Below are 56,341 nucleotides of genomic sequence, written 5' to 3'. Positions count from 1 at the left end.
TCCCTATAAAAGGGGAACCCTCCGACCACAGAGCAAGCTGGATCACTACTACTACTAATAAAGAGCTGTTAAGTCACTTCGTGTCCGCAGTCTGTTCTCTCGTTGCCCAGATCTAACATTGGCGCCGAAGGTCGGATCGAGAGACAGATAGGACGAAGAACGCTACCTCCAGAATCTCCGGATTTGATCCAGCCTAGGAATTCGGCAGAAATTCCGGCAGCCATCTGAGGTCACCACAGCGCGGCAAATTCAAACGAAAGAAGATGGCGATGCACACTCCCCCCGCTCCATTCGACCCAGCGAACGACGAATGGGAAGCCTTCATGATTCGTTTCGAGTGTTTTCTCGAAGCGAACGAATACACGGGGATCACCGACGCCCGGAAGAAAAACATCTTCCTCGGCTACTGCGGAAAAGAAGTCTTCAACACGGCCAGAGACCTCACCGCGCCTACTCCAATACAGGCAGTATCATGGACGGCGTTGCAACAGGCTCTACAGACTCATTACGCGCCAAAACCTTCCCGCCATGTTTGCCACCAAGCATTCAACACGAGGAACCAGAAGGTGGGAGAATCTATCAACCAGTACGTTGCAGCTCTACGAAAAGCAGCCACACATTGTGGATTCAGAGACCTGGATGAGCAGATTATGGATCGACTCGTTAGCGGGCTGAGAGACATTTCCCTACAAAAACGGCTGTTAGCCAAAACCAATTTAAGCCTACAGATTGTACTCGACGAGGCAAGAGCTTCAGAAGCAGCAGACAGATCAGCGGAGACAATTCAACGCGGATTCAATACAGGCCAGCCAGCGCCAAGACACACCAGAGTCCACTACGAGGACACCATTCCAGATTTCGAGGATCCTGAGCTCGAGAAAAGTCACCTGATGCAGAGCAGTCACGTGAGACCTGGGGGAAGACCCGGATTCCGTTTGCCGCCCTGTCTACCTGTAGGTTCAGGAACGTTGTTTGTTCGCACTGCAACAAACTTGGGCACATCGCACGAGTGTGCCGGAGCGAAGTCCCTGCCTCAAAGCAGCCACCCATGTACCGCCAACAGAAGCCCAACCTAGGGGCTTGGCGAAATCAAAAAGGGCGCCCAGAGAGAAATCCACAAGTGTTTACCCAGAGAGAAAATTCCCAAAGAGCTGAGCGGGCGTATCCCCAGAGAGATTACACACAAAGAACTGAAAGAGCGTTCTATCAAGACGCTCAACGAGAGTATTTTCAGGATACAGATGCTGAGATAGAGTTGACCCAGAGAGAGGAGTTGCGAACGTATCTCACCACGATAAGTCAGGTCCGCACCAAGCGGCCAAAAAAGCTGAAAGTCACAGTCCTCTTGGAGGGCTCACCTTGCGAGCTAGAAGTTGACACAGGATCGTCCCTGACGATCATTTCATGGGCATCCATGAAACAGGCTATCCCTAGCCTCAAAAAGAGCCAACTACGTGTTCCAGACATCCTGCTGCGAGACTACCAGGGGAACCAAGTCCCCATCGTGGGCCAGGGCACATTCCAGATCCGTTTCAAGGACATCGTAGCCCAGCTGCCCGTGACCGTCGCCACCGCACCATTACAGAACCTTCTAGGACTAGATTGGTTTGAAGCCTTGGGGCTGGAAGTCACCGGGATCAACAGCGTGGAGAACAGCAGCGCTGAGCAGATCTTTAAGGAGTTCGAGGATGTGTTCAGCCCCGGTCTTGGTAAGTATGTGGGTAAACCAATCTCATTCAACTTAGACCCCAAAGTGGCGCCAATCCGACTTAAACCGAGACGAGTGCCTTTTGCACTCCGCCCAAAAATAGATAAGAAAATAGATAAGCTAGTGGAACAAGGAATCCTTGAGCCGGTGGATCACGCGCGCTGGGAAACACCCATTGTGACCCCAGTTAAGCCAGACGGGTCAGTCCGCATCTGCGCGGACTATAAATGCACAATTAATGTCGCACTACAACAAAGCGCATATCCTGTTCCAGTAGTTCAGCACTTATTGCACTCGTTGGGGCCAGGAAAGATATTTGAAAAGTTAGACATGGCACAAGCTTACCAGCAATTGCCCGTGGACAGTGCCACAGCGGAGGCCCAAACTATAGTGACGCATAGAGGGGCATTCAAATGCAACCGGCTGCAATTCGGTGTGAGCATTGCTCCAGGTTTGTTCCAGAGCGTCATGGAACGGCTTTTGCAAGGGATACCGGGAGTCGTCCCCTATTTCGACGACATCTTGGTGTCCGCTGCAAACGAGGAGCAATTAAATAAAAGAGTCACAACTGTTTTGGCCAGAATCAGAGAGAAGGGTCTCCGCCTTAAAAAAGAAAAATGCCAAATTAACGTGCCTAGCGTAGAATTCCTGGGATATAGAATCGATGGTCAGGGAATACACCCCACTTCAAAGAAAATTAAGGCGATCCAGGACGCCCCCACACCACGTAACCAGACCGAGCTGCAGGCCTTCCTCAGACTACTTAACTTCTACAGTGTTTTCCTGAGACAGAAGGCGACCGTTGCTGAGCCGCTACATCGACTACTCCAGCGAAACGCACCATGGAGATGGGGATGATCCGAAGCAGCAGCTTTTGCCGGGGTAAAGCGCCTGCTCACCACTGACTCGCTGTTAGTCCAATACAGCCAGACACTACCGCTAGTATTGACCTGCGACGCATCACCCTTTGGAGTCGGCGCAGTCCTTAGCCACAGGATGCCAGACGGAAAAGAAGCACCCATCGCTTTCTACTCTAGAACTCTTTCATCGGCCGAGAGGAACTACAGCCAGATGGACAGGGAAGCGTTAGCTGCGGTAGCTGGAGTAAAACGTTTCCATGAATACCTCTATGGCCGCGATTTTGAACTAATTACTGATCACAAACCGCTGTTGGGACTTTTGGCGGGAAACCGCCCCACCCCGGTCTCCCTCTCTCCACGCATGACCAGGTGGACTGTTTTCCTGGCTGCGTACTCCTACAAGTTAATTCATCGACCGGGCTCCACTCTAGGACACGCAGACGCACTCAGCCGTTGCCCACTACCGGACCTTTTGCCAGACCCCACTCCCGAAGTACCGGTGTTGCTCATTGACTGTTTGGACTCTGGACCGGTTTCTTCCTGCGACGTTGCAAGGTTCTCCTCTAAAGACAGTTTAATAAAGCAAGTTCAAACTTGGGTTTGGAGGGGGTGGCCGAAGGGAAACGTGGGCCCAGAATTCAAAGTGTTTTGGTCAAAACGGGACGAACTCTCAGTGTTACAAGGTTGCTTATTGTGGGGGGATCGAGTTGTTATTCCTTATGCTTTACGTAAAAATGTGTTAGATGCATTACATGTTGGGCATCCGGGGATCGTTAGGATGAAGGCTTTAGCGAGAAGTTACGTTTGGTGGCCAAACATGGACAAAGAGATAGAGGAGTGGGTGGCCACTTGCGATCCATGCCAAGAATCGAGACCAGCACCCCCGGAAGCGCCCGCCACGGAATGGGAAAAGCCGAAAGCACCCTGGTCGAGAATACACATCGACTTCGCAGGGCCAGTTCAAGGTCAGACTTTCCTTATAGTTGTGGATGCATATTCCAAATGGCTAGAAGTAGTCCTAATGACTTCAACCACGGCAGAGGCAGTCATTAAGGTCCTACGGCGACTTTTCGCCACTCATGGCCTGCCCGACCTCCTGGTCTCCGATAACGGGCCCCAGTTCACGGCCATGCATTTCGAAACATTTTTAGCAGGTCAGGGAATTCGGCATGCCCTCGTCGCGCCATTCCATCCGGCATCAAACGGACAGGCAGAGAGAATGGTGCGATCCGCAAAAGAGGCCCTCGCTAGGATGGGTCCAGGAGATTGGCAAACACGCATAGACCATTACCTCCTCATTCAGCACATTACCCCCAGTGCAACGACGGGAAGGAGCCCCGCTGAAATGCTCATGGGCCGCCGTCTATGGTCTCACCTGGACCGTCTTCACCCCAACTACTCTGCCACAGCACCCCCAGACTCCACAAGCAAAATTCGGAGTTTCAGCATAGGGGATTCGGTATACGCCCACAACTATGCAGGGGGAACATTGTGGATGCCGGCAACGGTCATTGGCATCACGGGTCCACGATCGTATCTGTTAGAACTGGAAGATGGGCGGAATTGGAAGAGGCACATCGATCAACTTCGGGGTCGCCTGGCGCACTCAGACCTACGAGCCGAGGACGAGAGCTACCTACCAATGCAAAGTCAGCCACTCGAGAGGCCCAACACAGAGAACTACGACACCTGCGAGCCCAGGACAGAGCAAGAGGTCGAGCGCGAAACAGAACAACCCCCAAGCAACGTAAGCGAGCAGACCCCCGAACGCCCAAGCAACGAAAGTCTGAAAACACCAGAACTCGAAGCAAAGAAAGCAACTGATCCTGCAACTACTCCTGACCAACCCGAACTGCGACGCTCCACTTGAGTAAGGCAAACTCCAACATACCTTAAGGACTACATAACCAACCGCAATGTTCCGTCTAAGAGGGGAGGGGTGTTAGATATTAGCATATATCGTAGGAAGTCTCCTCTCTGGTCCGCTGCTACAGCGGGAAACAGGTATCGTTCTGATTGGTCGAGGGGCGTACCCGATCCCTATAAAAGGGGAACCCTCCGACCACAGAGCAAGCTGGATCACTACTACTACTAATAAAGAGCTGTTAAGTCACTTCGTGTCCGCAGTCTGTTCTCTCGTTGCCCAGATCTAACATTAACTGCTAGATCAAATTGGTTCAAGTTGGTAGAGTGAGTAAAGAGACTTGGAAGGTAGTATACAAACTAGTATACATAAAGAAGTAGCAGAGTCTTAAAGCCTCAGTAAGCCTTCCAAAAATGCAAGCCAGTTACAGTCAACAATAAATGTTTCCTCCCTGATAAACTGATAAGATCTTTTAAAATGCTGAAATTACTATAAATCCAAAAATAATTAGAAAATGAGATTAGATAAACCCAGTGTCTTTAAAATCTCCACCATGGTTGAAATCTTGTTGACTTCTCTTGTCTGATATCCAGACCTGTAGGACCATTGTTTTCTGCAGTCTCCTTGTGAGGAGTAGCCATGTGGAGCAAAAATGGACAATCTGTCATCCTTTCATTGTCTGGAGAGATTTCACTGGACCAAGCCTACAACTGATGTATCGGTTGTTGCTGCATTGTCCTCTTGGCTCTTTCTGAAATACCTAGTTCTCCATTTCCTACCCAAAAGTCAAAACTCCCAAAATGTTCAATTAGTATCCCTAAAGTTATTGCTAGAAGTAGTGAGAGAGTGGAAATGTAATGGAGAAAACAAACTAGCATCTCAAAATGACGATTGTGTTCCAGACCTTCCACTTCACTGTGACCTAGATTGCTCTCTTTTGTCCTTTTTCTAATCCCATCAGACTCAGATTAACCATCCTCATCCACAGGCTGAGTGTTCTATAATCCTATCTCATGTGTCCTGCTTCAGGTTTTCAGCCACACACACTCAAACACAGTTGCAATGGAGATTAGCATTTTAAGTTCAAGGCTGAAGATATAACAGCAAACAAAGAATGTAAACAAAGAGAAGCTTTCCTGAAATGTTTGCTTTTAATAGGAGCATGCAGAAGAATAGTCCAAATCCAAACCAGAGTGGACAGAGATTTTAGGTCAGAAGTTCAAAGTTTTCGATACAAATAGGATTTGTAGGAATGTCACACAAAAGCCAAGATCAGACATTGTTTGCAGCAAAGGGAACATGGATCAGAGGTGCTTCTTAAATCAACTGCCGCCAACCATCATCAATCAAGAGGTTTACTACCTTGCTTGGCAAAAAGCCCCATGGAACATCTCTGTTCTCTCTATTCACTGGGTTCGGGCCTGGGAGGCCTTATGTCACTGTCATTTGACTGTTCTAACTTGCCAGGTGGTGCCTGTATTTGATCAGTCTCATGTAATTCTTGACTTGGTGTTAAGATCTGAGGTGTCAATAACTGAGGAGACAAAGAGCCAACTAACTTTTTATTAACAGAGAAAGAACTGACTGGAATGAACGAACAACTAACCCGTCTGATAGCTATTTATACATGTAGCTGTCAGACGGGGAACCAATGGGTGGCTTGCTTTTCTCCCGTCATTCGGCAGGCGCGCCTGCACCAATCAGAGGCGTTTCTTCCAACGCCATCTGCTGGCCGCGCCTGATGGAACACAATACCCCTTCCCCCTGGATGGCACATGCGTAGTCCCGGAGGTATGCCGGACATCTGCGCACGCGCTGGGATCTTCTTTCCAGAGGTGGAGCCATCGCCGTAGGAGGAGGAGTGCCAGACCCATTGTTCTGGCGAATCGGCAGCAAGGCCTACGCTGACGGTCCAGCCCCGAGCAGGGCGCCAACTTTCAAAGGTAAGGCAGCCAGTGAGAACGTAACGGGTATTGCAGACTCGGAGCTAGTGCCTTTGAGGTTGTCTGGCCAGCAGGCAGCATTGGTAGGACCTGATTGCTCTGAAGCAGTTGGTCTGTCCACAGGCCTCTCCATTGTTCGCCGACGTATTTGGTCTACATGCCGCCACCAATGTCTCCCATCGCCGAGGAGGACCCTGTAGGAACAGGGCCCTGTTATTTCAGCAACGTGACGGCGTAACCATTTTGGGTTGCCTGCAAAATTCCGTGCAAAAACCCCTCCCCCACCAGAAAGGCCCTAGGGGTTTCAGGAGTATGGAAAGAGGACGAATTGTAGAGGGGGTGAAGACGGTCTAAGGTTGTGCAGAGCCGCTGTCCCATTAACAATTCAGCAGGACTCTTCCCTGTAAGAGGACAAGGTGTGGTGTGTTGCGATCTAAGATAGGTGGTTAGTCGAGCAGACACGGACAGTGCGTTCAGCCAAACCATTCCCTGCCGGGTGGAAGGGGGCAACCGGGGCATGGCGAATGCCCAGCTCTGCCAAATAGTGCTGGAACTCTGCAGAGGTAAACTGGGGGCCATTGTCTGAGACGATCACATCAGGGAGCCTGTGGATTATGAAAAGGGAGTCTAGGACTTGAATGGTGGCCCCCGACATAGTGCTTTTCATGTTGAAAAGCTCGACCCATTTAGACCAGGCATCGACAACGAGAAGGAAGGTGAGACCGGCCATAAGACCCATGAAGTCAATGTGGATGCGACTCCAAGAGGCCATGGGCCGTTCCCAGTCCCTGGAAGGCGTGGCGGGAGGCGCCGGCCGTACGGCTTAACATGGCATGCAGCATTGCACCCAGTTAGCGATGTCCGCATCCATGGAGGGCCACCAGACATAGCCACGGCCTAGACTTTTCATCCTCACTATGCCTGGGTGCCCTTCGTGGAGGCGGGTAAGTACAGAATGGCGAAGGGAGGCAGGGATTACGACACGATTGCCCCACAGAAGGCAGCCCTGAAGGACTGACAGTTCCATGCGGTGGCGGAAGTAGGGAAGGAAGTGGGGCTCTCTGGAAGTGGAAGGCCAGCCCCTGTGGACAGCGTTGATGACATAGGAGAGGACTGGGTCCGTTAGGGAGGATTGAGATATATCCGATGAGGACATGGGCAGGTGCAATTCGTCAATGAGGCAGAGGGAGTTAGTGGGGGCAGGATCAGAGACGTCAATGGGCAGGGGGCAGCGGCTTAACACGTCCGCATGACTCATATGGCAGCCTGGTTTATGTATCAGGGGGTAGGTGTAAGAAGTGAGGAACTCTGCCCAGCTAGACATCCTGGGGGAGAGTATGGGGGGGGGGGTAGGGCGGTCACCTGCAAGAATAGGAGGGGCTTGTGATCGGTCACCAGAGAGAAGGGGCGGCCGTACAAGTAGTGATGAAAACGTTTCACTTCCGCAACAGCGGCCAGCACCTCCTTATCCAACTGGCTGTAGTTGTGCTCAGGTTTGGATAAAGTGCGGGAGTAAAACTCAATAGGGGACTCCGAGCCGTCAGGGTAGGAGTGACTGGGGATGGCCCCGACTCCGAAGGGGGAAGCATCAAAGGCAAGGATGAGAGGGAAATGATCATCGTATTGAGCCAGTACAGGGGGAGCAGTTAAGGAGCGCTTGACAGCCGCGAGCGCATGCGCCTCACAGCTTGTCCAGGCCCATGGAGTGGAGCTGTCCAGCAGCCGGTGGAGAGGCTCAGCAAGAGAGGCCTTATGGGGGATAAAAGAGGAATAAAAATTGAGGAGACCTAAGAAGGCCTGTAGCTCAACTTTATTAGTTGGGGTGGGAGCGGATAGAATAGCGTCCACTTTAGAAGGGGAAGGGTGAATGCCGTGATGGTCTATTAGGAAACCCAGAAAGGTCACGGAAGGAACACCCAGCTGGCATTTTTATTATTTTAAGTGTAGGCCGGCAGCGCAGAAGTGCAGTAACACATGTTGCACTATGGGCACAGGATAAGGGTGGGACTGCAAGGTCTTGTTCACAGTGGATTTAAAGTCCGCGCAGATCCTAATAGATCCGTCAAACTTTAAAGGAACCACTATAGGGGTTTCCCACGAGGAGAAGTTGATGGGTTCTAATATGCCTTGGGCAATGAGCTTGTCAAGCTCAGAGTCGACCTTAGCTTTCAAAGCGAGGGGCAACCGCCTGGCTTTAAGGCGGATTGGGGCCACCATGGGATCCAGATTTAAGGAGATGGGAGTGGAATTGGCATGAGGAATGGAGGTGCCGACCACCGCAGCTGAGGCACAGGCAACCGTCCTTGTGAGACAGGGTTTGCAAACGGTCAATGGCCAGGTACAATTCTGACCGGTAAGAGAACATTGCTGGTAGTGGACAGTAGAGGCAGGAATCAATGGCGTTGTAGGTGGAGGAAAACGGTGTAGGTCAGGTGTGGACTGGTCAGCCATCTCTGAGGCGCGGGCTTCGTCCACAGCTATTTTTAAGGTTAGTTCAGATCGTGAGAGGATGCGCCAATGTAGTTTGATGTCTCTGAGGCCGTAGATAAACTGCTCGAGTAGAGCCTCATCTAGATCGGAGAATTTACAATGGATGGCAGCAGCCCGGAGTGCAGCCACGTAGTGACTAATAGGTTGACCTTCGGTCTGGACACAACGGTGGAAGTATTAGTGGTGCGCAAACCGGGACGGAGCGGGTTCGTAATGAGTCTTGAGTTTCGCAAGTAGTTGATCCCAAGGCATAGTGTGGACAGGCGTCGATGAAGACAGCGCCCTCGCAGTGGCAAACATTTCAGGGCCACAATAGTTTAAGAAAATGCCCCGCTTTCTGTCGAGGGATAGACTGGTGAGGTCATGGGCTAAAAGAAAACATTCAAAGCGTTCAAGGAACGCGTCCCATGCCTCAGCCTCAGGGCGGAACGGAGAGAAAATAGCAGCAGTAGCCATGGGCGGTACTTGGTGGGGGTCCGTTTCGCCCGTCCTCGTCGCCAGTGTTAAGATCTGAGGTATCAATAACTGAGGAGACAACTAACTTTTTATTAACAGAGAAAGAACTGACTGGAATGAACGAACAACTAACCCGTCTGACAGCTATTTATACATGTAGCTGTCAGACGGGGAACCAATGGGTGGCTTGCTTTTCTCCCGCCGTTCAGCAGGCGCACCTGCACCAATCAGAGGCGTTTCTTCCAACGCCATCTGCTGGCCGCGCCTGGTGGAACACAACACTTGGTGTCTCCTAAGACTGACATTTCAGAGCTGGAGCAGCTTCTTCAGATTCAGAATCTATATCCTGAGTATGGGTCATGATATCATCAGAAGAATAGACGCTGTGCCAAATCTGAGTTAAGTCCAAGGGAAGCAAAGCAAAGAAACTGCAACACATAGCAAAATGAGAGCCTATAATGTTCTATTGTCAATTGAGTCTATCAAGGCTGGTTACCTCAACAATTTATTCTCTTAAAATGGATTTCTTCCACTGCCCAACTACCTCTGAAAGTCCAGTTTTTATCTGACAATAGACATTACTACATGATCATTTTCATTTATAAGAATCAGAGGTGGTATTCAGCAGGTTCTGACCAGTTTTGGAGAACCGGTAGCAGAAATTTTGAGTAGTTCGGAAAACCGGTAAATACCACCTCTGACTGGCCCCGCCCCCATCTATTCTCTGCCTCTCAGTCCCAGGTGATTGGTAGGGAATGGGGATTTTGCAGTAGTCTTCCTCTAAAGTGGAGAGGGAATGGAGATTTTACAGTATCCTTCCCCCGCCACACCCACCAAGCTACGCCCACCAAGTCACACCACGCCCACCAAACTATGCCCACAGAACTGGTAGTAAAAAAATTTAAATCCCACCACTGACAAGAATCTATCTAGGCCCTCCAAAACTGTTCAAGAAATCTAAGCCTTGAGCTTTCCCATCATACAGTCTCTCAGTTTATATATTGTTTGGAGTTCCTCTTTCTGCTAAAGCAGGCCCCAACAATCATTGCAATAATTGTGATTCTTCTCTGTGTTGTGCAGCTTCCTTTTGATGGCATCCACAATGTACATTACCCTGAATTGTCATTCACTATAAGATTATGTGATATATTGCAAATGAATGTATGTTTTATTGAATTGTTGGAAGAAATGTCCTTCTGGGTTCGGCTCCAAGTGGGGAAAAAAACACTGGAGACATGGAGGCTGCTTGGAAAGATGGTTTTAATGGTGGACAGGACCACATGGCTTGAGTCCTGAACAGAAAAGGTGATCACATGCTTCAATGTTGGTGGAGAAGAAGAGAATGCAAAGGAAGAGAAGGGCTGAAGAAGGGCTTGCAGGGATTTTTATAATCTGTTCGGCTCCACCTATCTGTTTCCTGTTCCTGTCTAAGAAATGTATTCTGATTGGTTGCCAGGCTCCCATGGGCCCGTGCAAGGGCAACCCTCTAGGCTGAGTTTTGAATTCAGGTTTGATTGAGTTCAGATGCCTTGTGGTCAATTGAGTAAAGGCTTATATTATCATGCCTTCATTCCCATCCCCCTGGAGCTGAAGGGGAGAACTCTTTATTATGTAAAGTGGACTAGCTTGGCCTTCTTAATGGCCCATTGACAAAGTGGGGATGGGCCGGAAGCTGCAGGAATTTACTTTGTGTTTAAAATGTGTTTCTCCCTTTTTCACATCCAGGAAATATAATATTCTGCCTTATCAATATTTCCTAGGATATTTCATTTTTCTGGGAGAGGGCTAGGTGATAACTTCCTACAGAATTATTTTAATTTTCTCCCCTTCTCCAACTTTTTAAAGGAAGACATGTTAAGTTCTATTATATACCTTTTATGTGTGCAAGAATTAGTGCTCATGTTGATAAGAACATTAATATATTTCCCAAACAAACTACAGGTATAGGCTGGCCTATATTCCCCAAAGAGACAAGTTTCTTTATACTTTTAACAAACTTCTTCCTGGAAGAATAAATCTAATAAGTAAAAAAGCAGAAAAAGAAAAAACAAAGCCCACTTTCAGTTCCAGCATAAAAATTTAGTTTAATTGAGGGAAGGTGCACAAGGTATACAACCAAAAAGCACGAGCTAGTTTTATTCAAGGCTCACTATCGAATCTAATTTAAATAAAGACCATCTTTTAAAAAACTCGAACTGTTTGTTTGAGAGAAGAAAACTTGATTTATTTTCAGCTCTCAGGGTGAATATTCCTCAGGAGAGTAGCAAGACAACATTTCACAAGCAGCAGTTGCTTTGAAATTTCAGATACGTTTTGCATATTTTATTAAAATGCTATTTTAACATATTTTTTTCTTGCAGTATTATTTATTGCTGGGGTGAATGTATGTTTTCCAATATGAAAATATAATGATATATGATTTATGTATACGGATGCTACATGTGGTATAATTGTAGGGAAATATTTGTACACAGTATTTATAATTTGCCCTAGTTTATATGCTTAACTGGCTCATACTCCTTTGTATTTCTGGATGACTGGGTCAGGGGAACAAATTCAAAACTTTTAATGAGACCAAGTTTTTAAACATACTAAATCTTCTCCAAAGCTAGCATTCATATGTAGTACAAGGGTATTCCAATTACATAAGGCACCCTCTGTATCTAGTTTGTGTTTTAGCATTGTGTTCATACTGGAAAAGATCTGCTTTTTCTCTTCGCAAGTATATACCAAATCCAACGAAAAGCCACAGCTGGAAGGGTGGTGGCAGAAGGCAGGAAGAAACCTTTTATGCCCTGTGTGACTCTTTCTTCCTTATCTTCAGACAGAATCAAATAATCCAGTGTATCTGGCTGGTACCAAATTAGGGAAAGATGGATTAGATATCCTTCGAGGAAAAATTAGAAAATCCAAATTTAACACAGCAGAACATTATGGTGAATTCTCCACAGACTCTTCTAAAAGAACAATCCACTAAAAGATTATCCTTATTTTTTCCCCAATATAGGGCAAGCTATAACCACCACTCTTGAGCACAGAAATGGAAAAGATGTGACCCTCGACTCACCAGTCCATGGCAAATGTAATCTGCACCAATGTTTTCCACTTGTGGTTGACATGTTATTTTCTGACCAGAAACACTTTAAGGCCTTCAAAATGGACATTCTATAGCACTTTAAACTTGTGACAGTTGCTGCCCTTAGCCTGCTAAGTTCTCAGTTGGTTGACAGCTGGCATTTTTTGATTAACATGTGCTTGATCCAATAATGGTCTCTTTTATTTACTTATTTGATTGATTGATAAGCCCACCCAGCCCAAACATTGTGTCTCTGGATAGTGTACAGCAGGGGTGTCCAAACTTTTTTCAAAGAGGGCCAGATTGGATGAAGTGAACATGCTGGAGGGCCGAACATTTTTCCGAACATTCTTTGAACAATTACAATTAAATGCAAATGAATTATGAAATGAAACTCACTTAACGATGCTCTTGCTTAGCAACCAAAATTTTGGGCTCAATTGTGGTCATAAGTTCTCTTTCTTTTTCTTTCTTTCTTTCATCTCTCTCTCCCACTTTCTTTTTTTCTTTTTCTTTCTCTCTCTCTCTCTCTGGCTCTTTGTCTCTCTCTCCCTCCCTCCCTCTCTGTCTCCCTCTGTCATTTTGGGACTGCCAGTTGGGAAAGGGGCTTTGCTCCTCCAGGCTGTAATTGTGCCTATGTTTTCCACGGCGTGGAGCAGTGGCGGGACTCTGCGCGGCCAGCGATGATTCCGGAGGCCATCAGTGGGGGGCAGGGTCCCCCCTCGCGTTCCTCGTCTTCCCGGATGTCCCCCGGAGTCATTGCCGGCCATGCAGAACCTCGCTGCTGCTCCACGCCTTGGAAAACAGGTGCGCGTGCACAGCTCAGAAAATTACAGCCTCCGAGACTTCGTAATGGCGGGAACTTGTTGTCACTCGCCCGGGCTTCTGCAGAAGCTTCCCTCCGAAGCCTTCCGAGGGAGGAAGGGCCAGTTGGGAAAGGGGCTTTGCTCCTGCTCCGGGCTGTAATTGCGCCTATGTTTTCCACGGCGTGGAGCAGCAGCAAGGCTCTGCGCGGCCAGCGATGATTCCGGAGGCCATCAGTGGGGGGCAGGGTCCCCCCTCGCGTTCCTCGTCTTCCCAGATGGCCTCCGGAATCATCGCTGGCCACGCAGAGCCTCGCGAGAATCACATAATATTAAAACAGATGCAATTAAAATGTTAATATTAACTATAAAATGGCAACCAGGCATTATAATGAAAAGGGCACTCTTGTCAACTGGCCCCAAAGGTTGGGGGAAACCCCACTCTTAACAGCTTTCCTAAAGGAAACCAGAGTAGGACCATGTTATATATGAGTGAGATCACTAGGGAGAATTGGCACACACCGAAATGCTGTCTAGGTCTCCTACGGTACAAATATTTAAAAGACAAAATCTAGACCATGTCCTCTGTTCTAGCTGGGAGAATGGCGGGTATAAGGACTGAAGTAACTCAGACTTCAACGCTAACTGTGTTTAATGCTAACAGGTTGTCAAACGTGGCAATTCACAATGCTGCGTCTCAGCTAACGATAACAGCTGAGACCCTGTTTGACAGCTTTTTATATATGCTGGCTGTCAAACAGGCAACCAATCAGCGCCAAGCACAGTGCCCTCTAAGCAAACGGACTAGAGGGAGAACTTAAAGATATAGCATTCTCCTTGTGGCATGGGCTCTCTGGAGGAGGAGGGAAAATCTTAAAGCTGTCAAATTTGAACACCCCTGAGGTTTTTCTCTAAAGGGCTAGGGGTGCAAGGGTCTTGTAACTTGACAGCTTTAAGATTTGCACACTTCAATGCCAGAGTTCCTGAGCCAACATGACTGGAGGAGGAATTCTGGGAGTTGAAGTCCACAAGTCTTAAAGCTGTCAAGTTTGAACACCCCTGGGTTTTTTTTTCTAAAGGGTTAGGGGTGCAAGGGTCTTGTAACTTGACAGCTTTAAGACTTGCGTGCTTCAAATGCCAGAGTTCCTGAGCCAACATTTTGGATGCTAAGCAAGAGCATTGTTAAGTGGGTTTCATCACATTTTACAAGTTGGCCACGCCTGCCCGGTCACATGACTGCCAAACCATTCCCACCCAGTCACATGACCGCCAAGCCACTCACACAAAACAGGCCACACCTACAGAATAGATTCTAAAACAAATTGAAACCCACCACTGCTAAGGTGTGAGTGAGCATGAGCAGGAGTGGGTGCAACTGGCATACAAGATACAATTGTGCAAAGCCCCATCCCAGCTACAGCTGCTTTTTGAGCTGTGAGTCCAGGAGAACCCCAAGATTATACACCAACACAATTATATAACAACACCCCATTCACAACAAAAGATGGAAATATGTCAACTATGGAATCTAGGAGACCCCAGAATCTATTAAATCTTAGTCTTGACAGCATTGAACCCAACCTGTTATTTCTCATCCAGTTGCCTACTTTCTCCCCTTATATAATCAATTTCCCTTTAAATTATTTTTGTAAAAACATTTGCTGGAAAAATCTTCAGAATTAATCTCTCCTTCTTACTAAAATCAATACAAAATACAGTATGTACATTAAATAATTCTTAAATTGCTTAGCCTTTTCACAGGGTTTTTTTTAAATTATGTTGTGCTTTGTACTGTGTCTGACTTTGTACATAACCTACAGCATCTGCAGTGAGGCAATTTATATATGTTATAAACAAATGAATACATTACTGCAATAATACAAGTGTTTAAAGCCAGCTGGCTCAACAAGGACCTTAAAATATACTTGGAAGCAATTTTTGAAAGAAAGCACATATAGAAAAAACACCTGTTTTTCTATATCAGCATTCTTTTCTGTGCCTTAAAAATAGTTTCATTTGATGTGTTAACTAAATGACAAAGTTTAAGGTAGTTTGTGCTTTAAAAAAAGTATTTATGCTTCCAAACTTCAGTTTAAATGTAGTGGAAAGTCTGTATTTGACCAGGAGTCTTGCTACAAGGAGCTACCTTGTAAAGTTAACCGGCTCTGACAAGCCCAGATGTTGTTCTTTTCTCCAAACCAGTGACTTGATAGAGCTCAAAGTGATCATGGAACTATGATTTCTACATTTTCAGCTCTAATAGGTAAGCACATTTGTCCAATAAGACCCACAGAGGAAATGCATGTCATGAATTCTACTGACCACTGAATTGCTCAAAAGATTAGTTCTTTAATTCAGCATACATCAATACAAGTCAACAGGGTAATTTGAATTTTAATAATCTGTCATATACTGGCTATTTTTAGTTCTCAGTTGAATTGGTTCATCTTTAGTTTATGTTTTGTACTTTGTTTCCATCTGGAATTCATTGGTTTGGTGACATTCCTAGCTTTAAAAAGCTTTTAAAAAAGGTTGATATTTTGCTTTCTGAAATCATTTACTAATGATGTATGGGTAAGTAAATTTTCTTTCAGACATAATCTTTGCCTTTGAGATGACTCCACTAAAAACAACAAATGGAAATGGAAAAGTGAAATAAATGTCCATAGAACTGTACCAGTGTGGAAGAGTGGGACAAATTTTTTAATCAGAAAGTTATAGAAGACAAAGAAGAATCAGAATCTGTAGTCCGAAGGGTGATAAAGGAAATGCTGGTGACAGTAAACAAATACTATAGGCATTTGCACAAGGAAAAAGGATAGAAAATTGGCTATGCAGCTACTGTAGTGATAAAGAAAATGTTCATAGGCATAGGATGAAGGAGGAAATGAACATTTTCAACTGGGTCTTAAGGATCCAAAAATTAGGAAGAAGATTGATGCCCTTTTCTGTAATAATACAGTGAAAGTGAATTTGGGTTAAAAATATCTTAGCAATCAACTACTGGACAAAACAGAAGTGATGTGATCCTAAATAGAAAGACTATCACTCCAATTATGGGAGCTGAATTCCACACTTCTTAAAATATGTGGCAAACAAATAAGTGGAGACACAGATTCCTGCAATTAATCAGGCTACATATTAATGAAGAGTAGCCAGGAATATTTGTTGGAAGCATTAAAGCCTGAAAATTGTTTAGCTGTAGACTTCATACACCACTGTCACACCATGAATGAACAAAGAGGAAAGGCAAACAATATAGTTTCAGTCTCCAGACTTTTGCTATTAGAAACCTGCAGCAAAATGACAGCACAATATCAAGCAATTTATGGACTTGGGTCAGGGCATCCAGCAGCTCAAGCACCTTTAAGTTCCATCACGGTAGCCTTATCATGTATGTACCATCATTAGAGGTATAGAAGATACTGATGCCTGCTAAACAATTTGGTTCTAGTAGGGCTATGTATACTTTGAAAGAGATACAGAAGTTCTTTGAAGCACACAAGGGAACAGTTCACTTCTATAGTTAAAGAAGTCCAGTTTAGATTTCCATTCACATCTGAGAAAAGGTGCCACTGCTTTAAGAGTAACATTAAATTTAATTAATGGATTGTCTAAAGAAGCAAACATGTCTTTTACTTTCCTTTAGGAAGACATTTTAATAGGTACTGCTTACCCACATTATGTAATTTCATAGCTGGCATCTACATGCCTGCCCTCTCAAAAAAAGACAACAGCACAAGCAATAGGGTCCATATGAATTGAAGGAAGTGGATAAAGTTCAGATACTCTTTTTTTTGGCCCTTTTAAAAATATCAGCTTTATAGATTAGATGAAGATGGAAAATTGAAAAAGGAAAGAGACAGAGTTGATTCGTGGCTGTTGCTTTTTTCTGGAAAGATGGAGGAACTGTGTGAGGTGTTGGTTAGTTAGAATGAGTACTTGTTAAATAACCACAAATATTAGCCTTAAACGACCCTCTAGTCATACAATGATGTTTACGTTTGTGAACCCTTTTGAATTTTTAATATTTCTGCACAAATATGACCCAAACCATGATCTCTTCTTCACACAAGCCCAAATCCATATGTTTGTGAACAACTGTTTTCAGAAATCTGCTTTGTTTAAACTATGACATAGTTCTCCTTCAAGTTTGTTTGTTTTTTTATTGGATTTATATGCCGCCCTTCTCCCAAAGGACTCAGTGAACTGATAATCCTCGAGGTTCATATATATATGCCATACACAAATACCATAATATACATCTGGATTTTTTTCCTCAATGAATAAATGAACAGGTATAATGTTTTGACTCATTAGTTTATTTAGGTTCTCTTTATCTAGTTTTAAGGCTTATGGGAAGAACAGATCAAAATTTAGGCCATATTTATGCAAAAGTACTGACAATTCAAAAGGGTTCACTAATTTTTAAGTACCACTGTATGTGAGTGACAGGGCAATATTAATCAAGGCCTGAAAACCTCTTACAAAAAGATACAATTGTTATGGGGATAAAATGAAATAGCTACATAAATACATCTAGAGAAAAATAAATAATATAGTAAAAAAAGATTGCGCATTCCATTGATTACAGCATTTTTTAAAACTCATTTTTAAAAAAGCATTCTGTTTGCAGTTGGTACCATATTTTTCTGAGTATAAGACACACCTTCCCCCCCCCCTAAAAAAAGGTGGAAATTTGAGTTCATCTTATACTCCGAACTTATCTTTTTGGAAGCTTTTTTTCAGCCCTAATGAGGTGCTATTTGAATATTTTTACTGCAGCATACTGTTGGAAAAAATTCTGGGATTGTTCCAGCTGGGAGAAGCCAAGGAGGATTTGAAGATTGCCTTAAGAAGTACTTCTTTTGTCCAGTTTCTATTTTTGAGAGATAATCCTTTCAAGGGCAAGGCAGAGAGTTCCTGTAATACTGTGATTACTATTCTACTAATAGAAATCCTGTGATTTCTATTCTTTTGGGGATAATCCCTTAAAGGGCAAGGCAGGGATTTTTCCTATCAGCTATTTAAGTTTTCTCAATGGTTTCCTTCAGGCAAGTGCTGGACTGGTTTGTTGATTCAGCTTTGTTACATTTTACTGGGTGTGAATTGCTTTTGGCCGAATGCCCAGACATCTAGTTAAGCTTATTAAGATTTTCCCAGGCTGTCTGGGGAAAGAAAAAAAGTAGCAAAAAGTGTCATTTTATTATACTATTGTGTTTGCTTGCTTTTCTGGTGCTATGGGAATAAAAATGAATACCTGGTCAGCAGATTTTTTTTTCTATTTTTCTCCCCAAAAACTAATGTGCGTCTTATACGCCAGTGTGTCTTATACTCCAAAAAATAAGGTGTATATTGATTGTATGGAAATTTTATTAGCTCTGAAAATTCTACTCTTGTTTTTCTTATACATAAGCAGAATCTTATCTTAGAACATTGAAATACTTCCCATGCTTCCATATCTTTTGCACATTTCAAAGCCAGTTGTAATCATGTTTTATACTTGACTCATTTGGCTGTCTACTATTACCTCAGAACCAACTGTGAGGCAAAATAGAAGTCTAGAATATCTAGAACGGGACAGTTCCTTGATATCTGAATTAGGCAAATCCAAAGTTATGCAGAAAACTAATATAATGTTATATTTAGTATTACTAGTACTTGTACCAATACTAGGAATATATGACTTATAATATGTAAACTTTTTCCCCAATATTGAAGTATAGCCTAGATTGACACCAGACAATTTTTAAAGCACTATAGGACAAAGATAAATATTATATAATCATAATAATTTTAACTTATGGAAATACTGCAAAATACAAACATATCTCAAAGCATATTAAAATATTATGATACTTATATTCCAAAGATAAAAATGGAAGCCATTCTAATATAAGATCCAAAATATTTTTTCTCAAAGATGACTCATTAGTGCTACCTACATTTTATTGACTGCTGTAATGAAGTTTATTCTTCTTTTTCAATATCATTACTGTTGCCTATTAAGTGTGAAAACTTCCCAGAGCAAAACCCTAGTTTCTCTAAACTCATAAAAACTATTGACAATGAAATTATCCCAGACTAACATTGCAAATGTATTTTTTAAACTGATAGTGCTCAGTTAATAACCATTTGTTTATTAATATTATTCTATATATCTTAATTGTGCTGTAAAAAAGCACAATTTTGCCTGTATTTTCATCTCAATTTTTTAAAAAATGTATTGAGAAAATAAATCTTTCACTTTTTTTGCTGTTAAAACAATGTCCTTTGTGATGTAATCATTTGATCATTACTTTAACTGAGTCCATCAAATCAGTACATAAAATATTTCTATCAGTTATGGAATAATCATGCTCCCGAAGTGTTGGGGACAATGGACCTGGCCTGTAAATATAATGAAAGGTACCAATAAATACATTCCTGTATCATTTTCTGCTATGGGAACAGAATATGTAATACTATTTGTAAAATAAAGCTGATTATTGTTATGAAAATGTAATGTTTTAGGACAAGAAGCCCAATAGTTTATAGTGTTCTGTGGGGTTAATTTTTGACAGAGATAACGGCCTAGGCTGTTTCTTCAGATTGCCTATACCTATAGTGTTTCATTGTGGAGAGGAACGTTCCACCTGCCTTGAAAGAGGCATTGGCTTGCCCATTTCTTAAGGCACCTAGCCTTGAACCAACAATATTGGGTAACCATTGTCCAATGCATGACCTTCCTTTGAGGAGAAAATGTAGGAAAAGTGGTGGGACAACAACAGAGGAAAAGTGGTACAGGGAAGAAATTATGTTGGTCATTTCATTTATGACTTCTGACAACATGAGTAGTGGCAATATAACCATTCTGTCCCACTGTCACTCTCAACAACCTTTGATACTGTTGACCACAGGATCCTTCTAAACTGCCTATGAGAGCTTAAAGTGGGAGACACTTTTCTGGAATTATTCCACTCCTTTCTGAGCCGATAGTTCCAATCAGGGATTATGGAAGGGGAGATGTTGAGTAAACAGGCACTCCAATTTGGAGTACCTTAGGGCCCAGATCTCTCCAGTATCCTATTTAACTTCCACTAGAAGAGGTTCTCTGCCATCACTGAGATATAATCAATATGCTGATAGTACCCAAGTATATCTTTCTGTCTCAGACTGAATCCGATGGAAATCTTGATCCAGTGTCTGGAGGCTGTCAGGACTCGCATGGAAACAGGCTCAGAAGCAATGCAAACAGCTTGCAGTAAATGTTGATTGCTAAACCAACTGATTCTATAACAATACTATCCTTGCCTCTTTATGGAATTCTTCTCCCTCTAAAAATTTAAAATTTAAATTTAAAACTTTAAAAAAGGTCTAAAAGTTTAGACTTACAATTAGGGAGTCCACCAAAAATCTTTGCTTAGCTTTAACTAGTGCATCATCTTGAGCTTTAGCAAGAATAGATCCTCTGAAGATTGTTGCTTGTTACCTTGCACTTGGTTTCACTCAACGTGGGGCTGCCCTTGAAGGCTACCCAGAACCTTTAACTGATGCAAAATGCAGCTGCTTGTATGCTTATTGAATAGCCATAGTATTGCCACGTAACTCTGCTTCCATGTGGACTACAGTGGTTGCTGGGTTGTTTCCAAGTATAATTCAAGGTGATACTTATAAATTCATATATGGTTTTTGGTCTTGGTGTCTTAGAGATCCTAAATCTACTGTCTACCTGATCTGGATAAACAGGAGTGTCTGCTGAAGGTCCCGTCCCATTAGGAAGTAAAGTGTGAGGAGGTATGACACCAAGGAGGTATGTGAGCAGTAGGAATTCTTGGTGGCTCCTTTGGACACCTTATAGTAGGGTCCCCCAAAGCAGTCAGTATCAACTACCAATTATCAATGGGGCTATCCATTATTGTTATTACTTGTAGTATTATTAGTCAAGTACAATTTATTATTTTCATATAATGTTTAGAAGTCAGTGAACAATCTGAACCTATATGAAGGGGTCAATGAGCTGAAGAATTTGGCCTACCCTCTGAGGCAAGAATGGTTCTACTCTATGGCCTTTCAAAGATTAGTTTAAAACCTGGCTTTTCTGGAATATTTTTTGTGATTATGGGTTCAAGATACAGTACTTAGTGTAGCACCTATACCTGCGGCCACCTCCCTTTTTTGTCAAATCAAACTTCTGCCATATCTATTTTTTTAAAGAACAATGAGAATCCAAGTAGCTTTCTTTGGAACTATGCCAATCTTCTAACAAATGTACAGTACGTATATAGGGAGATTCAGGAACTTGGCAAACTGATACTAATGATTATACGACTTAAGGCAATCATTTAGTCAATGGGAAAGCTAACACAATATAATGCCCAGAAAACATTATCAAAATTACAACTGTCTAACTAACCCCAAATGTTGGCGATCTCTGACCCAGAGGCTGCTCCTTGCCTTCTAGTTTAATTTGCACTTTAAAAATGCATTATTTTTTATTTTTTCTGGTGAGAAATGTTTTCAGAGAGAACAAAGCTTCGAGCCACTGAGGGGCACAGCCCAGGCTATCCTACAGTAATTATTTATATAGATAGCTACAAGATAAAGCTTCTTCCCCACTGTAACTTTTTCTTCTCAGATCAGAGACTAGAGACCACGCTGTACAAGATAAAACAACTGAATGCAAGGGTATGTAACTACAGGCAATTTGTGATTATCTGTGGGAAGGCATTCTTTTATTTCAGCCTGCTGTAGGTGAAGTTATAGCACTGTTTTTAAACAACTGTGTTTTATCTAGTGTTGTTTTATTCATTAAATATAAATTTAACAAATATTTTACCCCTGGCAGCAAACCAACCAGAAACTTCCAAGACATTCAAAAAAAGGATTAAAGCCTTTGCAGAAAAGATGCCGACTTTTATGTATACTTTTGAAATCAGTACCCCATTTCCAAACATTTTTTTTCTCATCTTCAGCCACAGATAAGGAAACGCCTAACCCAAAATTCATGGGGAAGGGGTCACACATTGCATTTATGTTTTAACAAGGTAAAGTCTGCCATCTTATATCCCAGTGAGCAGATTTGCACACTGTACAAAACCAGTGTTTTCCAAATTTGGCAACTTTTAAAATGCATGGACTTCAAGTCTCAGAATTCCCCTGCCAGTATTCTGGCCAGGGAATTCTGGGAACTGAAGTCCAGACATCTTAAAAGCTGCCAGGCTTTGAAAATACCGCACTGTCAGTATATTAAGATGGGAAACAGGCCAGCATCATGTGTAAACAGGGTGAACCCAGCCACTGCAGTATGTATCTCCAACAAAGCTATATGTGAACTCATTCTAGAAATAAACACATTATTTGTTGGGGGCAATATGCTGACTCTGTAAACCGCTAAGAGAGGGTTGTAAAGTACTGTGAAGCGGTATATAAGTCTAAGTGCGATTGCTACTGCTGCTTCCAGGCCCGTCCTTTTTTTTTTAAATGACCGAGACATTTTCAATTGAATGTAGATGATTTAGCGCCCAAGAATTCTAATTATGAATAGAAACATCCAGTCTCCCACCTCCCTTCGCTCCGTCCACCAACCCAGTCCAAGAACGCTGCTTTAAATGCCTCAACTCTTTACCATTTTAAGAAAAACCCGTTAACCACACACACACACACACTTCTCCCTCAGTACATTTCTTCTGCACAGGTCAGATGTTAACATATTGAGACAAAAAAGGAAACCGCCCTCCTCCTCTCTATCCCGCCCTTAACCCAGCGGAAGGAAAGGGACGCGGCTTTTATTTCTCCTCTCCCCTTTCGCCATCCTGCGTGTGAAGTAACTTCCCGCCTCTCCCAAGACGTCGTCTGAGTGACAGCACCCGTTCAGCCAGCCAGCATCTGCCCCTTGTCACGTGTATCCTCTCCTCCCGGCCTCGTCCTCACGGGCCGCCCTCCTTTCCCCCCTTTTCTCCTGCCAACCGCGCCGCTTGGCGCTAGGTACAAATGGGGGAATCGGAAGTTCTCCGAAAGGGCGGCTCGCATTTCGACACGGGGGGTTGTTCACGGTAAAGGAAAAACAAAGCAAAACACGCCACGAGAGATGCGGGATCCAGCAGGGGAAATCGGCTGGGTCGTTACTGTTGGACAGCCCACTTTGGAGCCACTAAGCCCAGGAGTCACGCGTGTTTTAGAGGACGAGAAGAACAAGGAGGAAAACAGCCCAGTAAGGAGTTGAAAACGATGACAGCCTTTCCTTCGCGGCTGAAAAATGATTGTGCGGGGCCTGTAAATTGGGGTCTGGGGCTTTCTGGTTGGGACATAGCCTTAAACAACGCTTCTTTCTCCCATCGTAGAATATTCCGCTCTTTTTTACACCAAAAATCGAGATCTCTTTGTTATGGGTGTCATGTGTCTGGCTGAGTGTTATGGGAGATGCCTTCGTAGTACACTTAGATGGAAAAGGATAATCTGGTTTCTCAAGATCACATCAGGAATTTTGCATTACCAGGAAAAAAAATTTTTTTTAATGCAGAATTCTGATCTTATTATGTACTAAAAGATGACCCAGTGTATTAATTTTCTTTTGAGTGCAGTTCAGTTTTAAATAAAGCCACGTACTGCTTTATTAGTACATCCTCACTAAGCCCTTAAGGACTTCCCAAGTATCCAGAATTAAATTATATTACACAAAATGAGCACGTTTGGTCTAGTGATGAAGGCATCAGACTAGAAACCAGTAGACCTGAGTTTTAGTCTTGCCTTTGGAGTAAAAGGGTGGGTGGCTTTGGGACAGTCACTCTCTCAGTCCAATTTACCTCATGAGGTTGTTTTGTGAGGAAAATAGGAGGAAGGAGTATTACATATGTTCGCCTCATTGAGTTTTATAAAGTAATAAAGGTGGGATAAAAATAACATCAACATCAAAGTCCCACAGCCTACATATGCCACACCCATTTTCCAAACTTATTTTGGGGGAAGCAGGAAAAAGTAGATTTATGTGATTCTGTTAACTCCTAGGAAGCTTCAGTCATTTCTTTGAGAATACATCATTCTATATTATTATTTGTTTCCTTTCAAATAGTTGGTCATGGAGGCAATTCATCTAGATGAAAAACCTCCCTTGAATGCTGAAAACTCATTTAAAAAACACGAGAGCAACAAAAAAGGTATGTATATTTAGCACTAGTCTAAAGTCTTCTCATTAGCATTTTCCTGATAATTTAGGGCTTCCTTCTCATTTTTGGAATCTTGATTAGTATTTTAACACTCCACAAACGATTCTTAAATTTTCATAGCGCCAGGAAATGACCCAAAGGTGCTTTTCAAAACACAATGGAATGGGCCCAGCTTTCTTGGTTTTTTTCCTTGAAAATGTTTCACTTCTCATCCAAAAAGCTGCCTCAGTTCTGACTTCATTCTCACGTATGTTGGGTTGGTTGAAAATCCCCCTGACCTTTTCAGGTATTTCCGTGAAGTATGGAATGACAATGTTGCTTTGTTTGGTGTTCTTTTCTTTGTTATAGAGGAACTCCTGCTGGATCTTTTTCTAGATTTGATGAAAGCCTAAGTTCTGAGAGGTTCCTTGTTTCAGTTCTTTTTCTGTTCCCCCTTTACTCGTAGGCAAACCTTCAGCCTGGTGATGTAGGGTTCTGATCACTCCCATTTTGTACTCCAATGGGTGGTGAGAATCAAAATGTGGGGGTGTTCTGTATAGTTCGGTGTTGAAACTTCTGTCTTCCTTAATATTACTGCTAAGTCCAGGAAAGCTGACTTTTTCTTAACATCTTCCCATGTGAACTTAATATACCTCTCCACAGAATTGATGTGTTTGGTAAAAGCTTCCACTTCCTGTGTTTTACTCTTGACCCAAGTATCATTCACATACCTATACCAGTGAGTGGAATTCCTATGAAGGAATCCAGTGAAGGAGTACTAACACAACGTAAACACAAGAATACATTAAGGCAAAAGTTTGTCCACGCTGAAGATAAAACATTTCCAGATACAAGCTGAACAATGTGGTATATGCAGCATAATGCAGTGGGACGTGCAGATCTGAACATTGGGGAAACAAAACACCCTCTTCACAAATGCATGGCACAGCATAGGAGAACAAACCCATCAGGACAAGATTCAGCAGTCCATCTGCATTTGAAAGACAATGGTTACTCTTTTGAAGGACAGCAAGGCCCACATTCTGGACAAGAGAGGACCACTGATTTGAAAGAGTGGTCAGGCCATTTGCATTAAAATTGAACAGGCCTCTCTCCACAGAGGGAGAGGAGTACAATACCTCCTATGTAGCACAATCCTTTCAGCAGCCCCAAGAAGGTTCCTTGCTCATTTACAGTCTGATTCTGTTGATTCTGAGAGAACTGATAAACCTCCAGGTGGCCTCAACGACCCTCAGAAAGCTAACTCAGAGAATTAACCAGATAACTGCAAAGAACATAAATCTTTCAATTCCCCACTGTTCAGTTCAGAACTGAAGAAGCTCCTTGGATGAGAAGGGAAACATTTTCAAGGGAGGGAAAAAAACAAGTCCAGTTGCCTTTTGAAAAGCACCTTTGCGACAACCATGATCTGGATGATTGAGAATCTTCACAGACATAATAGGAATTGATATAAATTTTACAGAGGTTGAAAACATCTAGGGGTTGCTATAAAACCAGAACAAAACAAAACCTGTAGAAGAATAAAGTTGAATATTTCAATCAAATACTATACATAAATTCAAATTTAATAGTTTATTTAACATTTCTTAATGTTAAATAAACCAGTAATTTAATATAATTAATTAAATAACGTTAATAACTTGCTTTCCATAAATAATTGATCTGATTCAAGCCACAAGGGTTAAAAAAACAACCTGGGTTCACACACCAGAGATGTTTATTTGGCTTTGCCTTAATGCATATATGGAATCTGTTTATAAATATAACCACAATACATGAAACTACTTGGAATTATAGAAGGGCTTGTAAGTAACTTATTGTATGTTTATGTTGAAGTTGTTACTACTTTGAAGCTCCAGGCGGGACAAAATTTCCTGGACAGTAACTGCAGAAATAGCAAGTTGAAACTTCTGATGAAACAATCCAGAACAACTCCAAACAGCATCTTAGCTATTCAGTCTCCCTCCCTCTTCTTCCTGCTGCATAGTTGTTTAGCTACCAACTTGTGTTCTCTTACAGATACCCAGAAAATAAATACAACAACATTGCTGTGCCATCTAGTGATAAAAACATGAAAAGCTACAGCTTCAATTTTTCGGAATTGGATTTAAATTCCTCAAGCTTCCTGTAACGTTTTTGTTTATAGTCCATTGCTGTGTCTTCATCTCAAAATAATAATTACTGATTATTTGGGACTTTTCAGTCAGATTACAGGAATTCCAAAGCACCAAAATAGCATTAGTTACACTTGTCTTTGTAGGGCTCAAGATGGGTGGTGCATCCTGCCTGGCCCTCCTTGATCTCTTTCAGGACTATCAGTAGTGGTATCTTTCTGGGCCAGCTTTTTTTTTGGGGGGGGGGGAGTATTTTGTAGTGATTCTCCTTTATCCATTGGTTCTAATGTGATGATGGGAAAGTTGAACTGCCAGATCCCCTTATGCTTCAGGGCTCAACTCTCTCTGTCATTAGGTCAGGACATTTGTGGAGTTCAGAATGTTTCTATTTTGTGAAATTGTTACACTGTTGGCTTCACTTTTTCTTCTTTGAATTGCATTATTTTTAACTTTGGTCATGTTTTTAATATTCTCTTTGTAAATTGAGTGTTCACAGTACAGAGTTAATATTTTTAAAATGGCCATATAAAATTTCTCAATGAAGTTTTTGGGGCATTAGTCATACTTCAGTATCAGTTTTTAGCATGTTGCTACTATAAACTGGAGATGATGTTTAGTGTAATCAGGCCTATTACACTTTATTATGTAAAAGTTTGTTTTTTCAATTTTGATTACTGTTTATTATGATTTTTTGAAATGCTAAGTAGCTGCATTTGGGCCACAGGTTTCCCAGTTCTACTTAAAGGACAGCTTTAATGCTTTAAATTTCACTATTAAATCATTATGTTGCAAACCTTATTTAAAAGTAAGGGAGAATGATCTCTGTTTCTAAAATGACTTATTTTAAAAATTTCTCCATAGGAGCACTTACAGATATTGAAAAGCTTTATCAAGCAGTACCTCAGCTTGCAAATGTGTTCAGAATCAAAGGGAAAATTGGTGAAGGTGAATATGATTTTGCTTTAAAGTTTTTTGAACATCAAGAGTTAAGAGGACTACAGATCATCTATCCGAATTTTCTATAGCCCCTTTTATATAAATTATTTCTGACTTTACTGTTATTACTTGCCTGCTGTGTCAAATTAGAGACTGGATTATCTGAAACCTTGTAATTAATGTGGTCATTTAAAAAAAATTAAACAGTGCGGAAGAAGACTAATCAGTGCTTTGGAATACAGGGAGAATTACTGGCCATCTTGCGCCACCCGTAAGCTTCTTAGCCACCTCTACCATATTGCTAGTGTGCCAGGTAGATAGGTTCTCTTAGGATCCTACAATGAACAGTAAATAGGAAAGAGTTAATTCATTTGTTCTCTATGTCATAGTTCAGATTCTCCTTGTCTTTTTTCCCCTTCTGGGAACTGGTTTAAACATTTGTTTGCAATTGCAATGGGTCTCTTGTCTTTGAGATGTAGCATTCGTAAATAGTAAACAATGTTTCTTCAGGCTATATAGATGGAAACCTGCATGACTGAATACTCCCCATAATCTCCACTGCTACCAATAGAAAAGACTAAGAAATAAACTGGTTGTTCCAAGATACTAGTTTTCCATATAAGTAGTCCTTAACTTATGACCTGTCGCTTAGGATGCATGACAGCCTGCATTTACAGAAGTGGTGGGTTCCTACCGGTTAGGACCGGTTCGGCCAAACCGGTAGTTGTTTGGCAGCCTGGATCGCTGGAACCGGCAGTGACCCAGGCCTGCCACGCCCCTAAACCGGTTCCCCGGTCACCAACACTATCTTGTTTTTAAGTTCTGCATATGTGCAGAACAATTTCTATTGCAAGAGCAAACCAGCAGTAGTGCCGGCTGGAACCCACCCCTGATTTACAGCTATTTGCAGCATCCTGTGATCATATGACCACATTTTACGAAACTTAGTGAAAATCAGCATTTACTTCAGGTTTTAATCGAAATTGACCCATAGTGAACCATTGGTTTACTTAATGACCATGGCATTAACATAATGACTGGCACAAAAAAAGAGATCATAAAAATCAGGTCAGTCTCATGGGTAATATGCTTTACAACTGTAATAACGTATGACTATGATAAGCAGGCTCCATTATGCTTTTAAGTGGAGGACCTTATGCAAGAATGTCTCTTTGTTGAGAAGAAAAGTACATACCTGTGTGAGTTCCTCCTGCAATTGAAGTGGAACTGCCCAGTAAGCAGATTTACCATTTCCAGCTATCATCAGGTTTGTAACTGACCATTGTGAGGCTGATCCATGTTCTGGAACAACACAGGTAGTCCTTGACTTACAACGATTTGTTAACTGACTGTTCAAAGTAATAACAGCCCTGGGGGAAAAACAACTTACAACTGGTCCTCCGTTGCAACATCGCCCTCGTCACACGATCAAAATTCAGGCACTTGGCAGCTGGCATGTATTTACAAAGCTGCAGCATCTCAAGGCCATGTGATCACCATTTGCAACCTTCCCAGATGGTTTTTGATAAGCAGAGTCAATGGGAAACCTGGATTTCCTTGATGATCATGTGATTCACTTAACTGCAGTTATGTGAAGAAAGGGAAGAAAGGTTGGGAAAAAATCGGGTGGAACTCACTTAGCAACCGCCTTGCTTCCAATGGATATTCTGATCCCTATTGTGGTCATAAGTTGACTATCTGTACGCATAGGAGATATCCAGCTTCATGCTTCCTATTATTTTGACATTATTCAGGAATATGGCTTGAGTGCAGTTGTTTGCTTAGGACTTGTCCAAGAATTTTCTTTAGTAGTACCCTTTTTTCCTCTTATCTCTGATGGATTAGAAACCTCTTTGAAGAACAAGGAAGTAGTTCTACAATAGTATCACATGCATAGATAGCTGTGTTGCTGAAACAGCTTCAAATTAGGTGAAGGGGTTTCAAAGAAGGAAGAAAATGCCATTAAAGGAAAAAATAAAAGAAGAAAAACGTTATTATTTCAAGTAACTTATTTTTTCAATACACTTTTTACTTTAACTCAGAGCAGATTTTTAAAAGTGGAAATTGTTTAAATAAATAACCAGCCATGTCCGAATTAGAGCAGAAAGTGTATCCAGAACTTTAAACTTTACAAAGCTGTAAGATCACTACAGAAGTACAGTTGTTTTACAGCAGTTTTTCTTAATCTGTGGTTCATGGAATGAAGTTCTATAAAAGTATCTGCAATAATCATCTACCTTTGTTTTGGGAAGACAAATCAAATAAGGTGGATGATTCATCCCCCCCCCCCCCCAACTCCCAAATCTCTGAATGGACAATAGAGCCTGCAACATGGATGAATTTGATGAATGTGGTGTTTGGCTTGTATTCTTTCTTTATTTTTGATACAGAAAGCCAATGTGATTAAATCTTTTGTCTTAAAAATAAAAATCTAACAGGCCCTTCTCTGGGTTGTATAGAATCTATTCCATGTACCTATACTTTGAGGACATATAAATCCATAAGTTTGGAGAGTCTCAAAAAACAAAGATGTTTGGACATTTGGCCTGTTCTTTGTTTTTTTTTATTTTTAAAAATCCAAGTGTATAACTCCAGTACAAGTGTATAACTCCAGCAAATATAGCCTTCTTTCTTACAAGTTCATCCGAACTATGTATCCCAATAACAGGGCTCATATTCTTCCAATTGTACAGTGCTTTTTTAAAAAGAAAAGAAAAAAACAAAGTTTAAAATCGCTTATGCAAGGATCCAAAAGGTTTTTGATGGGGGTCTGGTGGTTTACAGGAAGAATTTATAGAAAAACAAAATTAACTACTAGTTCCTCCTGGAAACTACTAAACTTTTGCTAAATATATCTATATTATTTTGTAGGAACTTTTAGTTCTGTTTACTTGGCAATAGGCCATCTACGAGGAGGCCGTGAAGAAAAAGTGGCTCTGAAACACTTGATTCCTACCAGTCATCCTGTACGAATTGCTGCTGAACTTCAGTGTCTCTTAATAGCAGGGTATGTATGGACACAGAAGTATACAGAGATCTTACACTTCCACAAGACTCACAATGGACTTCTTAGCATTTAAATTATTTTGATATCCTTTTTATATAGAAATAATTTTCACTTCTACACACACATGCACACAAACACACACACACGGTCAGTCAGTCAGTCCTCAACTTACAACCACAATTAAGTGCAAAATTTTGTATTATTGAGAAATTTCTTAAGTGAGTTTTGCCCCACTCTATGACTTTCCTCACCACATTTGTTAAGTGAATCACTGCAGTTCTTAAATTAGTAACATGGTTGTAAAAGTGCATCTGGCTTCCTCATTGACTTTGCTAATCAGAAGGTCACAAAAGGGGATCACATGATTCCAGGACACTGCAACCGTCATCAAGATGAGTCAGTTGCCAAGCATCCAAATATAAATCACGTGACCATGGGGATGCTGCAATAGTCATAGGTGTGAAAAATGGTTATAAGTCACTTTTTTCCAGTGCTGTTATAACTTCGAACAGTCACTGAATGAACTGTTGTAAGTCGAAGACTACCTGTATATATAAATGGACCATGAACTAATATATAGTTACTATATATATTATTTCATTTATTTCATTTCGTTTACTAACCATTCAGAGTTACAATGGCATTGAAAAAGTGACTTGATCAGTTTTCACATTTATGACCATTTCAGCATCCCCATGGTCACGTAATGAGAATTCAGATCCTTGGCAACTTACATGTATTTATGAAAGTTGCACTGTCCCAGGTCATGTGGTCACCATTTGTGGCAAAGTTAACCAGAGAAGTCAGATTCGCTTAACAACCACAGCAGTTTGCTTAACAGCCATGACAAAAATGTCATAAAATGGGGCAAAACTCACTTAATAACTGCCTTGCTTAGCCACAGAATTTTTAGGCTCAATTGTAGTCATTAGTCAAAGGCTACCTATATTCTAATACTGAATAGTGGTGAGGTTGTAATATGCCCTAAAATTGTTTAAAGAAATAAAAATGTCAAATAATATGACCTAAACTCTACTATTCCACGTACCAAGTATTTCTTTAGGTCAGTGAGGTGAATTTTTTTTGGCTTCCATGCCAAAAGCGGGGGGGGGAGCGCAGGGGGGTCGTGCTCAGGTGTGCCATACTCATAATGCTATGTGTGTGACCCCCCTATGCACGTGCATGCACGCCCAACCAGCAAACATCCTCCCCCCCTGCTTTTGGCACAGTTTTTTGCCAGAGGCTTTCTAGGAGCCGGGGCAAGGGAAAAACAGCCTCCCCCGCCTCCCCTGGATGCCCTCCAGAGGCCTCAGGAGCTTCCCGGAAGGCCTCCAGAGCCTTCCGGGAAGCCTCCTGAAGGCCCCTGAAGGCTCCAGAGGGTGAAAAACGGACCTACAGAGAACCCAGAGGTTCGGGAATTGTGACTTTCTGTTTGCCCGTAGGGCTGATTTTCAACCTCCGGTGCCTTCAGGGGGCTTCCTTAAAGGCTCAGGAGGGCAAAAATCGGCCCTACAAGCAAACCAGAAGTGACTTCTGGTTTGTCCTTAGGGCCAGTTTTTGCTCTCCAGAGCCTTTAGAGAAGCCTCCTGAAGGCCCCTGAAGGCGAAAAACGGCCCTATGGCCAAACCGGAAGTTTGTTCTTGAACTTCTGGTTTGCCCGTAGGGCCAGTTTTTCGTGCTCTGGAAGCTTTAAGGAAGCCTCCAGAGGGCGAAAAATGGCCTCAAAAGAAGGCCAAAGTCAGCTGGCCAGCTCATACATGCGCACTGGCCAGCTGACAGGGCAGCACCACGCGTGCCCTAACAAATGGCTCCGCGTGCCACCTGTGGCACGTGTGCCATAGGTTCGCCATCGCGGCTATATGTATATAAAAAGTGTTACAAAAAGAGTTAAAAGGATGGCACTACTTGTTTTTTTTAATGTGCATATATTTTTTGCTGGATATATTTTAGGGCATTATATCTAGCCCTTTGAAAATATTTTCAACATATACAAGCATAGATGTGAATATATGAAATCATCTTTATTGTGTATCTTAAATTTGTAACTCACTTCATGATTGTGAATGTCCTTAAAATTACAAAAGTAGTTTTGAAAAATGACATGAGCCATTTTTATAGACTTGTTTTCTGCATGTCATCAATGGAAGGCTGTTAGTATGAAATGATTTTCCTTAAAGAATAATGACGTATTTGTTCAGAAAAGATCTGTGGAAAAATGCTAACAATACTATGTTCTCTCTTTGTGAGGGAACTTTTTTTCTCCTTTTGGTAGAGGACAAGATAATGTCATGGGAGTTAAATATTGTTTTAGGAAAAATGATCATGTGGTAATCGTTATGCCTTATCTGGAACATGAATCATTTTCGGTGAGTTCTGAATTCTTTTTATTAAACGAATTAAGAGAGTTTGATTGCAAGTGAATGCATGTTTACTTATTACAACATTTGTATAGGACATCTTGGATTCTCTCTCATTTGAAGAAGTAAGAAACTACATGTTTAACCTCTTGAGAGCTTTGAAGCGCATTCATCATTTTGGTATCGTTCATCGTGATGTCAAACCCAGTAATTTCCTGTACAACAGGCAACTGCAACAGTAAGTCTGACCTATCTTGTATGTGTTATGATCTTATATGGTTTGTTGTTGTTGTTAGTTGTGAAGTTGTGTCCGGCCCATCGCAAACCCAAGGACAACATTCCTCCAGGCCTTCCTGTCCGCTACCATACCCTGGAGTCCGTTTAAGCTAACATTGACTGCTTCAGTGACTCCATCCAGCCACCTCATTCTTTGTCGTCCCCTTCTTTTGCTCTCAATCGTTCCCAGCATTAGATTCTTCTCCATCGAGTACTTTCTTCTCATTAGGTGGCCAAAGTATTTGGGTTTCATCTTCAGGTTCTGGCTTTCTAATGAGCAGTCAGGGTTGATCTCCTCTAAGACTGACCGGTTTGATCGCCTTGCAGTCCAAGGGACTCGCGGGAGTCTTCTCCAGCACCATAGTTCAAAGGCCTCAATTCTTTGGCGCTCAACCTTCCTTATGATTCAGCTTTCAGAGCCATACATTGCAACTGGGAAAACCATAGCCTTGACTATACGCACTTTTGTTGGCAGGGTGATGTCTCTGCTTTTTAATATGCTGTCTAGATTTGCCATAGCTTTCCTCCCCAGAAGCAAGTGTCTTTTAATTTCTTGGCTGTAGTCCCCATCTGCGGTGATCTTGGAGCCCAGGAAAATCTTATATGGTAGAATATATTAAATCTAGTAATCATGTATTTAGTAAAAAAATAATTGTACGTCTTGACAAGTATTTATGGTAGATGGGAGGAGATGCATTGAGGTCGTGGCCTGCCAGTTTAGTAAAATGGTAAATTTCCAAATCAATTTTGCCACATTTAGCAGACTTGTTCATGCATACACAATTTTTCAGTATGTGATTCTCATTTTGTTATTAAACCTTTTAAAAAATGTATTTCAATATCTGGATACCGTGTTTCCCCGAAAATAAGACAGGGTCTTATTTTCTTCCCCCCCCCTTCAAATTTTGCTTGGGCCCTATTATCGGGGGGGGGGGTTATTGGTTTGGGGTTGTTGGGTGGCTGCTCTCTTGCGAGCGGGCAAGAGCCGGGCACAGCCTCAAGGGTAAATGGTTGCGGGAAGACTCTGTGTCCCACCAGTCTTCCAACAGCCAGCCCACAACCATAGAGCATAGTCTGAGAGCGGCCATTGCCAGAAGACTCGGCAGCGGATCTCTGGAGTTTGGAAGCCAGTTATGCTTGGAGCATGGCGGCAGCAGGGCTGCGGCAGCGGTGCCCTGGCCCAGCCCTGCAGGGAGAGCTGGGCATGGTGAGGCTGGGGGGCACGTGAGCTGGAGGCAGAACAAGTGCTTGTGCAACCTCTCTTTCCAGCTGGGCAGAGCGCCATGCGGCTTAGCTCCTTTGGGATATTACTGGGTTGGTGAGTGGCGCTCTGTCCGGCTGAAAAGGGGCGTTGCCTTTGGTATCCCAAAGGTGTCAAGCAATGTGAGCACCTTTGCCCCCCCTCCCCCTGGCTCCTGCGGCTTTGAGCCTTCGGGATATCGCTAGGTTGGTGAGTGGCGCTCTGCCTGGCTGGAGGGGGGGTTGTCCAGGGGGCTTATTATTGGGGGAGGGCGTATCTTTTTGCCCATAGGAAAAATATGGCATGGTCTTATTATCAGGGCATGTTGTAATTTCGGGGAAACACAGTAGTATTAAACAAGGAAGAAGTTGTTAGATTCTGTTAATCTAACAAGGAAAAGTGAGTATTGTCATTAACTTCATGTTTTTAATTGTCTTCAGATATGCGTTGGTTGACTTTGGCTTGGCACAAGGAACTCCTGAGACAAAAGTGGAACTTCTTAAAGTTATTCCATCGGAAACTCAGCAAAGGAGTTCTGCATACAACAAACCAAGCCAAGTTACTTCCCCAACATCAAGGCAGCTCGTTCATCAATCAGCTACAAAAACAGCTAATAAAAGACTTTCTTCCATTTCACAAACACAGATTAAACAAGGACACAAAAGAAAGGTTCTAGTTTCTTTTGTTTTTTCATAATTTTGCTGGATGGATTTATTTAATAAGTAACTTTATCCAACAGGGGGAGATATAATACCAGAATAATATTTCATTCTGTTTCAGAGTTTTTGTATTTGTATGAAATCTTGAAGGAATATCAATATCAAATATCATACAAAATTGGATTTTGTTACTTGAAATAATTATCCTTTTATAGTATTTTATATGAGAGTGTTGTGTATTAATGGGTTCCAGATTGGTTACTACAGAATAAAAAAATCTGGGTCTGTTTCATTACATATCTTTTCATATTAAGGTGTAACTGCTCCAAGCATTATCCTGAATGAATATTGGGTTTGTCTCAGCAGGTGGCAATGTATGAACAACCAAATATGGACTTGGAAAACAAGTTCCTATCTCATGTATGGTGAAGTGGTTAGGCTGTTATACTGATATTGGTAGACCCGGGGTCTGATCTACCTCAATCCCAGCAGCTTACTAAGTGACTTTGACCCAAGTACAGTTTCTCAGCCCATCTACCACGCAGATTGATTGGTTATATGTCATCAGGTCATAGATACTTTTCAGGATGATCTGACCTTAGCTGGTCCTTCAGTTTTTCCATCACCACTATAACTGAGTATTTACATTATTGCTGGCAATTTCTTCCCTTTCCTCTGACTTTCCCAGCATGAGATTTTGCTTCAGAAAGCTAGATTTTCACATAATTTCTCCAAAGTAAGATAATTTGGTCATTTGTGCCTCTTTGGGACGATTTATTCAGCTATGCATTTGTTTCTTTTCGTGGCTCTCCGTGGTTTTTCAGAAGTCTTCTCCACTGCTAATGCTCAAAAGCATTAATACTAGTTTACTTTTGCTTCTTCAGAATCTAACTTTCACTTGTACAGAACTCTGTGTTGCATGGAGTTCCTTAGCTCAGGGATTCCCAACCAGGCCACGAAAGAGGCAGGCGAGCACGTGCAATTTCACTTGCACGACCAGTGGGTGAGCGTGCATGCAGCTCTATTTGTACAGGTGGTGGGCATGCAAATGGAGCTATGCATGCGCCTGCCCGTCACAGAACCATCCCTACCTCTCCTGCAGCCAAAAAGTTTGGGGACTGCTGCCATAGCTTGCACAATTCTGATCTTTGTAGGTACAGATGCATCATGGTATTTGAATAACTTTTCCAAGACCTTTGTGATTGGTCTACCAAATTCTAGGCTATGGTATATTTCACAAAGCTTCCTTTACTGTTAATGGTGAATCCTAAAAGGCAAAAGCTATCCATTGTTCAGCACCATCTTCGTTAATTCTAAGGTTTGTTTGGCCCGGCATTAATTTGATCATTACAGTTAATTTTAGTCCCATATTTTTACCGTGCTCCTTGCTTTTCATTAATAGATCTTCTAGATCTGTTATATTTTTGACTATAAGGGTAATATCAATAGAGCACAGGTTCTCCTTGGTTCTCCTTCCAGTTCTAAAACCATGCTAATTTCCCACTCACTCACAGGGATGTATTTGAAAAATGGGAGGATGGATCATTATGACTTCAGCCTTGAGCTCCTGAGTAAAAACAGGATAATTGATAAACTACAGAGGTTTTAGTATTTGCTCATTAATTAAAGGATGCATTGCTATGAATTAGAGATAGAATCCTCATTGTCCCTTCTTGACCTCACAGGACGATCCAGACTGTCATTGTGTTCAGCGTTCGGTTTTTGGGGAGAAAAATTTCAATGTGCGAAGCTCAGCATTTCAAGCCCGTTCCACAGTTAAAGTAAGTATTCTTAATCACAGATAAATCCAGTACATATTCAGAGGAATAGTTTGTCTTTGGGAAACCACCATTCATTAATTCAGTGTCCCAAGTTACAACGGTGTTGAACATATGGTAGTTATGTCTAGTTCCCAAACTTACATAGGGGTGGTGGCTGGCCTCCCAAATAGCCAAGGAGGCGCTCGCCGTGGAGGCAGGAGGCATTGGGTTCAGGCCCGAAGCCACCGCCAAAGTGCGAGACCTTCACACTTCACAAACAGGCCAGGTGGTGTGCACGGGCCAGGCAGCAGGCTGCCGAAGAATCTGTGGATCAGCTGGGCGTGGCCCGACTCCAAAGGGCCACCACGAGGGGTGTTGAAACTACCGTAGCCTTCCCTGGATAAGATCAGGTTCATGGCAGGGTCATTTTAGTAGTTGGGGGGGAGGGATTATTTTAGCCCATGTCCTGCAAAGCCCAATTGCGCTTAGTATCTGACATGTCCTATTTTCGGGGAAACACGGTAGTGTCATCACCAAGGAGTGCCACTGTGTAGAGTGGCCAGAAGTGAAAAGATGGGGGGGCACATGGGTGGATGGTGTTCAACAGAATGCATAGGCTCAGGGCTGGCAGGGACCAAGGTGAAGCCTCACCTAATGGCGATCTGGGATTCAGTTAATACAACAAGGACTGCTGTGGTTGTTTTCACTGATTAATGCAGTCATGGATGTCACGCTTTACAACTGCATGGCTTAATTCTGGTCCCAATTAACATAATCAACCAAGGACTTACCTGTAGGTTGTCTCAGCCTTCCATCCTTCTGAGGTCAGTAAAATGAGGACCCAGATTGTTTGGGGGCAATATGCTGACTCTGTAAAACTGTTTAGAGAGGGCTGTAAAGCACTGTAAAGCAAGATATAAGTCTAAATGCTAGTGCTATTATAAAACTTGAAACCTAGATTGGTTGAGTTCTTCTAAGCAATTAGGGCATTTTATTTGTTTGTTTTTTTAAGCCACATTATTTGGCATGTTTTTTTGAGTAAGTTTTTATAGTTAACTCTTTTTTAAATAGTTGTGTACTAGTGCGGCAAACTATTATCAATCTCATAAAATAAATCACTACTATGTTTTGAGTATGCCTTGCGTTAAAATGCAACTTTTATTTTACTGTTTGTAAAGCAACCCAGGATAATGGATATTCCAGTTAGGAAACTGTCGGTGAAGAAGAAGGCAACTTCAGTTGTGAATAATGGTTTAGGCAAGAAAACTGCCAGCAGCACCCAGGCTCACTTGACCTGTGACTGTTACGCAAAAGATAGTGTCTGCACCATTTGTCTTTCAAGGTAATTCATTTCTGATGCAGGAAAAAATACTCACTCTGTTGCCAAGCAGCATTAAAATTATGGATACGTTAGTGGCTTTACTAAGCACAGGCTACATTTAGAACCTTGAAATACAACAGCAGGGGGGGGGAAATCAAACACTTATTTCACCCACATGCTTTTATAATGGCGTACGCTTTCCGTACAAAAATTCGCAACACCAATAAAGATTTGAGCCCTTTCCAGTTCTATTTCTGCATTATAGCGATGTCAGTTTAGGAGGATGTCAGATAGACAATGCATAGGTATAGAAAAGTAGATTTATTATCTACTTGTTACTCCTTTCTATATAAACTGATTTAGTATCAGCTAGATATCTCTGGAGATTCTCAGTCATCCAGGTCATAGTTGTCCCAAAGGTGCTTTTTCAAGAGGCAACTAGATTTTCTGGTTTTCCTTTGAAGATGTTTCAGAAGAGCTAAAGAATCTTCTTGGATGAGAAGTGAAACATCTTCAAAAAAAAACCAGAAAGTCCAGTTACCTCTTGAAAAAGCACCTTTGGGGTATCAGCTAGATAGTTCATACAAGTATCAAACAACAATGGTAGACATAAAACGGTAGAAAAAAATAACGTCAAAAATCTAGGATAAGCTTAAATAGATAGGTTCTCTAGAATCATAATGCTATAACTACAGAGCAAATCATTTTGCAATTCTATTCATGAATATTATGTAAAGAAGTGTGAGCTGTATGTATGTATTCCCAATACAAGAGAAGTAAACATTTAAAAATGTTGCAACCAGAAAGCAAGATATTAGAACAATCTTCCTTAACATGGTGCCTCTGAGTGTGTGACAGGTTCAATTTTTAGGCTTCTAAGTTGGCCTTTGACTGCCAGCAGAGAATTCTGGAGTTGAATCGCAGAATGCTGGAAATCTGTACTATTATCTTGCTAGATGTCTAATAACACCATGTGAAAGTACATCCTAGATCAGGCCCGCACAATATACAGGTAACATGTGCCCCACCAAGCAGCCTTGTGTGGCCTGCAGACCTTTTTAATAAAAAATAGTAAACTTAAAGCAATCACAAACGACATTCTACCACCAGCAGCTTCAGTATTTCCACTGTTCCCCAAACTACATTATCATCATTCCAATAATTTCTTTGTGTGGCCCATGAGGATTTTTAATGTATCCATACAGCCCTTTGCCCTCAATGAGTAGAGTGGGCCTGATCTAGAAAGTACTTTGGTTATGGAATGTTCTAATTGTATGCTATTACTTTCTAATTTTTTTTTCTATTTAACCCCAAGACGTCAGCAGGTTGCCCCAAGGGCAGGTACTCCTGGATTCAGAGCACCAGAAGTATTAACAAAATGCCCTAATCAAACTACAGGTACAGTAAATTACACAAGCTACTTAATCTATTAAAACTGTTAAAATGTTGTTTTGTTAAAACTTGTTAGCTAAAATAAAAACCTTACATGGAAACTATCTCTATCCGAAATATTTACTACAATGTTTCTATTTTAAACAAAGGAGAAAAAGTAGAAAGTTCAAGTGGTTTTAGTTTTGTGATGATTTTTTTAAAGCCCTTGTTCTGAATATGTAGCATTCATTAGCATGCTGGCTTAGAGCAAGCTTAATTATAATATTCTTGCATGCAGATTTTTTTAGAGTTTCAAACTGACAAAAATATTTGATATTTTTAAGCAGATGGAAACTAGCTGTTAGATGAGAAACTTAAGCATTTTGGGAATATTAATATTACCTCCACCTGTCTGTCAGAAAACCTCATCTAAATTGATGCTGTTTCAGTCAGTGTATCTGAATTCTACAATATGTTTTCTTTTTTTAAAAAAAAAACTGCTGCTGCTGCTGAAACAGTAATGTCTAATGTCTATTGATGTCTTTTAGGATCAATACTTTTATTGCAATGAAATGGATAGTGAGGAGGCCACGTTTCCTCCTGAAAAAAAAGTCATATAAATTCAGGCTTATGAAAAACATTTTGCTATCACTTAATTTTGAACTAATTCCTTCATTGATCTTTCCACAATGGCTTGTTTTACCCTTTCTTTTCATAAATTGCATTGAATATTTATAATTGCAGATCCTTTGTCCTTGCTTGGTGCTTCCTGAAGTTCATTTGGGAAAGATTATAAAATATGAAAAGCCAAAGAAATCCTGGGAAGACAGCAGTCTTACATTTAACTATATAAAAAATACTATATAATATGCTTTGACTCCTTAGATTGTTTTTTAACATTGGGAATAAATTGGAACAACTAGTCATTGTTACTAAAGCCTTGTTTCTATTTGCAGCAATTGACATGTGGTCTGCAGGAATTATATTTCTCTCTCTGTTGAGTGGTCGGTATCCATTTTACAAGGCTAGCGATGATTTAACAGCTTTGGCACAGATCATGACTATTCATGGCTCCAGAGAAACCATTCAAGCTGCTAAAACATTTGGTACGCAGGTTTTGTTATTCTTTTTCGAACCTGTTTGTAACTAACTTTATTATTATTTGCCTATATGTAGATAATTAGGATTATGTTCATGGATTTCTACATAACTTCAGATAAAATAGCATTGGAATTCATTCATCTAAATGTCAGGACCAAATTCCTTAAATCATGTCAAGCTTCTCAATAATCCCATAGGAAACAAACAAACAAATTAAGTTAGCGGTATTCAGTTTGTGAAATGAAAAAGCTGCAAGCAAATATGTGACTAATTAAGTCTAATCAATGTTATTGGCTCTGAATCTCTCCTCCTCAGATTTGTAGTCCTCTTTTAGTCCCATTCTCCTTTCCCAGAATTGTAAACCAGACTTCTTTTTGCTGCATTTCTCAATAGTAGTACAGGTAGACCCTGACTTAAGGACCACCATTGAGTCCAAAATTTCTGTTGCTAAGTGAAACATTTGTTTTGCCCCATTTTACAACCTTTCTCGCCACCGTTAAGTGACTCGCTGCAGTTGTTAACTTAGTAACATGGTTGTTAAGTGAATCTGGTTCCCCTACTGACTTTGCTTGTCAGAATGTCGCAAAAGATGATCACAAAAGCCACAAAGTCATTAATGGAGTCAGTCGCCAAGCCTCTGAATTTTGCTCATGTGACCATGGAGATGCTGCAACGTAAGTGTGAAAAATGGTCACTTTTTTTCAGTGCCGTTGTAACTTTGGACAGTGCCTAAATGAATTGTGAGTCGAGGATTACTTGCATTCTCCACAGAAAGACTGCCAGCAGAAGGACTTCAATTCCCAGGATTCCTTCACCTGGCTGACGTTCCTCATTTTCCGTTCTACTTAAGGTGTTTAGTTGTAGTTATCTGATAGTCATCCAGAGAGATTTGTGCAAAGTATTTTGCACCAAACATCAGCTTACCACAACAAAAGATCAAGATGGGGGAAATGTTTCTAAATTTGTCAACAAAATCCTATTAAGGCAGAATCAGCAATTCAGTAAACATAGTGCATATTTGGCACTGCAATGAAAATTAAACAGATAAAATAAAAGCCATAGTGTCAGTGCTGCTTTTGCTGCACTCCAAAGAGCCACAGATATTCAGCTTGAATACATTTCAGATATGTGGGGCTAACAATTATTCACCAAATTAAAAGGTTTATAGATGTTCTGACCTAGGCATCCCAAGAGCATGAAGCAAACACCTGGTCTTGACAAAAACCCCTTTTATTAATTTACTGTGAATTCTGCTCATTCACATCCAGCAAAGTCTTTCAAGGGAGGATTTACAGTCACAAATCTTATCTGGCTTTGAGACCTGCCAGGCCGATATCTGCAAAACCTGGCAAGGAATCTCGGAGAGTCATGAGCCAATTAAGAAAACTAATTGTCTCATGCAAACTCCACTCCCCTTTCGCTCCTCTTTTATTTCCTCTGGGAGGGGCCATTCATCGTCCACCTGTGGCCTTATTCCCAAGTCAACCTCTGTTCTTTAGCTGTTCCCTTCGTCTGGCAACTCTGTGCATGCGCACACTGGGAACAGGTTCATCTGCCTCACTGATGTCTGACTCTGAAGGCAGCTGATAACTGGCATATGGCTCTGGCCCCCTCTCTGCCTCCGACACAGAGCCCTCATCAGAGCCTTCCCCAGACTCCAGGACTGGTCCATGTTCCTCCCCAACCTCCTCATATTCCTCCCCAACCTCTGAATCTGCTGCCAGCTCTGCTGGCGGGCCATGACAATAGATTTCCCCCAAATCCATAAAAGCAATAACAAAAAGTACAGACTCACTGTTGATAGTGACAGTTAAGTCTTTGCTCTTGGGTATTGTGTCACCTTGTAGTGTCTTCTGCGCCTCTAATCTTAGAATTGCTCAGATCGGTCTTCTGCCTCTTCCTTCATAGGGTAGTGCAAAGTAGCTCAAAGATATTTTAAGCTTGAAACAGCTGATTTGAGAATTCCACACTTAAAACAAAACTTGTAGGTCTGACTTGTAAGTCAGGTACAGAATAAAACAGGCTGCTTTGTTTAGGCTGTGAAAGAACACATCCATTTCTAGCAACACAGTTTCAAGGTTTCCAGTTGATGAGGTGAGTGCAGCCATGAATTGCATAGTTGAGGTCTGGCTAAGTCGACTCTTGGCTGATGTATCTTCACAGTCATGCACAGTGGGACCAACATATGCAGGACAATCAGTCCAGAATTTGACAGCATCACTTATTTTTTCCAGGAATACATACATACGATGTGAGATGTGTTCTTTCTTCCTCCCTCCCTCCCTCTTTTTCTCTTTCTTCTCTCTCTCTCTCTCTCTCTCCATGAAGTTATATAGAGATATTGTGAAGTTATGTAGCGATATTGCGCTATTGACTACATGCATACCCATAGCTGTGTATCTAATATTGCCAATATAAGAATTGTCTTAGCAATGTTTGCTGTTCTGAATTTCCTTGCAAAATAGCAGTCTGGAAAATCAATTGCCTGTATATCAAGTCTATACATGTAAAATTTGGAAGAGCAAAATCAATGTTTCACTTTTAAAAACTTGGTTCCACTAAGGGACCAGCGGCTGCTATTTTAACTCTTTAATTGAAGTGTTGGACGCTGTTGCAGAAAATGGCTGTGCGTTCTGAAGAACCTTCTAACAAGTGCTTTTCATTTAGGTAAATCAATCCTGTGTAGCAAAGAAATCCCAGCACAGGATTTAAAGAAACTCTGTGAAAGGCTGAGGGGGAAAACTATCCATTTTGACAACTCGGCAGGTGATGTACAGATGCACCCTTCTCAAGAATTTCCTTTAACAGTTGGAATAGGCAACGTGTCAGATTCTGCCTTTCAGGCATCCAAAAAGCACATGCAATATCAAAAACAAAGCACTCACGAAGATGGTGGTAAAGAAAAGAAAACTTTACAAAAGTCATCTGATCCCAAAGGATGGGACAGAGTTCCTAATAGCGCCTATGATCTCCTTGATAAACTATTGGACTTAAGTCCTGCTACAAGAATGACTGCAAAGGATGCTTTGCTGCATCCCTTTTTCAGAAACGTGAAGCAATAAAAAGACTTTTGACACTCTATTGTGTGTGTGTGTTAAAGTATTATTAGAATTGGTCAGTCTTTCAAATGAAACCAAAAATCTGAGAAATGTTATTTCCAGAGCAGTGTTGGTCTAGGTGTAGTTAAAGTAGTAAATATGTTTCTGTTTTTAAACAACTTTAAAGTGCATTTGATTGTTTCACCACTTTGTGGTGTGTTCGGAAATGGCAACATAAAATCTATAAAATGGGATTGGAATCTGAGAAAGGTTCTAGCTTGGGTTTTAGCAATCCTGTTACATCATGCAGCTTCCTAACGTTTGGTTTAAATTTGGCTGGGGGCAGATAACAATGAATTATTCTGGTAGACAATGAATTAATTATTTATATATATTAGTTTCACAGATCTGGGAGAATTGATTATTATGATTTGTAACTTCTGCTAGTTGTTGACAAATGCTTACATAGTTTGTTTTCAGCAGAACAAAAGTAACATTCATTTTAGATATAATGTAAGACACATGTATGTAGCTCTTTTGACAGAATTGGTGCGGAATTCTGACAGTTTAATCTTAGTATAGTAGGGGATATATATTGGTAAAAGTTAACTTATGGAATTGCTCAAGAATTTATATTTTATGACTAGGGAAGAGTATTGAAAACACTGACCCCGAGTACCTGGAACCTTTTCCTCTTAAGAGCATATGGTATCATTTACTTTCTATTTCATATTCCTTTGGAACTCTTATCTTTTCATTATATAGAGTACAATATCTTTTTCTTTTAAAAACAATGTACAGATACAGCATTAGTTTATTGATTGGTATGTACCACTGTGTTATCATTTTTTGATGAATTTATTAGAATGATCAAAATAAAATGCTATTTTTTATAAAATAAAAGCCATTATATAAAATATAAGAAATGCTGATTTGGAAAATGATGTCTGCAGACAAAAGATAGCATGTTTGTAATAAAAGTAATCTCTACAAATTACAAACATATCCCAGTCAAAGGAACCAATTTTCCAAGACAATAATAAGCTTGCAAGGTAGACATACTTTATTAGAATGATATAATACCCCTTCTGAGTTAAAAAAAATGTATGATTGGAATGAACGTTCAGTTATCTTGCCTCTAATATAAAAATGTGTTTTCTATATGTAAGTCTAGGCTCTGCTAAATAAGAATACATTTCTGACGCCCATAGAGAACAGTACTGCATTAGAAGCATTCTATATTCAAGTAACCATGGCAAAACTAGAGTCAAATCTTACTGCAATGTGAAATGAAGAGGCTTGCATATGCTTATCTTTTTTTTTAAGGACTTCTTTTCCAAGATCTCTTCAAATAAAGCTAGAAGGTTAGTTTTCTTAGATTTGTATTGACTTTTTTTGGTATAGAATGAAAAAAAATGTGCCCTAAATTAAAAAATAAAAAGATTAATAACAGTTAATTTAGAGTAATTCCCAAAAGATATGAGTTTAAGATAAGGTTCAATTCCAGAGTCGAGGGTGAAAGCTTATGGTCTTAACTCAAAACTTATCCAATATGTCTCAAAATTTAACTTACTTTATAGGATTGCTGAGAGTGATACAATTAGAAAAGGCAAAACTATATGTGCAATCTCAGTGAACACATACAAGGTGGGATGTAAATCTAATAATTATGGGGAATTATTCATTCATTCATTTTCTATAGCTGCCCATCTCAGTCAATGACTGGGCGGCTTACAATTCAGAAAATATACTGCAATCAAAATACCAAAACAATACAAATAATAGCAACTTCCAAAATTAATATACATAGCAGCCAAGATACTTGGCCAGGAAGTGATGCAGCCAGGAAGAGGGGTCTTTAACACATGCAGCACCCCAAGCTCAGAACCATCCAGGTTTTTCGCGCCTTACAAAAGCCGAGGAAGGTTGAATCTCTGAAGGGAGAATGCTTCATAGAGTAGGGGCCACTGCGGGACACACACACATATCTTCTAGTCCCAACCAGCCAACACTGGCTGATGGGATCTACAGCATGCTCATTCTGCTAGATCTGGTTGGGAAAAGGCAATCTCAGGTGTGTCTATCCCAAGCCATATAGGGCTTTAAAGGTTACCACCAGCATCTTGAATTATACCTGGAAACACCAGTAACCAATGCAGCTCACACAGAAGTGGCATTACATGTGCCATGTGTCTGGCACCATTTACTAACCACCCAGCTACGTTCTGCACCAGTTGAAGTTTCCAAATGATCCTCAGGGGCAGCCCCATGTAGAATGTGTTACAGTGTTACAGTAAATGAGATGTTACAAGGGCATAAGTTAGTGTGAGCAGGGCTTCCCGGTCCAGGTAAGGGCACAGCCAGTGCAGCATCTGAAGGTGTGCAAAAGCCCTTCTAGCCACAGTTGCCACCCACTACTCAAGCAGGAGCTGCAAATCCAGGAGGATGATCAGATTGCACACAGACAGAAGCGTCTGTCTAGGGTAGTGCAACTCCATCCAGAACCAAAGATGGAAGAACCTTGTATGTCTCTGGAGGATCTAAATAACCATAGCCTGATCTTATTTGGGTTGAGTCACAGCCCATTTGTCCCATTCAACCCCAACATCTCCCAGATACTGGGATATGACATCCACAGCATCATTCAAAGGGCTTGGGATAGAGATATCTCGCCCAACAACTTCATGTAGATGTTAAATAGGGAGGAAGAACTCTCAGCCATCCCACAATGTAGGGGCGGTGGGCTGAATTTCTCTCCCTCTATCCCTCCAGTCAGTGGACTGGAACCAGCCCTGGAAGAAGGAGGAGAGCCGGAACAATTTCTGAAGCCAGTCCAGAAGGATACGATGATCAACAGTTCCGTTTTCAAGCAATAGTAGGTAAATTAATAATTAAAGTAAAGCTTCCTTCAAGATGAGCTCAGCTCTTCATTATTTTATGGACATACTTATGCCACTTTCTTGGTAGCAATATTCTCCGTTCCATAATTGGGAAGACCAGGTTGCCCTGATAGACTGGTCTCACCAGAAAAACCCTTCACTGTCTGATGCAACAAGGATGGACTAGGGCTAAGGAGACCCAGCTTCATAGTCGTTCTTAGTCACAGAAATTCATTGAGTCACTCAGGGTTGCAATAAAATGAATCCTTTCTATGCAAACTGCCCTGAGTTCTTCAAGGAAAAAGAAGGAAATAATTCTAGCAAATAATTGTATGCCATAGATATTAATAAATTCATAAGCTGGATTGCCAGAGAGCTCTTATATATGTGTTAATACACGCTATCACCTGTAACACTCTTCCTAACACTTCCTGTTAAATTTAGAATCAAGTCTGCCCCATCCTCCTTTCTATATAAATTCAGCTACAGAATAAATAATGGTACATAGCGACAAAATAATCCGTGTATCAAGTGAAGTGATGGCATTTCTTTCATTTCTTGCAGCTTTTTGGCATCAGCTCTTAGGGATAAATGTTTGCAGATGTCAGAATATTGATTGCAGAAAATCTTGAAACCCACAAATCCCTGCGGCCTAGGTCTTAGTAATTTCTGCTGTTTATGTAATTTCAGCACAGCACGTCACCGAGAAGTTATTTATCTAGAAGAACCGTGGCCAAATTTGGCAGGCATAGCTGCTGCAATGCTTATGAAGGTACGGCTTCCTTCGTTCTTTTGTGCTATGGTAATCATAAAATGTCAGTTAATATCCATTTTTCTGTCAGATTTAAGGTCTAGCGCAGGTGATTGGAATGATCTTTTTCTTTTGACAGAAGTGGTTCCAATTCAGTTGATCAAATGTTTAGCAACACCCTCTTTAATTTAATTTTAGCTATCAATGGAAGAGAATATTTGTATCTTAGGGTTGAACTGTGGGGCCCTTGAGGCTCTCTCAGCTTGGTGGTTTTCTTGCAGATGTTTTGTTACCAAACTAGATAACAACATCAGTGCTAGAAGGGAATGGGGTTTGCTCTCTTTATATGCAATTGGCTTGCCCCGTCAAGAGTTGGTGGGAGACGGGGAGTGTTCTTGGTGGTTCCTTGAATAGGTTGTTGCTTACTGTTGGCTTGTTTGTCTGAGTTAGTAGTTCCTTGATTGAGCAGAGATTAACACCAAGATTAACATTAGACTGACAATCAAGAAGTAAATAATACCGGAGAAGACACAAAGTTCTCCAGCTGAACAGACGTGGGGTGTGTGAGCTCTGAAGAGCCTCACATGAACCTTGTCTGACAAACCAATTCCAAGATCCTTTTTGGATCAGAACCCCCCTGGAGGGGGGGGCGAAGAAGGGTCAGCATCTCATCAGACCCAGAAGGAGGCAACAGGTCCCTCACAGGTCTGAGATTTGCTCTCTGAATCGGAGTAGGGGGGGATGGCAACATTGCTGCACAAGAAGCTGACTTCCAGCCAAAGCAACTGAGCAGGAGTGTACAGGACAAGATGAAAGACTGGTAAGAAGATCTACCATATTTTTCAGAGTATAAGGAGCACCTTTTTTCCTCAAAAAAGAGTCTGAAAATCTGGGCGCGTCTTATACATCGAATACAACATTTTTTCCTCCCGAAGCCCCACCCCTTCACCAAAATGGCTGTGCATAACCTTATGGAGGCTTTCAGAGAGCCCCTGGGGGCTGGGGAGGGCAGAAATGAGCAATAAACTGGGCATTTTTTGCTCAATTCCCCCCCCCCAATCCCGAGGAGCACTCTATAAGCCTCCATAAAGCTATGCATGCATTTTTTTGATGAAAAACAGGCTGTTTTTTGCTCGTTTTTGGCCCACCCCCACTCCCCAGGAGCACTCTGCAAACACCCCCAAGGCTATTCATGCCTTTTTTTAAAAAACAGGCCCGTTTTCACGAAAAACGAACCGTTTTTGGGAGGTTTGCAGAGTACAAAAACTTTTTTTCCCTTTTCGGAAAGCTCTTTAACTGATCGATGAGAATTACATTGATCAAGTGCTGTGCCAGCAGAAACAAAGTCTTAGGTGCTGCAGATGGTCAGCGATTTCCTTCTCCAGCACATAGATAAATACACCTGGAAACATCTACCTACCTACCTTCTCTCTCTCTCTCCCTACCTACCGATTGTATTTCTCTCTCTTTCTCTCACTCTCTCTCTCTCTCCCTCCCTCTATCTACCTACCTACCTACCCTCTCTCTCTCTCCCTATCTACTGCATTTCTTTCTCTCTCCCCCTCTATCTACCTACATACCTACCTACCTACTCTCTCTCTCCCTACCTATCTACCGTATTTCTCTCTCTCTCTCTTTCTCTCTCTTTATCCCTCTACCTACCAACCTACCTACCCTCTCTCCCTACCTACCTACTGTATTTCTCTCTCTCTCTCTCTCCCCCTCCCTCCCTTTATCTCCCTTCCTACCTAACTACTCTCTCTCTCCCTACCTAACTACTGTATTTTTCTCTCTCTTCCTCTCTATCTATCTACCTATTTTTTAATTTGCCTCTTCAAAACCTTGATGAGTCTTATACTCCAGTGCGTCTTATACTCTGAAAAATACGGTAATTAACCCACAGTCATAAATCAAAATTTGGAAGGCAAATTTATTCTTGAGAGAATAAATAATATTAATGGACAGATCTGGATTTTGGCAAAAAGAAAGAAAGGGAAAAATGGATGGTTGAATCACTAGCCAAAAGAAGCCATTTGCTTGAAACAATTTGGACAGAAAAGGAGAAATTAGAGAAGTGACAAAACCACTCAAATACAAACTCTAAATTTGGTTTTGGATTTGAAACAGAAACCAAACATACCAAGGATATTTGCTTCGTCCGAATTTCTTCTAACTAATATATCTTAAGCAACTCCAATTAATGAGAGGTGGAATATAACAAGGGGAAAAAAATCAAGAAAAAAGCACTATTTTCTCACTGACAACTGATAAGCTAATCTTGCCTGTGCGGGAAGATTTAATTAACTAACTGCCATAAATCAGAACTTGGAAAAGCAGAAGGTGAAGAGAAACATACCCGAGTTTGGCTGAATGCAAGTTTGTTCCAATTAATATATTTTGAGCAACTATAACCAAAGAGAGGTGGAAGGTAACAAGGGAAAAATAATAATAAAATCAAGAATTAGGAAAATACGAAGTTTTTTTTTCTTTGCAAAAGACCAAGATGGCTCTCGCTTCTGTTCCGCTTCACATTAGCTGAATTAGCTAAATTTAAGGTGGACCAGAACTTTGAAATAAGAACTGTATAAATAAATTCAATTTTGGAACTGGAAATTAAGGAAGAACAAAAGAATAAGATGGCTCCCGCCGCTCTTCTTCTCTACATCAACTGAACTAGCTAAATTTAAGGTGGATCAGAACTCTGAAATAAGAACTGTGTAACTTTGGAACCGGACATTATGGAAAGGTGGCAATTTGAAAAATTACATGAAATTATAAAAAATATGCATAAATCATTAAACTCAAGTCTAAATGCAATTCTGAACTCAGAGAAGCAGGAACTGAAGGAAGAAGGGAAGGAAGAAGGGGGAGGGCAATGAAGCGGTAGAAACAGTGGGAAATAAAAAGCAGACAAAAAACTTCATTGGGTTCGACAGTGGTATAGGAAAAATTGAAAAGGGGGGATGTGTCCCAACAAAACGAAATAAAAAGCAGGTTGACAATGGCATAGGGAAAACTGAAGAAGGGGGTTACGCCCCAACAAAGGAAAATATAAAAGATTTCTTTGGGTTTGACAGTGGCTTGGGGAAAATTGAAGAGAGTGGATGTGTCAAAACAAAGAAAAGGGAGCAGACAGGAATAGAGAAGTGGGACAAAAGACTTGCTAGGAAAAAAATCAGACAATTAGAAATTGTTAGATGGGGAAATATAAAACTGAGATATGTGGTTTACTCCTAAACATGACAATAAAATTGAGTTGCTAACTGTTTGAATATGATAATGGAAAGATAATTAAATAAAGGTTAAAATATATGGAACATGGACAAATATGAAACTGTTATGGGGAGATTGTAAAGCAGAGGTTTGTGATGCACTTTTCTATAAGATAATTAAACTGAGTTGCTAATTGATTGAATATGACAATGAAAGGACAATTAAGCATGGGTTAAAATATACAAAACATGGACATATATAGAACAAAGTGAGGTGTGTATTCTATATAGTAGATTAAGGGGATTGTAATGAACATTGAACAGTAAGGATTGTTATTTAAAGACAATTAAGGGTAATCTAAGCCAAGATATGGAAAAATGGCGAGGGAACATGAAATATACTCACAATGGAAAATTATTGAGACAGAATCACAAATTTGGGGCGTGTAAGGATGCATAATTATATAAAAATAATGATGAGAATAGCTGGGAATTGTAACCAGGTCTACATCTTGGGCAAAAATAGGCTGGGGTATGTGTGTGTGTTAAAAACACAATTACTATATATGTATACTTTCCCCCCTCTCTCTTAAAAAAAGGAGGAAGATATATGTTAAAATTAAATATGTATATTGAAAAGGAATTATAAATACCATCAACATAAAATGGAGCTCGCTCAGAAGCTGAAATACACCAAGTAAATGAGATGAAGAGTGTGAAGTAGAGGAGAGAGGTAAGGTAAAAAGACAGGGATAGGAAAGAGGGCAGGGGGGAAGAGGAGGAGAGAAAGAAGGAGTGGAAATGGAAGAGAGGAGAAGGAGAGAGGAAGGGGAAGTAGAGAAGAGAAGGACAGCAGAGGGAAGAAAGGTGATAGGGAGGAGGAGGAGGAGAGAGGGAGAAGAAAGTGATGGATAAGGCACAAATATGCTGTAGGGAGAGCAGAAGAGCCAATAATTGTTTAATTGTTTTTGGGAGTTGATGATAAGACGAATTGATGTAAACATTTAATACTATACTATAATATTTAATACTATAATAATATTTAATACTATAATACAATGTTGGCTATGTAATAGTATACATGTGGTTATATGTTATGAAAATGAAAAAATAAAAAACTTATATATCCCTCTTCACCCAAGTGCCTATAAAAGAAGACTTGACAGCTATCCAGAACAAACACAACCCCCCTAAACACATCTTGGACCTGACCAACCACTGCCTAACCAACACATACTTCATCCATAATGGACAAAGATATAAACAGATAGAAGGAGCACCCATGGGATCATCACTCTCACCCGTCATTGCAAACTTATATGAAGCGGAGTGAGTTTTGTACGTGTGAGGTGATGGACTCTGCGTAGGGTTGGAATTGTTTGGCGAGGAATTTGGCAAGATTTTGTAGAGGTGAGCCTATGCAGCTGACTATACCTCCTGCCTACCAGACATCTGGAAACCAGCCCTAGTCAACAAACGAGCCCCACCCACCACCCAGGCCGTTACAACACGAAACAACAATAGACACACAGCCAGCACCAATCAGCACCAATCTACCAATCATGATACAACCACACAACCAATCATTCCACTTACTGAAACAAAGCCAGCACTCCACACATTCCCACCAAGGTTTATAGAAAGACGGCAGTTCCGATCACACTTTAAGCCCAAAACCCAGCCTGAAGATGGCGAGTGAGACTTCGCTGAAACTTTGCCAAGACAATCTCAATCTTACACAGGAAAAGACCCGAATACAACAAGACAGCATACCTACACCTGTGAAAATCTACGAAAACAAATATCTTACCTCTATGGGAGGAAACCTTCCCGCTCACCAGATCCTATGAGAAACTTGAAGTCCGAAGAGCGACCATCTTATGTGACCTCACATTCCTATGCAACTGCCGAGACAAAAGCCTGATTCCCACATGCTTCCAACTAAAATTCCATTCAAAAACCTCAGCCACTGAAAGGATCCTGAAAAGAACTGAATTAGCCCAAATCAGAAACGAACTCCACAGGAAAAGATTCCTACTAGTCCAAACCAACCAAGATCTACTCCCTCTTCACCTCAAACTCAGCAACAAAATCCACCCAGCACTCTGGGACAAATCCAAACAACTAGCCCTCTGGAGAGCCGAAACAGAAACCTCCTACAAGACAGACAAACACACCAACAAACTCCACAGACTAGAAAAACAACAAAAGCCAAACCCCCCTCCATAGCAACTCATGAAATAAACAGTACACAACATATCAGACAGAACCCTCACCACAGCTGAAACCAATGTCCTTTCCAGAGGATTCAACTTTGCAGTCGCTCCTAAATGCATCCCCACTGAAGACAACATATGTGGAGTTGAAGCTACACTCACCAAAATCAACCCAGATGAAGCCAATAAAATCAGACTTGCAGTCAGCAACACCCTTTGCTCCAGGAATCCACCCAGCAGGCAGAACAAAAAGCACTCACCAACCTGAGGAAAGACGACAACATAATCATTCTCCCAGCAAACAAAGGTAACGCCACAGTGGTGATGAACACGTCTGACTACCAAGCCAAACTATCCAACCTACTCCAAGACCCCACTTACAAACCTCTAAATACAGACCCCTCCACCTACCTGGAAAAAACCACCAAATCCAAAATAAAAGCCTCCCCCGTCAGTGAAGAGATCCAGCAAAGAACCATCCCCAGAGAGAAATCTTCCAGATGACCCAAACCCTTTGGCCTCCCCAAGATACACAAAGAAGAAACACCACTCAGACCCATAGTCAGCTCCACAGGCTCACCTCTACAGAATCTTGCCAAATTCCTCGCCAAACAATTCCAACCCTATGCAGAATCCATCACCTCACACGTACAAAACTCACTCCACTTCATAGAAACAATAAAGAAACAAAACCTACAAACCAGCGACCTACTTGTGAGTTTCGATGTCATATCCCTCTTCACCCAAGTGCCTATAAAAGAAGTCATGACAGCTATCCAGAACAAACACAACCCCCCTAAACACAACCTGGACCTGACCAACCACTGCCTAACCAACACATTCTTCATCCATAATGCACAAAGATACAAACAGATAGAAGGAGCACCCATGGGATCACCCCTCTCACCCGTCATCGCAAGCTTATACATGGAACATTTTGAAACTAATGCCTTAGATAAATCTGAACACAAACCCAAACTCTGGCTTAGATATGTTGATGACACTTTCGTGATTTGGCCACATGGGAAAGAAAAGCTGGACACCTTCCTCAAACATCTCAATAGCCTACTCCCCAAAATACAGTTCACCATGGAAATAGAAGCAAACAACCAACTTCCCTTTCTGGATGTCCTAATCTACACAAAAACCAATGGCTCCCTAGGACACACCATCTACCTGAAAAAAAAACACACACCAACCGCTACTTAAATGCACAATCCCATCACCACCCTGCACAGATCAACTCTGTAGCCAAGACCCTCATCTCCAGAACCAAACGCCTAGCCGACAAAGACCACCTGAAAACTGAGTTACACACTCTCACAAACGTATTAATCTCCAACAGATTCCAAAGAAAAACAATTACCAACCTAATCCAAAGGGAGACTCCCCGCAAATACCAAGACACAGAACAGGACAACGGCATCACCCTCCTCCCTTACATCAAAGGCACCACAGATAAAATCAGCAAAATTCTCCACAAACACAATATCAAGACAGCCTTCAACACTGACCAAAAAATAGCCAACATCTTAAGAAACCCCAAAGACAAAATCCAGCTAGAAAACCAAGGAGTCTACAAAATATCATGCAAAATCTGCCCTGCAACTTACATAGGACAAACGAACAGGAGAATAAATGCACGCATTGCATTGTTTTTTCAGTAAGAAAAAACAAAAAAAAACCTTCCTCCCTTTCCACCTTAAAGCTACAGGACATGAAATTAATTTTGAAGGAACCAGGTTATTTTCCAAAGCTGAACACTTTAACATGAGAATAATTATGGAAGCTATCAAAATAGAGAAACACCCCCACAACATGAATAAACATTACAATACCTCCCGCCTACCAGACATCTGGAAACCAGCCCTAGTCAACAAACGAGCCCCACCCACCACCCAGGCCGTTACAACACAAAACAATAACGGACACACAGCCAGCACCAATCAGCACCAATCTACCAATCATGATACAACCACAGAACCAATCATTCCACTTACTGAAACAAAGCCAGCACTCCACACACACACACACCAAGATTTATAGAAAGACAGCAGCTCCGACCACGCTTTAAGCCCAAAACCCAGCCTGAAGATGGCAAGTGGGACCTCGCCAAAACATTGCCAAGACAATCTCAATCTTATATGGGAAAAGACCTGAATAATATATATATTATATATATACACATACACACACACACACATGTTGCTTTTGTGCTGATAAATAAATAAAGGGAGACTAGTATAGATCTATTTCAAGCTATTTAGCTCTCATCAGCTAGCCATACTCTTAATGGGAGTTGAACCTGGGCGGTATTACATATCAGGCAGTTGTATTAGCCACTAAGCCACAGGCTCTCCTCCTTTTTCAGCTCCTTTACATATATATATGTAAAGTAAATAATACCACACTCAAGGAACTACCAGCTCAGACAAACAAAATTTCAGTAAATAAATGCCTAATCATAAGAACATTCCCATCAACGCTGATAGAGAAAGCACTAATAGTTTTAGTTATTTCAAACATCAGTATCCCTAATTTAAAAAATTAAGTCCTTCTTGATATGTTCTAAACAAAACATAGAATTCTTCATAAAAACAGTAAAAACATGAACTGGTTTAACTTTTCCTTGCTCTTCCTAGAGCACCAGCCAAATCTAGTATCCTTCATGTCTATTTATACCTTCTCCTGAACATACTGTATATTCACATCGCATGCCCTATTTCTCATAGAGATGCAATTTATTTTCGCCACTTCATACTGTGTTGGTTTGCAGCCAGATATTAAAGTCCTTAATTTGGAATGCAAATCAAATTTATAGCTATACTTGGGCCAAGGAACATAAACACAGTTGTGTATTGATGGACATGTGTTTGTCATATGGGACCCTACAAAGTCTGTGTTCCTGTAGGTTGCCCAGGTCACCATATTTTTACCTCTGAGGAGCTGCCGTAAGAATTCTATGGAGCAGTTAAAGAAGAAAATCTAGAACTAAAAAGTGACAGGGGAGTGAATAAAAAAGCAATAGCCACAGAACAACATATAGAAGAGAATTGCATTCAAACACCTTCTCACAGTGCTCCTCCTGCAACAGGTTTGAGGCCAGGATGTGCCTGAATGAAAATAGTTTCTCTCCCAACTGAGGTATATAAGAGCAGAGATGAAATGCTCAACAGTGACTATCTGATTCAGTGACTTCCATCATTTAGGTATTTATATTGTCTTTCAAATTTATTATAAAGCATGCATTATCTGAACTGTTCATATAAAACCTTTCCTTCTTTCCCGCTTTTTATTACCGGTAAATACATTTTGGCTGCATATATTTTGTCTTTCAATATTGTTTTATTTAATTGTCTACATTATATAGGTTTTGCTATCTGAGATTCTGGACTAATTCGATTTTCACAGAGCTTCAGGGTTGCTCTGACTCTCCCAAATGACATTTATTTAGCCGTGGGGAGAAAGCCATTGAACTGGACGTCAGACCACCTCGCCTCTCGGTTTAGTACTGGATTTCATAGTCCCTCCAAAAGCCAATTTGGACTTGAAGCAGTGGACGCTGACCAGATCCTGCCATTTACTGAAGAAGAACTTTCACTCCAGCAACTTACTTAACAAGCGTTTGCAGTGTGTTAAGCTGTAGAGCTTTACAGTTTCTGTTTCGCTGGAAAGTAATTCAGGAATATAAATTTAATAAATAAATAAGTCCAGTAAAAGAGACAAATAGCAGGCCATTATGGAAGTTTTGTAAGACAC

At 41.4% G+C, this 56,341-nt stretch overlaps 1 protein-coding gene and 1 long non-coding RNA gene across 2 annotated transcripts; both read left to right on the top strand.

Moving 5' to 3' along the window:
* The first annotated feature begins 23,017 nt into the window (after window positions 1–23,017).
* On the top strand, window positions 23,018–43,565 carry CDC7 (cell division cycle 7). Its single transcript, XM_081948804.1, has 12 exons — window positions 23,018–23,392; window positions 24,251–24,335; window positions 27,320–27,403; window positions 30,266–30,401; window positions 32,674–32,767; window positions 32,854–32,996; window positions 34,715–34,943; window positions 36,619–36,714; window positions 37,872–38,035; window positions 39,330–39,412; window positions 40,342–40,491; window positions 43,154–43,565. The coding sequence occupies exons 1-12, from the start codon at window positions 23,270–23,272 to the stop codon at window positions 43,546–43,548; spliced, it is 1,782 nt and encodes a 593-aa protein (XP_081804930.1). The 5' UTR covers window positions 23,018–23,269; the 3' UTR covers window positions 43,549–43,565.
* A 2,704-nt stretch (window positions 43,566–46,269) lies between these two features.
* Window positions 46,270–56,071, top strand: LOC309388866. The gene is made up of 3 exons (XR_014174857.1): window positions 46,270–46,403; window positions 47,094–47,175; window positions 55,953–56,071. It is a non-coding gene; the product is annotated as an uncharacterized lncRNA (long non-coding RNA).
* The last annotated feature ends 270 nt before the right edge of the window (window positions 56,072–56,341 follow it).

This window comes from Natrix helvetica, assembly GCF_964273705.1.
Source record: "Natrix helvetica genome assembly, chromosome: 3".
Lineage (NCBI taxonomy): Eukaryota > Metazoa > Chordata > Lepidosauria > Squamata > Natricidae > Natrix > Natrix helvetica.
This window is presented reverse-complemented; position numbering and strand designations above follow the sequence as displayed.

What these genes read in the sequence shown, in the direction of transcription:
- CDC7 (XM_081948804.1), top strand. Translation starts at nt 23,270, where the DNA reads ATGCGGGATCCAGCAGGGGAAATCGGCTGGGTCGTTACTGTTGGACAG. An exon ending in TACAACAGGCAACTGCAACA is followed by an intron (nt 32,997 to 34,714) that starts GTAAGTCTGACC and finishes AATTGTCTTCAG; the next exon opens with ATATGCGTTGGTTGACTTTG. An exon ending in AAGCCCGTTCCACAGTTAAA is followed by an intron (nt 36,715 to 37,871) that starts GTAAGTATTCTT and finishes CTGTTTGTAAAG; the next exon opens with CAACCCAGGATAATGGATAT.